This window comes from Plecotus auritus (genome assembly GCF_963455305.1).
Source record: "Plecotus auritus genome assembly, chromosome: 15".
NCBI classification, from domain to species: Eukaryota; Metazoa; Chordata; class Mammalia; order Chiroptera; family Vespertilionidae; genus Plecotus; species Plecotus auritus.
This window is the reverse complement of record NC_137781.1, coordinates 17,287,479-17,356,643: the sequence shown is the minus strand read 5'-3', so window position 1 is coordinate 17,356,643 and position 69,165 is coordinate 17,287,479. Positions and strand designations below refer to the sequence as shown.

At 44.1% G+C, this 69,165-nt stretch overlaps 1 protein-coding gene and 1 long non-coding RNA gene across 2 annotated transcripts; one reads left to right on the top strand and one right to left on the bottom strand.

The window, feature by feature from the left end:
* The first annotated feature begins 11,323 nt into the window (after positions 1 to 11,323).
* LOC308239166 lies at positions 11,324 to 26,073 on the top strand. The gene is made up of 3 exons (XR_013959705.1): positions 11,324 to 11,372; positions 19,014 to 19,111; positions 24,689 to 26,073. It is a non-coding gene; the product is annotated as an uncharacterized lncRNA (long non-coding RNA).
* Positions 26,074 to 39,426: 13,353 nt separating this feature from the next.
* LOC308239165 (uncharacterized protein) lies at positions 39,427 to 67,223 on the bottom strand. Its single transcript, XM_080651794.1, has 3 exons — positions 67,144 to 67,223; positions 43,134 to 43,257; positions 39,427 to 41,877 (listed from the first exon to the last, which is right to left on the bottom strand). The coding sequence occupies exons 1-3, from the start codon at positions 67,171 to 67,173 to the stop codon at positions 40,517 to 40,519; spliced, it is 1,515 nt and encodes a 504-aa protein (XP_080507920.1). The 5' UTR covers positions 67,174 to 67,223; the 3' UTR covers positions 39,427 to 40,516.
* Positions 67,224 to 69,165: the final 1,942 nt, after the last annotated feature.

The following is a 69,165-nucleotide window of genomic DNA, read 5'->3' as shown; positions in this document are numbered from 1 at the left end:
TGTGGACGGGAAGGGGAAGTCCTGTAAATGATAAGGGAACTGGCAAGAGTGAGCACTGAGGACTGAGCCCTGAGATCATACAGGATCTGGAGGGCACCTGGCCTCGGGGCTGGGCAAGGTACTGAGCAGCCTGAGCCATAGAGCCTGGTGGCTGCCAGGCTCCCAACAGACCCTTTTCTTTCCACAAATTCCTGCAAATGCAGAATCGTTAGGTGTACGGGTTTGTGGAGCTTATTTCAGGGCCTCACACACTTGTGGCCTCTGAGATAGTGATGCGCTGGGACTGTCAGCCCCTCCTGTAGCCCTTGGACCTGGGGACTTTGAACAGACACTAAGCCCAGAATCCTAAGGCCACGACTAGGCCTTCATGGTGTACACCTTGTTCTTGGCCACCAGTGTGATGAGTGGGAGTTCTTCCAGGACATAGGTTCCAGAATGTGCCAAGGCTTGGAGTAAACAGTGAGCTGAATTAGTAACCTGCAGGTATGTTTTTTAAAATACATACATATTTTCATTGATTTTATATTTACAAATGAAATGAGAGAGAGATGGAGAAACAGGGATGAGCAAGAAACAATGGTTTGTTGCCTCCTGCACAACCCCTACAGTGCATCCAGCTCACAACCCAGGCATGTGACTTTACCAGTGAAGGGGTCTATGCTCAACCAACTGAGACACATCAGCCAGGACTGCAGATCACTTACATACAGGGAATCATGGTCAGGTTGGTAATGGTAGTGGTAGCCCAGAAGGGACAGTGTGAGCCTGAGGACTGGCTTTCTTGCTGGGGCCACTGTTGGTTGGAGGTTGGTGTCACAACACAGCACAGGGACAGACGTTGTTATGTAGAGTGTGGGGGACAGATAATGGTTTTTCGGTGGCCGAGGCCGAAAACTAATTAAAACAAAATGAGACTAGGGCTGATACATACCAACATTTTGAAAATCTCACCAGGATTTTGTTGTGACCCTCGGTGTGTTCTGGCTGTGGGGAGTTGCAGTCAGTCTTGTGGATTAGCTAAGAGGCTTGAGTGGTCATCTGTGAGACTCACTGGGCATGGTGCAGAGGGCCATCGGGGCTGGGACTTCAGTGACGGTTAACTGAGAGATGTTGGCTGTGACTAGTGAAGGAACATCAAGTGCAGCATCACAGGAGGTGGCCTATCGATCTCTGAGATCTGATTGTTGCTCTTAATAGTTGAGGTTGAAGGAAAAAAAACAGCCATGGAGAGAGGCCTACATAGCAGGACTCAAGGCTGCCTCTATGAGTGTGGACTGTCAGAGTCTGGGCAGTGCTTGATCCTGATTCCATTTGGCAACCATCCTCTGACCACACATGCTGAGTAATAAGTAAAAGGCCAGGATATGAGTATGGGGGCCGGGGCTGTGGAAGTGCAGGTGTGAGAGAGGTGTGGTGGAAAGAGTCATGTGCACTTGGAGAGGGAATGTGAATTCATGGCCACAGCACCATGACATTGACAGAAGAGTGAGTGAAGGAAGAGTCTGTTTCTGGTTGTGCCTGGATGTAACAATAAGGTGAATTTTAGGGTAACTGCCTGTAAAGAAAGGGGTTTGGGCGCTACATTCTAGGTTAAGGGCTTAGGTGCCATTTAACTAACCACCTGACTTTTGTTGTTGGGAGGAAACACTGGTTGATGGGAATGAGATAGCATACATCAATGTTACCAGGCGTGTAAATCTCCACTGGCATGGGTAAGGAAGAAGGGTAAGAGAGAAATATGTTGGAGGTGGTGAACTATAATTTTGGAAAAGAAGGTGATTATGAAATAACTTATCCTCACCATGGCTTATTTGCATTACCTTTGAAGGGGTGCCTCTGGGAATGAAGCTGTGTGAGAGAAGTGTTGTTCAAAGAACTATGTGCAGCCGATTGTGAAAAGTGTTGGCCTCAGCACCTTGGGAATGGGGTCAAGAGGGTGAAGTGAGATGCCATGTTTTTGGTGTCTTAGAGGAACAATCCGAGGGTCTACAGGCTATTTCCTGAGAAGAACAGTATCAAATCACTCACACTCTCTTTATGGCCAACATCCACCTCTAACCTATGTTTTTGACACCCACTCTATTGATAAGAGGCAGTGTAGCATACATGGGGGTCCAGAGCACAGGTAACTTCTATCTGCTCAACTTAATTTTCTAATGGAGGCATACCTAGATTTTTATTTGGATCTGCTTTTTAAGGCTTTACTTAGGCATATGTATCACTGGCAAACAATGAAATGTACTTTTCTGATGTGTACTCTTTGGTGAGTTTGAACATACGGATCACGCTCTGAAACGTTCACAGGTGAAATAAGCTTCTCTGTTACACATATCCATGGTGAGGCAAAAGTAGGCTTACAGTTGTGAGTATGCAAAACACAGTTTATTCTCTGTTCTTAAATAACTACGTTATATATTTGAAATGATATTTTCATTGATTTTTAGAGAGGAAGGGAGGAGGAGAGAAACATCAACCTTCCGGCTCCTATAAGCCCACTACTGGGGATCCAGGAACGCATGTGCCCTGACCTGAAATTGAACCAGTGACATTTTAATGAATGGAATGACGCTCAATTAACTGAACCACACTGGATATGGTGGTGTTTATACTTGTATTATCATTTATTAATTATTTTCAATACCAACAACTGTAAATCTACTTTTGCCACACCCTGTATTTACCTCATGCCCTTTTATTTTAATATATTTTTATTGATTTCAGAAAGGAAGGGAGACGGAGAGAGAGATAGAAACATCAACCATGAGAGAGAATCATTGATTGGTTGCCTCCTGCATGCCCCCATTGGGGTTCGAGCCCGCAACCCTGGCATGTGCCCTTGCCTGAAATCAAACTTGGGACCTTTCAGTCCGCAGGCCAACTATCTGTCCACTGAGCCAAACAAGCTAAGGCCCTCCTCCCCTTTTATACTCTTTCTGCTTCCCAAGCCCTCCATGCTAGCATTGATATAACTTCTTTTGAAATAGATTAGTTCATATTTTTCATTATTTATAGGCATTATAAGGTGTATAATCTTTAAGCAACACTGACATCCTTCATGCTACACAGTTATTTTGAGATTCAGCAATGACATTTATGTAAATAGTTAATTTTTTGTTTCTAATATTGTATTATTTGGATTATCCACTTATCCTTTGATCTGTCTATGGTTTTGTTTATTTTCACGTTTGGGGTTTTATAAATAAAACTGCTGTCATTATTGTTCTGCTTTTTTGTTTTGTTTTTGTATTTTTTAATTTCTTTATTGACTTAAGTATTACATATTTGTCCTCAACCCCCCATGACCTTCCCAAACCCCACCCACTCATGCCCCCACCAACCCTGTTGTCTGAGACTACTGGTTAGGCTTATATGCATGCATACAAGTCCTTTGGTTGATCTCTCCCCCTTACCTCTACCATCCCCTACCTTCCCTCTGAGGTTTGACAGTCTGATCGAAGCTTCCCTGTCTCCAGGTCTGTTTTTGTTCATCAGTTTATGTTGTTCATTATTTCTCATAGATGAGTGAGATCATGTGATATTTTTCTTTCATTGCCTGGCTTATTTCACTTAGCATAATGCTCTCCAGTTACATCCATGTTGTTGCAAATGGTAGGAATTCCTTTTTTTTTTAGCGCAGCGTAGTATTCCATTGTGTAGATGTACCACAGTTTTCTAATCCACTCATCTGCTGATGGGCACTTAGGCTGTTTCCAAATCTTAGCTATGGTGAATGGTGCCGCTATGAACATAGGGGTGCATATATCTTTTCTGATTCGTGTTTCTAGCTTCTTGGGATATATTCCTAGAAGTGGGATCACTGGGTCAAATGGGAGTTCCATTTTTAGTTTTTTGAGGAAGCTCCATATTGTTCTCCACAGTGGCTGCACCAATCTGCATTCCCACCAGCAGTGCATGAGGGTTCCTTTTTCTCCGCATCCTCGCCAGCACTTGTCCTTTGTTGATGATAGCCATTCTGACAGGTGTGACATGGTACCGCAATGTCGTTTTGATTTGCATCTCTCGGATAATTAGTGACTTTGAGCATGTTTTCATAGGTTTCTTGGCCTCCCTTCTGTATTTTTTCGAAAAGATTCTATTTATGTCCGTTGCCCATTTTTTGATTGGGTTGTTTGTCTTCCTTTTGTTAAGCTGTATGAGTTCCCTGTAAATGTTGGAGATTAAACCCTTCTTGGTAATATCATTGGCAAATATGTGGGCTTTCTTGTTGTTTTGCTGATGATTTCTTTTGCTAGGCAAAAGCTTTTTATTTTGATGTAGTCCAATTTGTCTATTTTCTCTTTATTGTCCATTGCCTAAGGAGTAGTATCAGTGAAGAAGTTCCTTCGGCATATGTCTGAGATTTTTCTGCCTGTGGATTCCTCTAGTATTTTTATGGTTTCCCGTCATATGTTTAAGTGCTTGATCCATTTTGAGTTTATTTTTGTGTATGTTGTAAGTTGGTGGTCTAGTTTCATTTTTTTTGCATGTATCTGTCCAATTTTCCCAACACCATTTATCGAAGAGACTCTCTTGACTCCATTGTATGGTCATGCCTCCTTTGTCGAATATTAACTGGGCATAGTGGTTTGGGTCAATTTCTGGGTTCTCTATTCTATTCAATTGGTCTATATGTCTGTTCTTGTGCCAGTACCAGGCAGTTTTGAGAACAGTGGCTTTGTAATACAGCTTGAAATATGGTATTGAGATCCCACCTACTTTGTTCTTCTTTATCAGGATTGCTGCAGCTATTCGGGGTCTTTTTTCATTCCAGATGAATTTTTGGAAAGTTCTTTCTAGGTCTGTGAAATATGCAGTTGGTATTTTAATGGGGATTGCATTGAACCTATAGATTGATTTGGGTATTATGGATATTTTGATGATGTGCATTCTACCAGTCCATGAAAACGGTATGTTCTTCCATATGTTTATGTCTTCCTCTATCTCTTTTTTCAGTGTCCTGTAGTTTTTTGCATATAGTTCTTTAACCTCCTTAGTTAAGTTTATTCCTAGGTATCTTAATTCTTTTGGTGCATTGGTAAATGGAATTGCTTTTTCAGTCTCTCTTTCTGTAAGTTCATTATTGGTGTATAGAAATGCCATAGATTTCTTGGCGTTAATTTTGTATCCTGCTACCTTGCCAAATTCATTTATTGAGTCTAATAATTTTATGATGGAGTCTTTAGGGTTTTCTATGTACAGTATCATGTCATCTGCGAATGACAGTTTTACATCTTCTTTTCCGATTTGGATGCCTTTTATTTCTTCTTCTTGTCTGATAACAATGGCTAGTATTTCCAGTACTATGTTGAACAGCAGTGGTGAGAGTGGGCATCCCTGTCTTGTTCCCGTTCTTAGGGGAAATGGTTTTAGTTTTTGCCAATTGAGTATGATGTTGGCTGTGGGTTTGTCATATATGGCTTTTATGATGTCGAAGTATGATCCTTCTATCCCCACCTTGCTGAGAGCTTTTATCAAAAATGGGTGTTGGATTTTGTCAAATGCATTTTCTGTTTCAATATATATGACTATGTGATTTTTCTCCCTCTATTTGTTTATGTGATGTATCACGTTTATTGATTTGCGGGTATTGTACCATCCTTGCATCCCTGGAATAAAATCCTTCTTAGACATGGTGTATGTTCTTACAGATGTACAGCTGCATCAGATTTGCTAGAATTTTGTTGAGGATTTTTGCATCTCTGTTCATGAGGGATATTGGCCTGTAATTCTCTTTCATTGTGTTGTCTTTATCTGGTTTTGGTATTAGGGTGATGCTTGCTTCATAGAATGAGCTTAGAAGTGTTCCTTCCTCTTGAATTTTTGGAATAGTCTGAGGGGGATAAGTTTTACTTCTTCCTTGAATGTTTGGTATAACTCTCCTGTGAAGCCATCTGGCCCCGGGCTTTTGTTTGCTAGAAGCTTTTTGATGACTGCTTCTATTTCTTCCACAGTTATCGGCCTATTGAGATTTTTAGATTCTCCCTGATTGAGTTTTGGAAGGTTGTATTTTTCTAGGAATATGTCCATTTCCTCCAGGTTGTCTAGTTTGTTGGAATAGTTGTTCATAGTATTTTTTAACAATCCTTTGTATTTCTTTTTTTAAAAATTTCTTTTAGTGATTTTTCTCTTATTTATTTTAATAAATTTTATTGATTTTCTTACATAGAGGAAGGGAGAGGGATAGAGAGTTAGAAACATGAATGAGACAGACACATTGATCAGCAGCCTCCTGCACACCTCCTACTGGGGATGTGCCTGCAACCAAAGTATGTGCCCTTGACCGGAATTGAACCTGGGACCTTTCAGTCTGCAGGCTGACGCTCTATCCACTGAACCAAACCAGTTAGAGCAATCCTTTGTATTTCCGTGGGGTCTGTTGTTATTTCGACTCTATAATTTCTGATTTTGTTTATTTGGGTCCTCTCTCTTTGCTTCATGGTAAGCCTGGCTAGAGGTTCATCAATCTTGTTTATCCTTTCAAAGAACCAGCTCTTTGTTTCATTGATCTTTTGGTTTTTTTGTTTGTTTGTTTGTTTTTGGTCTCTGTGTCATTTATTTCTGCTCTAATCTTTATCTCCTTCCTTCTGCTCATTCTGGCTTTTCTTGTTGCTCTTTTTCTAATTCTTTGAGTTGTAGAGTTAGATGATTTATAACCATTTTTTCTTGTTGTTGTTTTTTTTGTTTTTTTTTTATGTATGCCTGTAGAGCTATGAACTTCCCTCTCGGGACTGCTTTCATTGTGTCCCATAGCATGTGCATTTTTGTGTTTTTATGGTCATTAATCTCCAGGATGTGCTTAATTTCTTCTTTGATCTCATTCGTAGCCCAATCAATATTTAATAACATGTTATTCAGCTTCCAAGTGTTTTGAGTATTTTGGGTTGCTTTTATGGAAGTTTATTTCTTATATTATGCCATTGTGGTCTGAGAAGATGCTTGGTATGATTTCAATCTTCTTGAATTTGGGGAGACTTAAACTCCACAAGCAGTCGATTTACCTTAAAATAGTAGTGCATGTGAAGCATTGAATCCATGGCCTTGCACATGTAATAAACATTCAGTAACTCCTAACCCCATAGCTTCACAATGTGTAATGACTACAAACATGTAGACAATGTAGGAAATGTCAACTTGTTCACCTATGTATGTTTTCAAATTTTGTTTTTAAACAAATACGATGGGATTATGTATATTTTATCTTAATAATGTGATATTTTTTGTTAAAACTAAAAAATGTGACGACTGCAGTGGGTCTCTGATTGAGCATAGTCTCATAAACAGAAAGGGTACCAGTTTGATTTCTGGTGAGGCACAAGCCAGGCTTTCTTGGTGGATTCCCAGTCGGTGGGAGGGGCCATCAGGAGGCACAAATCAGTGTTTCTCTCTTTTCCTTTCCCTTCTACTCTCTATACTAAAAATCAAATAAAAAACAATATATCCATTCAGATTTGTGGTCTTCAGGAATAACTGAATAATGTTTTCCACCTCAGTGAGCATTCTGAAATGCTCATAGAATCTGAAATAATATCTCCAAATAAGAGATCAGTTGCACTTCCCAGAAACCTGGGACCAGCCACCAAATCCGAAAGTTACCATTTCCCAGTGCCCCTGGGGCACTCCAATACCAATGTTTGCAATGATCAGTCAGTGACTGGGATCCTAATGCCACCTGCTGGGCCAAAAAAACGTAAGTTGCCCAAAGGGCAAGGCGCCCAATGATGGCTGTGTTTAGCCAATGAAAGCCCAGGACAGGTGTATTTACCTGCGGTGATTGGCTGGGTATTACTTTCAGCTTCTTTCTCAAGGTGGGCATTTTGAGCTCCTTGTTCTGTTAACATATTCATAGGCTCCAGTGCTGGATCACAAGAGGATGAAGCATCAGAGGCAGAGCCCCCTTGTGCAGTGGTTTGTCTGAAGCTTGTTGAGCAGCAACAGCCAGTATTGAGGCCTATGTGCCTCCCTGACTCTGTTTGCTTGCAGAGTTCTATTCCTCCTCATTCCATTTACCCTCCATCCTTCGGTGCCTGTCAGGTCCTGAAGCCCAGATCACAACATCCAGAAGAGTGAGTCACTTGTGGGTGATAGATGGTGTGAGGGATGAAAGAGGGTGACAGGCTGCAATGCCACCTTATAAAGTTTCGGTTGGTGCGGCTGAGCTGAAAGAATTCAGGAATCCTCAGCTTGTTTTGTATCTAAAGGCAAAAAAGAAAACAAGGCGAAATATTGTGTGAGAAGTTTCAGTTTCATTCTCAGGAACCTAGGGCCATCGGTGGTGGAGAATAAATGAGGGACATTATCTGAAATAGGGTTCTTAACTTCCTAACTGCTCAGAGGAAGAAGAAACTAGAAGGGAGAAGATACCAGCAGGGGGCAGGAATGAGAAATCCTTTGAAAGATAGCAAACTAGGCAAGAGTGTGCCTTTTGGACTGAGGCCCTGATGTAATGTGGTCATCTCCAGGTCATCTGGCCCTGGGCCTAGGGAAAGGTACTGAGTGGCCAGAGCCCATAGATCCTGGCAGTGTTTGCAAGGCTCTCAACAGACCTTTGCTTTCCACAAATTTCTGCAAATGCAACATCGCTTAGGGGTACTGGTTTGTGGAGCTTATTTCAGGGCCTCACACTCTTGTGGACTCTGAGATAGTGGAGTCCTGGGACTCTCTGCCACTCTTCCAGCCTTTGGGCCTGGGAAGCTCAAACAAACACTAAGCCCAGATCCTAAGTTCAGGTCTAGAGTTGTATGAAGTACTCCCTCATTTTGTCAATTAGAGGAATGAGATGTGGGAGGTCCTCCCAGGATGTGTAAACACATGGAGTAAAGACCAAACCTGTTCAGAGAATTGCAGGCATCCTCTTTTTAAAAATAGGGAGGTAGCCCTACCGGGTTGGCTCAGTGGATAGAGCGTCGGCCTGCGGACTGAAGGGTCCCAGGTTCGATTCTGGTCAAGGGCATGTACCTTGGTTGCAGGCACATCCCCAGTAGGGATTGTGCAGGAGGCAGTTGATCAATGTTGCTCTCATCGATTTTTCTAACTCTATCTTTCTCCCTTCCTCTCGGTAACAAATCAAGAAAATATTTAAAAAAAAGTTTTTAAAAATAAAATGAAATAAATAAAAAGAGGAACGTATTAAAAATGGGAGAAAATCAGATCTAGAGGAGCTTTGTGACAACTTTAGAGTCTGTTCTGCAGGTGATGGGAGTATGGCAGATTTGCAGAAGTGATGACAGGTGATCTGAACCAGATCTCATTAGACTCCTGGTGGCTGCAGCATGATGAACAATATGCCTGTGAGGTAGGAGGCAGAAAGACTAGGAAGGAAGCAGCTGTGATAGATTGGTTGAGGATGATGGTATCTGGCTCATGATGGTGGCTGTGGAGATGGAAGTAGCAGTTGCATACTGGATCGGTGATTTAGGTGTGGCCACCTGGATTTTCTAATGTTGGGCTTGAGAGAGACAGAGAGGTCATAGTCTCAATTGAAATTAAGGCTTCGATTTAGCACCTGAATGTATGGAAACACCATCAACTCAGATGGAGAAATTCATAGTAGGAAGTGTTATGTTCATAGCAGATACAAAAACTTTTATTTTCTGGCCTGTTAGGGTATTTCAGAGAGCAGTTCAAGAGCGTCTAGAATTCTGATGAGAGTTCAATAGGAAGACTTCCTTAAATGTAGTGGAAAATGTATAGACCACATAGGAGTTGTAGATCACCTTTGTTTGTTTGTTTGTGTGTGTGGGGGTGTTTGTGTTTAGAATTGGATGCCAAACAGTATTTCAAACAAGATGAGACTGTGGTTGGTGCTTATTTTCTTCTCTAAACACTTATCAGGTTTTTTTTTTGTTTTGTTTTTTTATTACCAACACTGTGCCTGGATTGTTGCAGTCAGTTTAGCGGAATTGCTTAGGGGCATGAGTGGTCATCTCTGAGTTCACTGGGCATGGGGTAGAGACCACAAGTGATGGGATTTAAGTGACGAAAGGCTGAGAATGGTGAAGAGACATCAAGTGCAGCACCAGTGGAGGTGGGCTCTGAATATCTGAGATCTGATGTGGTTCACATTAGGTGAGGGGGGAGGGAAAAAAACAATCAGTGATGGAGACCTTCACAGCAGGACACAACACTTCCTCTATGGTTGTGAACTATGAGATTATGGGTAGTACATCACCCAGTTTGAATTTTCTAGGCATTCTCTGGGTCATACCTGCTCAATAGTGAGTATGAGGCCAAGGAGATGAGTTTGGGTGCTTAGGATATGGGAGTGCAGGTGTGGGACAGGTGTGGTAGGAAAAAATGTCGTGCACTTGGAGAGGGTATGTGAATTTATGGCTGCAGGGCCCTGACATTAACATAATAATGAAAGAAGGGTGAGTCCATTGCTAGTGGGGACTGGATGGTATGACATGGGGAATTTTAGGGTAATTCCTGAAAAGAGAAGTTGTTGTAGTTCTTCATGCCAGATGAAGAGCTTACTATATATATACACACACACACAGACACACAGACACACACATTCAACTGCTGTTTTTTGTTGAGGGCTGCCCCAGTGATCAATAGGAATGAGATAGCATACATCAGTGTCACCTGTGCTTGAAAACCTCCACTGACATGAGCAAGGGAGACGATAAGAGGGAAATACATTATAGAGGTGATAAATTAGAATTTTGAGAGAAGAAGCTAACTAGGCAACAACCTGTCCTTGTCACAGCATTTTCGTATTACCAGTGAGATTGTTTCTCTTGGAATGAAGCTGCATGAGAGGAGTGTGGTTCAAAGAATTATGTGACGAAAAGTGATGTAGTGAAATGTAATGGCCTCAACAATCTCGGTTTGGAGTCAGAATGGTGAAGTGTGATGCCATGTTTTTTGGAGTCTTGGAGGGAAAATTCAGAGAAAACAAGCATATTACCTGACAAGACCAGTGCCAAATCACTCACACTCCCTTTATGTACAACAGCTCTCATAACCCTAAGGTCCTGACACCCACTGTTATTGAGAAGGGGCAGTGTGACTCACATTGAGGCCCAGAGCACAGGTATCTTCTATTTGCTCAACTCCCTTTATTGTTGTGGAAGACAGAGCATCAGTAGGAATAGAAGGATAGATTGAATTTTATGGGACCGAGGCCTGATATCTTCTCTGATGTGGAGAGTAGAGGGAGCAGATGGATGTGGTGAGTTAACAATATGACAGAATTGGAATATTAGAAGAGAATCTGATCATGGCTGTACTGTCCCCATTTTGACAGGATATGCACTTTGAGGATGTGGTCATTGCTTTTTCTCAGGAGGAGTGGGTGCTCCTTGATGAGGCTCAGAGACATCTGTACTGCGATGTGATGCTGGAAGTGTTTGCACTTGTTGCATCTGTAGGTAAGAACTTCACATCTCAGTGTCCTGAGGTGATGTTCTCTCTTACTTTATTCTCCAGGCATAGCACTCTCTGTCTCACAGCCAGACCATAGGTTCTGCAAATATTCCTAACTGTCTTTTCAAATGTACTATGGCTGCCAGTGCTGAGCACTGTGGAAAGCCCTGAGCAATAGACTCCACAAACTTCTCTTACAACATTTGGCTCAGCAAGTGCAGGAAGTTTCTGGGAGTTAGGGGTCTTACAGACAGCTTAATTGATCCCACCTGCTGTTTCTTCCTGGGAGGGTGACCATATTCAGATCCATGGCTTCCATTTCTACCCCTTTCCTATAGCTAAATTCCTGGATGACTATCTGTGCCAGATTACGGTCTTTACTTGCATGAACCATGTACTATTCTTGTAAGACCCTCTGTTTCATACCAGGAACCAGCTCTTTTCCATCAGTGTTCAGATGGACATGCCACTCGCTACACCACATTTCTACCTTATCTTTTACCTACTTGATTCCTTCTGACATGTCATTTCACCTGTGAGTTCCTGGCTTCCGGCTATGTTTACCTTTATGGCATTTTTACGTCATCTGCTCCTGTGCATTGCTGCCTCTGCTGTATTCTTTAACACTGACTTACATATGTGTTATGAATTACACATACATGCTCAAGTAGGTTTCAAACATCAGCTACTTGTTTATTGAATTTTTCTTGAAATAAGACGTAAGAAAAATTCTGCAGAGCTTGCCTATGTCACCTGCAGCAAGCCCTGCTGAACACTGTTAAGCTAAGGAAGGGCTGGAAGTCTTACCGCTCTTCCATGTGGTGCTTTCCATCTTTGTGTCATATTCCTGGTGTGGTCTTCCTTCCTTTAGTATCTGCAGAGGCCCAGAACTTCACAGAAGCCTCTTATTAATGCTTCCGTCACATCTCTTCTTTTCTGAAAATTGCATGGAGCCCAGGTGTCATTACTGGCTACACACTTTTGTAATGGAAATTCCCCCTGTCCCCCAGTCCTCAATCATTTCCTCACCCTTTTTCTGTTTTCAGGTTGTTGGCATAAAAAGGATGAGGAGGAGGCCTGTTCTGATCAGAGTGTATCTGTACAAGGAGAGTCACATGTCAGGGCTTCTAACACAGCTCCAGCAATCCAGAAGTCACATTTCTGTAAGCGGTGTTTCACAGTGATAAAAGATATTTTGTACCTGACTGAGTTACAAGCAGAATACTTTGAGCACAAATGCTTCTTCAGTGACTCATGTGTGAGAGACTTCTGTTTCAGTGCAAACCCTCACCAGCAACACAAGGATATCAGTGAAGAGACCTCCTGGAAAGAAACTATGGACAGACGCTCATTTGTTACCAGGTGTAGCTTCTATTTATCAGAGGTACCTTCAAACAACAGGGAGGTTAGGGAAGATGTCCAAGCTCCCTCAAAGCTTCTCCAGGCGCCGGCCTCTCATAAAACTGAGGAGCCACACAGTGGCTATGAGGTTTCACAAGAATATCTCAGTGGAACAAGTCATCACCAATGGGCTGAATGTGTAAAAGCTGCCAGCAAGAAACAGAAAGTTGTTGAATGTCATGCTGTCTGTTCTGGAGAACTGATTTATGATTGTGACAAATGTAGGAATGTTTTCAGAGGCATCTTTAACCTCATTCAACCTAAGAGAGTTCACAGTGGAGAAAAGCCATATGAGTGTACAGATTGTGGGAAGTCCTTCAGAGGTAAGTCTAATGTCAAGAAACACCAACAAGTTCACACTGGAGAAAAGCCATATGAGTGTACAGATTGTGGGAAGTCCTTCAGTGAGAGGTATAAACTCATTCAACATCAGAGAATTCACACTGGAGAAAAGCCTTATAAGTGTAGTTAATGTGGGAAGTTCTTCGGTCGTAAGTCTGATGTCAATAGACACCAGCGAGTTCACACTGGAGAAAAGCCATATGAGTGTACAGGTAGTCAGAAGTACTTCAGTAAGAGTTCTAAACTCATTCAACATCAGAGAATTCACACTGGAGAAAAGTCATATGAGTGTACAGGTTGTGAAAAGTTTTTCAGTGCGGTTTCTACCCTCATTATACATCAGAGAATTCACACTGGAGAAAAGCCTTATAAGTGTAGTGAATGTGGGAAGCCCTTCAGACGTAAGACTGATGTCAATAGACACCAACGAGTTCACACTGGAGAAAAGCCATTTGAGTGTACAGATTGTGGGAAGTCCTTCAGATGTAAGTCTAATGTCAAGAAACACCAACAAGTTCACACTGGAGAAAAGCCATATGAGTGTACAGATTGTGGGAAGTCCTTTAGTGAGAGGTATAAACTCATTCAACATCAGAGAATTCACACTGGAGAAAAGCCATTTGAGTGTACAGGTTGTGGAAAGTTTTTCCATGCGGTTTCTACCCCCATTAAACATCAGAGTATTCACACTGGAGAAAAGCCTTATAAGTGTAGTGAATGTGGGAAGTCCTTCGGACGTAAGTCTGCTGTCCATAGACACCAGCGAGTTCACACTGGAGAAAAGCCATTTGAGTGTACAGATTGTGGGAAGTCCTTCAGATGTAAGTCTAATGTCAAGAAACACCAACAAGTTCACACTGGAGAAAAGCCATATGAGTGTACAGATTGTGGGAAGTCCTTCAGTCAGAGTTGTGAAGTCATTCAACATCAGAGAATTCACACTGCGTAAAAGCCTTATAAATGTAGTGAATGTGGACAGTCCTTCAGATGTAAGTCTAATGTCAAGAAACACCAACGAGTTCACCCTGGAGAAAAGCCATATGAGTGTACAGATTGTGGGAAGTCCTTCAGTCAGAGTTCTAAACTCATTCAGCATCAGAGAATTCACACTGCGGAAAAGCCTTATAAGTGTAGTGAATGTGAGAAGTCCTTCAGATATAAGTCTTATTTCAATAGACACCAGCGAGTTCACACTGGAGAAAAGCCATATGAGTGTACAGGTAGTCAGAAGTACTTCAGTAAGAGTTCTAAACTCCTTCAACATCAGAGAATTCACACTGGAGAAAAGCCATATGAGTGTACAGGTTGTGGAAAGTTTTTCCATGCGGTTTCTACCCCCATTAAACATCAGAGTATTCACACTGGAGAAAAGCCTTATAAGTGTAGTGAATGTGGGAAGTCCTTCGGACGTAAGTCTGCTGTCCATAGACACCAGCGAGTTCACACTGGAGAAAAGCCATTTGAGTGTACAGATTGTGGGAAGTCCTTCAGATGTAAGTCTAATGTCAAGAAACACCAACAAGTTCACACTGGAGAAAAGCCATATGAGTGTACAGGTAGTCAGAAGTACTTCAGTAAGAGTTCTAAACTCCTTCAACATCAGAGAATTCACACTGGAGAAAAGCCATATGAGTGTACAGGTTGTGGAAAGTTTTTCCATGCGGTTTCTACCCCCATTAAACATCAGAGTATTCACACTGGAGAAAAGCCTTATAAGTGTAGTGAATGTGGGAAGTCCTTCGGACGTAAGTCTGCTGTCAATAGACACCAGCGAGTTCACACTGGAGAAAAGCCATTTGAGTGTACAGATTGTGGGAAGTCCTTCAGATGTAAGTCTAATGTCAAGAAACACCAACAAGTTCACACTGGAGAAAAGCCATATGAGTGTACAGATTGTGGGAAGTCCTTCAGTCAGAGTTGTGAAGTCATTCAACATCAGAGAATTCACACTGCGGAAAAGCCTTATAAGTGTAGTGAATGTGAGAAGTCCTTCAGATATAAGTATTATTTCAACAGACACCAGCGAGTTCACACTGCATAAAAGCCATATGAATGTACAGTTGAGAAGTCCTTGAGTGAGAATTGTAAACTCATTCAACAACAGAGAATTCACACTGGAGAAAAGCCTTATAAGTGCAGTGAATGTGAGAAGTCCTTCAGAAGTAAGTCTAATGTTAATAAATATCAGTGAGTTCACACTAGTTAAAAGCCTTATTAGTGTACAGATTGTGGAAATCCTTTACCAAAAATTGTAGCCTCATAAGACACCGGAGACTTCACAGTGGAGACAGGCCTTAAATGTGTAGGTAATGTTTCCTTTTTCTTACCCAGAATAACAACACTGAAGGAGAATCTATGATACATTTTTATCTCAGTATGATCCCTTTTTATCAGGAAATACACTCTGCTAGATTCCTCAAGTTTCCGGTACAAGAGAGGCTTTAAGGAGCTGCCTACAATGGCTATCCTGCCCAGGTCTACTATGTGATTGATATCACTGTGAAGGTTTATGGCTGCAGGGATTTCTCCTCTACCACCTGGCTCACATGAACAGTGTGAATCAGTTACAAACCTGCATGCTCTTTTGTGCTTAAATAAATTCTCAATACTCTGAACACACCCTAGGAAATTTGGCACAGTGGATAAAGTGTTGGTCTGCAGACAGAAGGGTCCTGGTTTTGATTCCACTCAAGGGCACATGCTGGGGTTGTAGGCTTGATCCCCAGTGGGGTGCATGCAGGAGGCAGCTGATCAATGATTGACTCTCATCATTGATGTTACTATTTCTACCTCTCCCTCTCTGAAAAAAATAATAAAATTGTTTTTTATAAAGAAACAACTGGCGAAATTTAAATAAAGTTACAGATTTGTAAATAAGTAAATACATAAATAAATACTCTGAACTCTTGTCAGTGTCTTCATTCCTTCCTCTCTGACTAGAGAATGGGCCTGACTCAGGGTTTGTCCAGAATACCCATCAACAGCAAAGAAGTAGTCCCTCTTAATGTGGTTCTCACATTATGCTGTGATGATTGGCTTATGTTCTAGTTCACCAATCTGAACCCCACTGGCTGTGGTTTATGATTTTTCAGTAAAGGTGTTTTTTTCTGTTGTACCTTTAATTGTGTTGGTTCTATTCCCTGCCTGTCATGATTTGAAAGCACTATTGTGATCTGTCAGCATGTAAATGTGAACAGATATTGTGGGGATGTCAAACCTTCAGTGCTTTGGAAGGGAGAGAATGATGGCAGAAAATCACTCTTTGTCCACAACCTGCTTATTTTGCATTGCTGCCCAAGGCCTTGTAAGAAAGACTGCATGAGTTTGTAGTTTTAATTTACACCCAAGTACCTTGGTTATTGGTGAGGACAGTGGTCACCCAGAAAAGGAGGATTTTGCTGTCCTTCTGTTCACAATAGGAATTATGTTCTGTTCACAGTATGTGTTACATATGTATCAGCAATGTTTAGGGGAACCCCTCCCCATGGACTGCAAAGGAGACATGTGTCATGAAGTACAAAATTTCATAGTCTTGTGACACTTGTTTTAAGACTCTGAGGTTAAACTACTATTGAGACAGGAACACTATATTCATAGCGATGGGAAAAACTGCAGTAAATTAGATTGAAAATGTCTGCTTTGAATGTAAATCCAAAAATATTCCTGGGCCTATGGGTTGTGTCCTTTGTTTACAGACATTCTCAGCACCTCCAAAACTTTTCCTGTAGCTGAAGTCATTGGCAGAGAAAATAATTTAATTGTTTTGAGGATTCCCCTGGTTTCTATAAGGTGTTCCCCGCAAGGTCATTTCTCAATATGTAAGAGCTCAATGCTGGAGGAAGGATAATCCGGTAATCAGTCCTAGGATGTGTCTTTTGTAACCGGTAACCATTCCTGTTGATTCCATGGCAGTAGTCTTCCCTGCTTGCCACTATTTGTTGCCATTGAGGCAAAGCTGTACCTCTCAGGAAAGGAGCACTGACATGCAAGAAAGCGCACTTTTCTAATGTGTGTTATTTTGTCAGCCTTGACCTAGAGATAAAGCTGTGAAACCACCACAGGTGAAATCGTATCTGTCACTGTATTCAAGGAGTGGCAAAAGTAGACTTTCAGTTGTGACTACACATACCGCACTGCTCATGCTTTTAAAAAATATTATTAAAAATTCCTTTATTATATTTAATTATTTATTTATTGGAAAAGAAGAGGGAAAGGGGAGAGAGAGAGAGAGAGAGATACATACATGAGCTCCTTCCTGCACTACACTTACTGGTGACCCAGGAGGAACTGTGTACTGACCTGGAATTGAACCAGGATATTTCAGTGCACTGGATGACACCCATCCAGCTGAGGTAACCGGTCAAAGCAGAGTTTATTCTGATATTTTTACGTATTAATTATTTTTCATACCAACCACTGTACTCCTACATTTCCTACACTCTGCATTTTCCACCTGGCCTTTTATAATCTCTCTTTCTGACTTTCCCAGTCTTCCATGCAATCATTCATTTTTCATCCTTTACATTAGATTACTTCATATATTTCATAATTTTATAGGCACTATAAGGTGTGTACTTTTTAACAAATACTGATTTCCTTTATGCTACAGATATTTTGAGATCCAATACAAATGCTTATGTGAATATCGAATTTGTTTTATTGCTGAGTAGTATTGTATTCTATGGATAACAACTTTATCTATTGATCTTCTATAAAATTGCTTATTTCCAGGTTTCGGGTATTATAAAAAAATCTGTACCCGGGCCGGGCACCACACCTGCTCATCCCTGCCCCGCTGCGCCTGTATCTGCAGCTGCGAGGTAGAATGCTGCTGTGGAGGCGGGAGAGGCTGGCAATGCTCCAGCTGGGCTCGCCAGCTGTGAGCCCAGCATCTAGAGCTCCTCAGTCAGTCAGCTGAGTAATGATCCTGCTGTGTGCACGCACTGACCACCAGGGGGCAGCTCCTGTGTTGAGCATCTCCCCACTGGTGGTCAGTGCACATCATAGCAAAGGGTCAAAAGGTCATTCAGTTGTTTGGTCCCTTAGGAATATATATATATATTAGTGGCCTGGTGCACAAAAATTGTGCCCATTAAAAGGGGATTAATTAGAGGAAATATTTTAATATTACTATTTGCCTTTCCTCTGTAATAGATGTGTCAGATATGAAAAAAATTAGTAAAATGTATATGAAAATCTTCCTCCTGTCAAAGTCTGGGGCGCACCATGGGACCCAGAGTCAAGTTCCCGCCCACCCACCCACGTGCACCTCAAAATCCCATGAGACCCAGACACGGCCACCCCCACCCCCTTTGGGCTAGATCCAGACCTGGCCGGTCCCAACCTTGTCAAGCCCTGCCAGGCAGGGGGCACAGCCTCAGGTCCCCTGGCCTGGCACCAGGGCGGGGGGTATGTCCTGAGGTCCCCTGTCAAGCCGCGCCAGGTGGGAGGCATGGCCTCAGATCCCCTGGCCCAGTGCCATGGCAGGGGGTTGCAGCCTGAGGTCCCCCGTGAAGCCCCATTGGGCAGGGCGTGTGGTCTGAGGTCCCCCGTCAAGCCCTGCTGGATGGGGGACATGGCCTAAGGTCCCCCATCCTGGCACCAAGGCAGGGGTGCAGCCTGAGGTCCCCTGGCCTGGTGCCGGGGTAGGGGCATGGCCTCAGGTCCCTTGGAAAGCCCTACTGGATTGGGGGCACAGCCTGAGGTCCCCAGTCAAGCCCCATGGGGGTAGTGGGGGCGCAGCCTCAGGTCCCTGCTGATTGCTCGTTAAGGCTCATTACGGGAACTTGGCCTCTGCTGTGGGTGCAGCCATCTTTGTTACAGAAACCCCCACCTCCGCTGTGGGCGCCACCATCTTTGTGGCAGAGTCAATTTGCATATTCCCTCTTTATTATATTGGACAGGTAGTCTGCTGTAGGGGCCCTGTGCAGAGTACGCTGGAGGTTCAAGGCCAAGTTGCCATGCCCATGCATACAGGAAAGGACACAGCAGCATTACAATGGTAAGTCCTCTTATGCCCTATGTATGTGCGGGCACAATCACTCAGCATTAGCACTGTACAGAGCTCCCTTATCTGACCTGTTTGTGTGAATTCAGCTCAAGCACCACTCATTGGCATGAGGCTTCTTCTGTTTGAGTGTGTGAATAAGGTGCCACTGAGCAGCCAGGTTTGGGCTGCTGTGTTTGTACTAAACCATCAACCACCTGTCGTTACCCATGGGCTCTTCCTGTCTCCTGCACCCAGATGGCTGAAGCCCCTGACGGAGGAACTTGCCACAAACAGCTGCTTTTCTCTTCATAGTGTGATATTTTCATATGCAAAACAAGAAATAACCCTCCGGGAGTGGTTCAATTGGATGAACATGCTCCCATGCACAGAAAGGTTTCCAGTTCCAATCCCAGTGAGGGCACAGGGTAGGGGGCATGCCAGCTCGGTCCTCCGTGTGGGTCCTTGCAGAAGCCAGCCAATCAGTGTTTCTCTCTCTGTCTCTCTCTTTAAAAATAAATTTAAATAGTATGTATATAAATCTGTTAATATTTGTGATCTTCAGGAATAATTGAAACAGTAATTTTCACCTCAAGGAGCATTCTGAGCATCACAGAACCTTAAATAATATCTTAAAACAAAAGATCAATTGAAGACAACACATCCAAATTATGAGACTTGTCATTTTCCAGCGCGACTGGATGCCCCGACTCCCATATTTGCAGTGATCAGTCAGTGATTGGGATCCTAATGCCACCTGTTGGTTCTGAAAATGTAAGTTACCGAAAGGGCGGTGCATTGTTAACATTCTCCGCTATTCCTGTTTAGGTCCAAACTTCAGTAATGCATTAAGTGCAGTCTACATTGGTAATCTTTGTTAATATCCCTGCTGTAAATACTCTCATTGTTGTGAGGTTCAAACTGCCAACATGATGGAACTAAACATGGACATGATAAGATATTTCAGTAACACCATTACATTTTATTTCCAATATGCTGATACAGCAATACCAAATATGCTCAAGAACTTTCATAATAAAAGAGCAAAATTATTGGGAAACATCAAGTTTAAACATTTTTAAAATTTGATTTAAGTAGAATTAATTTAAAATGCACATTAAAGAAGAAAAAAAAGAAACATGCTCTTTTGGAATCTCTCTGCAAGCCTGAATCGCTGAAACCAAGTTCCTGAGGCCCTTATCAGTGCTTCACTTTTGGCATAAAAAATAACTGATGCAAAAATACAGTCTGCCTATGGAACAGCTTACCTGAAATATATCCATGTGAAAACGATACTTATGGAACCCATGAACACTATTCCAGCCTTTCACCACTATCTGTCATCATGATGGTTTTTTTTATTATTGTTTTTTGTATCTATCCTCAGGTACATTATTGGATTATTTCACTTAAAATTTCACATCTGTTTGACCATGCAGTGGGTCAGAACATCATCTTAATAATGCCAACGTTGCAAGTTCCATCCCTGGTCAAGGTGATTAAAAGAAGCAAACAAAAACGTATAAAAATAAAGGAACAATAATGGATCTCTCTCGCTCTCTCTCTCTCCATAGATATATATATTCCTATTTTTCTCCCTCTTCAAAATATATATATATGTTTTAATCACCCAAATAGTCCACACACTTGTGAACACCAGCACAGCCCAGGGCGCCGTGGTGACCAGCAGCCATGGTTCTCATGAGGGCAGAGCAGGCAATGACCCAGAGAACAGTATGGAAGCTACCATTGCTGTCAGTGTAGCAGGTGGGGAACCAGGGCTGAGCTGCACAATCACCCCCAGGGGATGATGGCATCAGTGTGATCTCTGTGACTAAAAGCACCAGGAGAATTATCCTCCAGGACATGCCCTTCTGGTCTCTGCACCTTCCAGCTGGATGTAGAGAATGACCTATTTCAGATTCAGGGAGATGAAGTGTCCCGATTCCTCTCCGGTTTCAAGGCTGTGAGCAGGACAGGGCCCAGGGAAGCTGCCAGAAAGAATTGGTGCTGGGCCATGTGTGTGGCTCTGAGGCCCTCTCTAGTCACAGTGCAGGCTGGTGGATGCTCTGTTCTTTAGGGCCTTGGTTAGTGGGAAATGGAGCAGACTCTGCTGCAGAAATTCCTGGGGGGTCATAACCTGGCAATCAGCATGTGCTCCAAGAAAAGCTGTGACCCAGGCAGGGCCAACCTAGTCCACTGTAATGAAGTGCTCCAGCCATTGCCCTGCCCAGGGAGGGAGAGGACCTGTCTCTGCAGAGGCTGATTCCCTATCTGCCCAGCAGGAGGGGTTGCAGGCTGCTGAGCCAGGTGGTCCTGTGCTGGGTTACAAGTGTCTTAAAGTTTAGCCACTAAAGGAGGATCTAGATATTTCTCAATCCAGAGAGAGAATGTGTCCCTGATCTTTTCTTTATGGGTAAACATCCACCGTGCTTCACTGAGACTGTTCTACTGCCTGCACAGCCCACCCCTCTACACTCCTTGTTGGCTGTGCCTGGGATGTTTCCACTAAAGATGAGACATGCTCCTCAAGTGAGTTGATGGAACCTGAACTCTGGGCATAGTGTGCTGCTGGGTGTGTGGGTGAAGGAGCAGAGAGGTTGGGGTCTGGGACAGGGCTGGAGAGAGGCAGGGTCCTTGAGTGGGTGGGCAGAGGGAAGGCTCTAGGGATGAGAACTGAAATCAGACTGGATGTAGAGGCAGCAGCCAAGGGCGGGTACATCTGAGACTTGTAAGGACACTGTTGAGCCCAACTGTTCCAGACTACAGAGTTCTAGAGTCCCCTTTCCTTAGGAGCTGGTGTCCTAGTGGAGGACAGCCCACAGACAATGAACAGGACAGCTGTGACAGGTGACAGGAGCTCAGGCATAAGGTAAAGCCAGTGGTGGTCAGTGTGGGCCACCCTGAGTAAGTCTGAGAAGGCATGGTAGAGTCCATTTGGAAAGCCTGCTAGCAGATTCCTCCCCCTATTCCCCCGTTTGGGAGGTGAAGGGAGGTCACTGTGGCTTCCTTGGACAACTAAAATTAGAAAGGGGGTCCTGGCTGGCATGTGGGCGCTGTGGCAAGACTTGACCTTCTCCTCAGGAGGCCTCACAGTTTGCCTCCAGCCCCAGGCTGCCGTCAGAAGGGCTGATGGCAGTCCCTTCAGAAAAATCATTGCCAGAGGGAAATTTACAGTCCTGAATCACATGAAGAATCCACGGGCTTAAAAATGTTTGCTTATTTATGAGTAAAAGTGCATCTGTAAGGTGCTTTAGTTTACTCACCACAAGGATAGTTCTCCAGAGGAAAATGACAAACACAAAAATGTACAAGGAGACAGTGATGATGGTAAGCTTCCACTGAATTTCAAAAAATCCGCTGGAGGACACAGTAATGGGGCAGGATATGCAATAGATGGAATACTATGTGAGATCCTGAGGAGCCTTAGACATTTACAATACATCTGTCTCAGGAAATCATCTTTCAATTCCCAACACCAGCCTCCATGTGGTCTCCACAGGATTCTCTGCTCTGAGAAAGACTGCAAGTTGGCTGCCTCCTGCCTCCTGTGTCACTGGCAGTATTTATAGACATTAACACATGGGTTTCACTAGGGAAAGCACAGTTTCTAGTTCACCATGGGCTCTGCTCACTCCAGTGTCTAAAGTTATGTTGGAAACCCTCAGAAACAGCTTCTTCCGTGGGAAAGTTAATTTTAATCCCCAAAGACTACCTAAGATAAAAATATAAAGAGATGACTTTAATCAGAAACCATCACATTTTAGAGCTAAAATAAAAACAAGATGGGGATCATGACTATGTCACTAATAATGTGGCGTTTTTCTGAAATCCGTGATATCGATTCTTGTAGCCTCTTACATGAAAGGAGACAGACTTCCACTGAGTTCAGATGATTCTGATAACTCTTCTAGAGAGATAGCGTTAGATTTAACCATATGTACTTGAAACATCAACACCTTAGTTGTTTAATTCTCTTAGGGATTTGTTTATTAATTTTAGAGAGAGAGAGGAAGGGAGGGAAGGAGAGAGGGTAACAAAGAAGCATTGATATGAAAGGAAACATGGGTCAATTGCCTATTCTATGCTTTCCAAACAAGGATCAAATTTGCAACCCAGTTATGCGCCCTTTCCAGGAATCAAAGACACCATCCTTTAGTGGGGGTGCTTTATGGGAGGATGCTCCAACCCACTGAGGCACCTGAGCAGGTCAGCACCTGAATTCTTAATGTTTCTTTAAGAAGAGAGTAAATTAGGCCCTAGCTTGGCTCAGTGAAAAGTGAGTGGGCCTGTAGACTGAAGGTTCCCAGGTTTGATTCTGGTCAGTGCACATGCCCAAGTTAGGGCTCTTACCCAGTAGGGGGCGTGCAGGAGGCAGCGGATCAATGATTCTCTCTCTTCATTGATGTTTCTTTCTCTCACCTCTCCCTTTCTCTCTGAAGTCAATATATATATTAGAATAAACTAGTATGACAACACTTGTGGGGTCTCAAACTTTATGTGCTTCAGAAGGCACGTAAGAATGACAGAAAATCACTCTTTGTCCCATATTGGCTTATTTTGCATTGCTGACCAAGGCCTTGAAAGAAAGCCTGCATGACTTTGTGGTTCTAGTTTGCAGCCTGGTGCCTCTGTGATTGTTGAGTTCAATGGTCACCCAGGACAGGAGTCCTTTGTTGTGCCTGTGTGAACAATATGAATTATATTCTCTGTTCTCAGTAAGTATTACATAATTCTCAGCAATGTTTAGGAGAATTCTTCCCCACACACTGTAAAGCAGCCATGGGCCATGATGTATGAAATGTCATAGGCTGGTGTCACTTGTTAAGGCTCTGAGGTTTAAATGGAACTAGCATTAGAACAGAAACACTGTATTCATAGTGAGTGGGAAAGACCAGTAAATTGGATGAAAAATGCCTCTTCTGAATGGAAACACAAACCATCAACGGTCGGTGCCTTCTGTGATGTTTGCTTACAACATTCTCAGGGCCTCCATAACTGTATTATGTGGCTGAAGACATTGGCAGAAAAAATAAACACATTTTCTTTTGGAGTCCCCTGGCCCATCCAGTGTGTTCACCTCAAGGTTTTCGCTACTGGCAAGACCTCAGAGCTAGAGGAAGGATAATCCTATCATCAGTCCCAGGTTGTATTTTTTGTAACCTGTCAGCATTCCTGGGGATTCTGATGGCAATAGTTTTCACTGTTGGGCAATATTTTCTGCCCCTGACATTAGACTGGTCCTGCCAGGAGATTAGGAGAGAGATGGTAGAACCCATGTAAGGTTGCTCTTTTAATTTCCTAACAAGACAGAGATAGCCAGGCCTTTATTTGGAAGTACTTCTTAAGGCTCTATTAAGTATATTTGTGACTGACATGCAACAAAATGCACTTTTTCTAATGTGTAATACGTGGTGAGTTTGGACATATGAATAAAGCTCTAAAAACATGACATGTGAAATAAATGTATCTCACACATATACAAGTTAGGTCAAAAGTAGGCTTACAGAAGTGAGTATGCAAAACACAGAGTTTATTCTCTTTTTTAAATTAGTCTTTTAAATATTTAAAATATTTCTATTGACCTTTTAGAAAGAGAAGAAGGAAGGGTGAGAGAAAGAAATGGCGACAAAAAAAAGAAGACGCATTGAACTGCCACCTCCTGTCTGCCACCTGCAGGGCATCCAGGTAGGCATGTGCCCTGACCTGGACTGGAACCAGTGACCTTTCAGGGCACAGGATGGTGCCCAAACAATTGAAGTACAATGACCAGAGAAGAGTTTATTCTTGTATCATTATTTATTAACTATTGTATTAATTTCCTTATCAACACTCTACACACCCTATATTTACCTCCTGCCCTTTTATAATCTCTCTTTCTGCCTTCCCCAGCTCTAAATGCAATCATTGATTTTTCTTCCTTTACAAGATCAGTCCATATTTTTCATAATGTTATAAATACTATAATGTGTGTATTCTTTAACAAGTATGGGACTCTTTCATGCTACACAGTTAATTTGAGGTTCAACACTAATGCTTATGTGAAAAGTTAATTACTTTTTATTGCTGAGTAGTATTGTGTTCTGTGAATAACCACTTTATCTATTGATCTGTCTAAGGTTTTTTTGTTGTTGTTGTTATTTCCAGGTTTGGTGTATGATAAATAAATTTTCTGGGAATATTCGGTTCAATTCTTTATAGAAATGTATGTTTTCCTTATCTAACTGTTGTAGGGTAGGTGAGTGTTTTACTTTTGAAGGCATTCAGAACCCTGATCTAAAGTGGTCCTTTCTTTCCTTCCCAGCCACCTACAATAATGAAAATTCTAGTTTTTCATTATCCCTGTGAGCACATGCGATGTTTAATATTTTTAAATTGTAGGCTTTAAATTCACTAGTGTAAACATGTCTTGTTTTAATTCCATTTCCCTAAGAAATTTTTATGCTGAGCATTTCTTTATGCATTTATTTACACTGTCTTTATCTCCTTTGCTGAAAAGTCTGGTCAGAAACTTTTCCCATTTTTAAAAATGTTTATGATTTAATCAATAGGAGGTCATTTCACCACCTAAAACATCTGTTTTCACCTCACTCATTCCTCAAGGACTCAACTTCTTTCTTTGCCATTTGGAACTTTATGTTTTGAATACTGGGAGGAAAATTATTTTTCTAAAATTGTATCCTATGTACAATTTAAAGCCCATTTGCATGACACACTTATAAGATTAAGTTACGTTGCTAACATTTTCCACCATTCAGTTTAAGTTGAAGCATTCCATAGTGTATTATGTGAAGTCAAGGTTTGTAGTATTTGTCAATTTTTCTGGTTGTAAATACTCTCAACATCGTCACTTTCAAATTTCCAAAGTGATAGCACTGAATATGGGCTGATGAGATATTTCAGTAGCAAATCATTATATTTTATTTCCAACTTATTGATACAGTAGATACAAACATGCTCAAGAACTTTCATAATAAAATAGTAAAATAATTGGGAAGTGTCAAGTTGTAATCATTTTTTAAACTTTGATGTAAGTATAATTGATTTAGAACATACATTCAAAAATACACTGAGTGGCCATAATATTATGATGTCTGAACGCATAATAATCTGGCCACTCAGTGTGTGTGTGTATGTTAGAGGCCCGGTGCATGAATTTGTGCATGGGTGGGGTCCAGCCAGTCTGGCCAGGGGTAGGGTACATGGGCTGTTGGCCGGCCTGCCTGCTGGTCAAACTCCTGTTCGAGGGGACAATTTGCTTATTAGCCTTTTATTATATAGGCTATACACTGTGTGGCTAGATTATTATGCATTCAGAGATCATAATAATCTGGCCACTCAGTGTGTATTTTTATTGATTTCAGAGAGGAAGGGAGGAGTGAGGGATAGAAACATCAATGATGAGAGAGAATCACTGATAAGCTGCCTCCTGCATGCCTCACAATGGGGATCCAGCCCACCACCTGAGCATGTACAGCCCATGATCAGATTCACTCCTAAGATTATAAGTCTGTCATACTCCCCACCCTCCACACCCATCTGCTCTTTCCACTCTTCACATCCGAGAACATACCACGCCTTCATCCCATGAAGCCACTGTCTTATATTCCTGCTGATATTTTTCTTCCCACAAAAATTAAGGCAGTTGAGAAGATAGAAGATACCTGAGGTCTGGAACCCCATGTATGTCACACTGCCTCTTATCAATAGATTGGGTGTCAAAAACATAGGTTAGAGAGGGATGTTGGCCATAAAGAGAGTGTGAGTGATTTGATACTGATAGTCTCAGGAAATAGCCTTGTGGTCCCTCTGATTGTTAGTTTAAGACACCAAAAACATGGCATCACACTTCATCAGCTTGACCTTATTCCCAAGGTGTTGAAGCCATCACTTTTCATAATCTGCTGCACATAGTTCTTTGAAAACACTTCTCTCACACAGCTTCATTCCCAGTGGCACAACTTCAAAGGTAATGCAAATTTGTCATGGTGTGGGGAAATTTTTTCCTAATCACCCTCTTTTCCAAAAATATAGGTCACCACCTCCATAATATATTTACTCTTACCCTTCTTCCTTACCCATGCATTTGGAAATGTACAATCCTGGGTAACACTGATGAATGCTCTCTCATTCCCATCAAACAGTGTGTCACTCCCAACAACAAAAGGCAGGTGGTTAGTTAAATGGCACCTGAGCTCTTTACCTAGAGTGTAGCACACAAACCCCTCTCTTTACAGGCAATTACCCTAAAATTCACCTTATTGTTACATCCAGGCACCACCAGAAATAGGCTCTTCCTTCATTCTCTCTTATGTCAGGGTGCTGTGGCCATGAATTCACATTCCCTCTCCAAGTGCACATCACTCTTTCCACCACACCTCTCTCACACCTGCACTTCCACAGCCCCGGCCCCCATACTCATCTCCTGGCCTTTTACTTATTACTCAGCATGTGTGGTCCAGAGGATGGTTGCCAAATGGAATCAGGATCAAGCACTGCCCAGACTCTGATAGTCCTCACTCATAGAGGCAGCCTTGAGTCCTGCTATGTAGGCCTCTCTCCATGGCTGTTTTTTTTCCTTCAGCCTCAACTATTGAGAACAACAATCAGATCCCAGATATCCATACTCCACCTCCTGTGATGCTGCACTTGATGTCCCTTCACCAGTCACAGCCAACATCCCTCACTTAACCTTCATTCAAGTCGCAGCCCCGATGGCCCTCTGCACCATGCCCAGGGAGTCTAAGGAGGAAAACTCAACCCTCTAAGCTAATCCACAAGACTGACTGCAAATTCTCACAGCCAGGCCACACCAAGTGTCACAAAAAAATCCTGATGAGTCGCCGAAACCGGTTTGGCTCAGTGGATAGAGCGTCGGCCTGCGGACTGAAAGGTCCCGGGTTCGATTCCGGTCAAGGGCATGTACCTTGGTTGCGGGCACCTCCTCAGTGGGAGGTGTGCAGGAGGCAGCTGATCGATGTTTCTCTCTCATCGATGTTTCTAGCTCTCTATCCCTCTCCCTTCCTCTCTGTGAAATATCAATAAAATATATTTAAAAAAAAAAAAAATCCTGATGAGAGTTTAGAAAAGGTGATATTTACCAGCCCTAGCTCATCTTGTTTGAATTACTCTTCGGCCTCCAATTAATCTCAAGTCCACTCATCTTTTAAAGGCCTTTGCCACTGCAAATCCATTATCTCTTCTCCACACTCTACATGACAACGTCTGTCCCTAAGCTGTGTTGTGACACCCACCTGCCACAAACAATGGCCTCAGCAAGAAAGCCAGTCCTCAGGCTCACACTGTCCCTTCTGAGCTACCACTACCATTAACAACCTGACCATGATCCCCTGTATGTAAGTGATCTACAGTCCTGGCTGATGTGTCTCAGTTGGTTGAGCATAGACTCATGCACTGGTCAGGTCACATGCCTGGGTTGTGGGCTGGATCCACAGCAGGGTTTGTTCACCTGGTAACCAATCTTTGTTTCTTGCTCATCCCTGTTGCTCTGCCTCTTTCCCTCTCCCTTCCTTTCTACATCTAAAATCAATAAAAATATAGATGTATTTTAAAAAACAGACCTGCAGGTTCCTGACTCAGCTCACTCCTCACTCCAAGCCTTGGCACATTCTGGACCCTATGTCTGGAGGACCTCGCACTCATCACACTGGTGGCCAAAAAAAAGGTCCATATCCTGAAGCCCTACTCCTGGCCTTAGGATCTGGGCTTAGTGTCTGTTCAAAGTGCCCAGGTCCAAGGGATACGTGCAACTGACAGTCCCAGGACTCTCCTATCTCAGAGGCCACAAGTGTGTGAGGCCCTGAAATAAGCTCCACAAACCCGTACACCTAACGATTCTGCATTTGCAGGAATTTGTGCAAAGAAAACGGTCTGTTGGGAGCCTGGCAGCCACCAGGCTCTATGGCTCAGGCTGCTCAGTACTTTGCCCAGCCCCGAGGCCAGGTGCCCTCCAGATCCTGTATGATCTCAGGGCTCAGTCCTCAGTGCTCACTCTTGCCAGTTCCCTTACCATTTACAGGACTTCCCCTTCCTGTCCACAGCTGCTGTCCTCTGTCTTCTAGTCTGTTCTTCCTCTGAGCAATGGTAGGAAAAGTTAGACCATTACCCCAGAGAATGTCCCTCTTTCTTTCACAACCCACTGTCCTGAGAATGAAAGTAAAACTCCTCGTGCAAAACCACACCTCATCTTTGTTGCCTTTAGACCCAAACAGGCCCGGGTTTCCTAATCCTCCCTGCTCAGTGTCACCATCACGTCCTCACAAGGTGGCACTGCAGCCTTCCACCCTCTTCCCCCGTCACCCATGTGTCACCCACGAGGGACTCACCATTCTGAACGCTGGGACCTGGGCGGCAGGACCTGAGAGGCGCGGGTCCCCCAGGCTGGAGGGTGAAGTGGGGTCAGGCTGCGGGAACGCTGTGAGCAGAGAGGAGTCCGGGAGGCACGGAGACCCGATCTCGGTCTGTTGGGGCTCAAGGAGCCTCAGACACACCCCGCACCGCAGGCAGCTGCCCCCCAGGCCTCCTCCTGCTCCCGACCAGCGCCCTGAAGCCTGTGACACTGTGAACAGACCTAAGTGGTTAAAATGACCACCGCGAGGAGGAAGCAGGAAGTCCCGCCCTAACCGGATGCGCAGACACCAAAATGCCCTTTAGCACCGCCCACATGAGTGCAGTTTCTTCTGGGTAATGTAGTTTTCTCAACCGCCCAGGACATTACTGGCATCCCAGTCAATGACTTGGGTGAATGAAGGTGTGTGGCAGAGAGAGTGAGGCCTGGGGAGGGACTAGATGGGACCTGGCTGACTGGGGCGGACTTACAGATCTCTGAGGGGAAGGAGGTGGGAGGAATGCAAGAGATCCACCAAGAATATATACAGAGGGGGACATGGGAGACATCGATAATAATATCAACAATAAAAATTACATGTATTTTTGTAAATTTTAAAATAATGTATCCCAGCTGGTGTAGCTCAGTGGTTGAGCCTTGACCTATGAACTAGGAGGTAATGGTTCTTTTCATTTTATCTTTATTTTTAAATTATTGTTTAAAGTATTACATATAGTATTACATATCACTCCTTTTCCCCCATTGATCTCTGCCCATCAACCAACATATTGCTGGTTCGATTCCACGCCTCAGCACATTCCCTTACCCCCCCCCCCATAGTGTCTGTGTCCATTGGTTATGCTTATATGAATGCATGTAAGTCCTTTGGTTGATCCCTTTCCCTCTCTCTCTCTCTTGAATCCCCTCTAAAGTTTGACAGTCAGTTCGATGCTTCTATGTTTCTGAATCAATTTTTGTTCATCAATTTATGCTGTTTATTATATCCCACAAATGATGAGGTCATGTGGTACTGGTTCTTTTCTTGGTCAGGGCACATACCTGGCTTGCAGGCTCAATTACCAGTGTGGGAGTAGAGTCATGACCTAGGCAACTAATCAGCAATACATTCTCATAATTGATGTTTTTATCTCTCCCTCTCCCGTCCAGTCTCTAAAATCAACAAAAATACTTTAAACAAAGTGTATACATATATTCATAGGCCATGGACACAGACAATAATGTGGTGAGGGACTAGAAGCAGTGGGGGTAGGGTAGAGGTAGAAAAGAGGGGAGGAGTACAGGGAACAATTGGGCACATCTATAATAAAGTCAACAATAAAAAAATAACACTGTGCACAGACAGTGGGACTCAGTGGTTGGGTGTGTACCCATCAACCAATATATCACTGGTTTGATTCCAGGTCCAGGCACATATCCAGGTTGGGGGCTCCATCCCTGTAGGGGGAATGCTGGGGGCAGCTGGTCAATGATTCTCTCTCATCATTGATATTTCTTCCTCTCCCTTTCTCTCTAAAAAATCAATAAAGACATTAAAAAAAATGAACAGTGTTAGGATTGATTTGACTCAATAACAACAAAGTGATTGTGGGCCATCACTTTTTCTTCCAAGTCTTGTAAGCAAAATCATGCCGTGTTCTGTCTTTATACAGAATGTCTCAGGCATAACTTTTAGGGAACAGAAATATGGCTGGAGCTGGTCTGCCTCAGCTTGGCCTATAGTTTGATTTATTGACTTCATGCAGAAAAGATTTCACAACAGGAGTTCAGAGATTTTGAGGGAACATTTGTGAAAGATGGGGATAATGAAAAACATCTAGGGCTTAGCATAGAACAAGGAACAGTAGAGAGACTAGGTGTGGCTCCTTGGGCTCTCTAGAATCACTACTGTGAGCTCACTGGAGAAGCAGAGAAAAGAAGGTCTTGAGCATGTGTTCAGAGGATTAGCTCAGGATGAGCTGTTGCTGCTCATTGCTGCCTCAGTTGCAGGTGGAGCGGGATCCCTTAAAAGCTTAGGAGAGCCTGGCTGGTGTGATGAGTGGTTGAGCATTGACCTATGAACCTGGAGGTCATGGTTGCATTTCCAGTCACGACACATACTCAGGTGCTGGGCTGGATCCCCATTGTGAGGCATGCAAGAGGCAGCCTATCAGTGATTCTCTCTCATCATTGATGTTTCTATCCCTCACTCCTCCCTTCCTCTCTGAAATCAATAAGAAAATATTTTGAATGTATGTTTTAAATAAATTATACCTACATTAAAGTTTAAAAAATGATTAAAACTTGCCACTTCCCAATTATTTTACTATTTTATTATAAAAGTTCTTGAGGATGTTTGTACCTATTGTATCATTATATTGGAAAGAAAATATAATGATGTACTACTGAAATATCTTAGCAGGTCCATGTTCCGTGTTATCACTTTGGAAGTTTGAAAGTGACGATGATGAGAATATTTACACCATAAAAATTGGCAAATACTACAAACCTTGACTTCACTTAATATACTATTGAATGCTTCAACTTAAACTGAATGGTGGAGAATGTTAGCAATGTAGTGTAATCTTATAAGTGTATCATGCAAGTGGGCTTTAAATTGTATATAGGATATAATTTTAGAAAAATAATTTTCTTCCCAGTGTTCAAAACATATAGTTCCAAATGGCAAAGAAAGAAATTGAGTCCTTGAGGAATGAGTTAGGTGAAAACAGATGTCTTAGATGGTGAAATGACTTTTGATTAAATCATAAATTCATTTTAAGAATTGGCAAAAATGTCTGACCAGACTTTTCAACTAAGGAGATAAAGACAGTGTAAATTAATGCATAAAGAAATGTTCACCATAAAAATTTCTTAGGGAAATGGAATTAAAACAAAACAAGTTAACACTACTGATTTTCAGACCTACAATTTAAAAATATTAATCATCGCATGTGCTCAGAGGGATAATGAAAAACTAGAATTTTCATTGTTGTGGGTGTCTAGGAAGGCAAAGAAAGGATAATTTCAGATCACAGTTCTGCATATCTTAAAATGTAAAACACTCACCTACACTGCAACAGCTAGATAAGAAAAACATACATTTGTATAAAGAACTGAACCCAATATTCCCAGAAAATTTATAATACCTCAAACCTGGAAATAACCAAAATCTATAGTCAGATCAATAGATAACGTGGTTATTCTCAGAACACAATACTACTCATCAATAAAAATCAATTAACTTTTCACATAAGCATTAGTGTTGAACCTCAAATTAACTGTGTACCATGAAAGAGTCCCATACTTCTTAAAGAATAGACACATTATAGTGTTTATAACATTATGAAATATATGGGCTAATCTTGTTAAGGAAGGAAAATCAATGATTACATTTAGAGCTGGGGAAGGCAAAAAGAGAGATTATAAAAGCCACGAAGTAAATATAGGGTGTGGTAAAGTAGGTTTGGGATTGTTGGTAAGGAAATGAATACAGTAGTTAGTAAATAATAACACAAGTATAATCTCTTCCGGAGCCATTGTACTTCAGTTGCTTGGGCACCATCCCTTGCCCTGAAAGGTCACCGATTCTAGTCCAGGTCAGGGCACATGCCCACCTGGATGCCCTGTAGGTGGGGGACAGGAGGCTGCAGTTCAATGTTTCTTTCCCTTATCGCCATTTCTTTCTCTCTCCCTTCCTCTTTTTCTAAAAGGTCAATAAAAACAGTTTAAATTATATAAAAGACTTATTTAAAAAGAGAATAAACTCTGTGTTTTGCATACTCACATTTGTAAGCCTACTTTTGACCTAACCTGTATATGGGTGAGAGATACGTTTATTTCACATGTGATGTTGTTAGAGCTTTATGCATATGTCCAAGCTCACCACATAGTACAAATTAGAAAAAGTGCATTTTGTTGCATTTCAGTTACGAATATCCTATATAATAAGAAAGAAACATGTAAATTGATGATACCTCTGCTACGCTCTTAGGGATGAGTATGCAAATTAATCCAACAAAGATGGTGGGTTAATTTGCATACACGGGCACCAAGCAGCCGGGGTCCTGGGAACACCCTCGTGACCCAGGCAGCTCTGAGCCTGTAGGCCTGTGTGTAGGCCCTGAGCAGCAGGGGTTCCTAGAACACCCCTGACCAGGCGTGGCACTGGCGCCAAGCGTAAGTGGCCCGGGTCCACGCCCCCCAGCCCAGCAAACACAGTGAATGCGTGGCCGCCGGGCTTGGGGGCATGACCCTGGTGGCCGGGGACACGCCCCTAGCCCAGTGGACACAAGGCAAAGGATCCTCTGCGCATGGGCTGCAGAGGAAACACTTTTTATTTTTTTAAAAAATATATTTTTTATTGAATTTTTTTACAGAGAAGAGTGGAGAGGGATAGACTGTCAGAAACATCGATGAGAGAGAAACATCAATCAGTTGCCTCCTGCACACTCCCCACTGGGGCTGGGCCCCCAACCAAGGTGCATGCCCTTAACAGGAATCAAACCTGGGACCCTTCAGTCTGCACGCCGACGCTCTATCCACTGAGCCAAACCAGTTCGAGCATAAACACCTTTTCTGATCGCTTATTGGCTAAGCTCCCTGTACACCGCCACTTGCAGTGTTCTTGGTAACTAGGGTAATAAGAATCCAAAAAGGTGATCTAGGGTTTTTCCACCTCACTCCTGGAGAAAAAAAACGAAGGTCCGCTGCTGGAGGGGCTAAGAAATGTCATATCCTGTCCTAGCGGTTTTCCTCAATAGATAGAGCCTCGGCCTGTCGACTGCAGGGTCCGGGTACGATTCTGATCAAGGGCATGTACCTAGATTACAGGCTCCTCCCTGACCAGTGCTCAGGTCAGGGCTCATTCAGGAGGCAACCAATCAAAGTGTCCCTCTCACACTGATGTTTCTCTGTCTCTCCCTCTCTCTCTCTTCCACACTCTCTAAAAATCAATGGAAACACAGCCTCAGGTGAGGATTTTAAAAAAAGAAAGAAATGTCATATCCTATGAAAGACACATCTTAAAAATGCCTAAAGAAAGCTGTCATTTTTTCATGATGAAGGGACTGGAATTCATGTTGATGAAAGCACCTTGGCGCCTGCAGTGGCTGGCAGTGGCTGCAGCAGCGGGATGATGGGGCTGGCGCCTTCCCCTGATCAGCCCGGTCGCCTCCCACAGAGGGAGGCCAGACTGCAGCTTAGCCGTCAGTAGGACATCCCCTGAGGGCTCCCAGTCCATGAGAGAGGGCAGATTGGGCTGAGGGAACCCCCACCCCCGTGAACAAATTTTGTGCACCGGGCTCCTAGTCCTATCTAATAAAAGAGTAATATGCAAATTGACCTTACCTCTGCTAAACCCACAAGTGATGCCTACCAGCCAATCAGGAGCGAGTATGCAAATTAACCCAACCAAGATGGCTGCAACCATGGAGTGAGCAGGAGGCTTGGGTTTCCCTGGCAATGGAGGAAGCCAAGTTTCCTGCACACCCTGGCCGGCCCTGGCCTCCACTCAAGGCTACAAAGTTTCAATTTTAGAAGATAAATAAAGCCCAACAAAAATGGCTGCGGCCACGGAGCTGGAGAGAGCAGGAGGCTTGGGTTTCCCTGGCAATGCAGGAAGCCAAGCTTCCTGCACACCCTGGCCAGCCCAGGCCTCCGCTCAAGGCTACAAAGTTTCAATTATAGAAGATAAATAAATCCCAGATACCAGGGCCTCTGCTTGGGTCACCGGGGGTGTAGCCGGCCTGCAAACCACCACAGGCCCCTTGCCCAGGCCGCCCCACGGGCACCCCCAGCTGATCTGGGACACCCTTCAGGGCAAACCAGCTGGCCCCCACCTGTTCACCAGGCCTCTATCCTATCTAATAAAAGAGTAATATGCAAATTGACCATCACTCCAACACACAAGATGGCTGCCACAAGAAGGCCAGCAGGGGAGGGCAGTTGGGAGGGAGCAGGCCAGCAGGGGAGGGCAGTTGGGAGGGACCAGGCCTGCAAGGGAGGGCAGTTAGGGCAATCAAGCTGGCAGGGAAGCAGTTAGGCATCAAACAGGGTGGCAGGGGAGTGGTTAGGGGGTGATCAGGCTGGCAGGCAGAAGTGGTTAGGGTCAATTAGGAAGGCAGGCAAGTGAGCAGTTGGGAGCCACCAGTTCTGGATTGTGAGGGGGATGTCCGACTGCCCGTTTAGGCCCGATCCTACTGGTATCCTACTGGTATCGGGCCTAAACGGGCAGTCGGACATCCCTTACGGGGTCCCAGATTGGAGAGGGTGCAGGCTGGGCTGAGGGACACACCCCATGCACGAATTTCATGCACCGGGCCTCTAGTACTTAACAAAGCCTTAAGGAGCACTTCCAAATAAAGGTCTGGATATCCCTTATTTGTTAGGAAATTAAACCAGGAACTTTACAAGGGTTCTACCATCTCCTAATATCCTGAGAAAACCAGACTTACCTCAGGGGCAGCAAATATTGGCAATCAGTGAAAGCTTTTGCCATCAGAATCCCCAGGAATGCTGACAGGTTACAAAAAATACAACCTGGGACTGATGATAGGATTATCCTTCCTCTAGCTCTGAGGTCTTGCCAGTAGCAGAAACCTTGAGGTGAACACCCTGGATGGGCCAGGGAACTCCAAAAAAATGTGTTTATTTTTTCTGCCAATGTCTTCAGCCACATAATACAGTTATGGAGGCCCTGAGAATGTTGTAAGCAAACATCACAGAAGGCACCGACCGTTGATGGTTTGTGTTTCCATTCAGAAGAGGCACTTTTCATCCCATTTACTGGTCTTTCCCACTCACTATGAATACAGTGTTTCTGTTCTAATGCTAGTTCCATTTAACCCTCAGAGCCTTAACAAGTGACACCAGCCTATGACATTTCATACATCATGGCACATGGCTGCTTTACAGTGTGTGGGGAAGAATTCTCCTAAACATTGCTGAGAATTATGTAGTACTTACTGTGAACAGAGAATGTAACTCATATTGTTCACACAGGCACAACAAAGGACTCCTATCCTGGGTGACCATTGAACTCACCAATCACAGAGGCACCAGGCTGCAAATTAGCATCACGAAGTCATGCAGACATTTTTTCAAGGCCTTGGTCAGCAGTGCAAAATAACTGAATATTGGACAAAGAGTGATTTTCTGCCATTTTTATGTGCCTTCCAAAGCACAAAAAGTTTGGAATCCCACAAATGTTGTAATAATAATTTACATATATATATATATATATATATATATATGTGTGTGTGTGTGTATTAGAGGCCCAGTGCATAAAATTCGTGCATGGGGGGTGTCCCTCAGCCCAGCTTGCACCCTCTCCACTCTTGGATCCCTCTCATAATCCAGGACTGCTGGCTCCCAACCACTCGCGTGCCTGCCTGATTGCCCCTAACTGCTTCTGCCTGCCAGCCTGATTAGACCCTAACCACTACCCTGCCAGCCCAATTGCCCCTAACTGCCCTCCCCTGCCAGCCAGGTCACCCCTAGTGCTCTCCCCTGCAGGCCTGGTCCCCCCCCCAACTGCCCTCCCCTGCTGGCCTGGTCCCCCTCAACTGCCCTCCCCTGTAGGCCAGGTCCCCCCCCCAACTGTCCTCCCCTGCAGGCCTGGTCACCCCCCACTACCCTCCCCTGCAGGCCTGATCACCCCCAACTGCCCTCCCCTGCTGGCAATCTTGTGTCCACATGGGTCAGCCATATTTGACCACATGGAGGTGGTCATCTTGTGTGTTGGAGTGATGGTCAATTTGCATATTACCCTTTTAATAAATAGGACACATACATATACACACTGAGTGGCCAGATTATTATGATCTCTGAACACATGGATGGTTGGCTGGCCTGCCTGCTGGTTGAAATTCTCGTTCAGAGGATAATTTGCATATTAGCCTTTTATTATATAGGATATACACTGAGTGCCCAGATTATTATGTGTTCAGAGATCATAATAATCTGGCCACTCAGTGTGTGTGTGTGTGTGTGTGTGTGTGTGTGTGTGTGTGCGCGCGCGCATATATATATATATGTATTTCAGAGAGAAAGGGAGTGTTTGGAGATAGAAACATCAATGAAGAGAATCACTGATCTGCTGCCTCCTGCATGCCCCCTACTGGAGTTGGAGGCACAACCTGGGCATGTGCCATTGACCAGAATCAAACCTGGAACCTTCAGGCCCCACTCTCTTCCACTGAGCCAAGCCAGCTAGGGCTAATTTTCTCTCTTAAAGGAAACATTAAGAATTAAGGTGCTTCCCTGTTCGGGTGGCTCAGTGGGTTGGAGCATCCTCTCACAAAGCACCCCGCTAAAGGATGGTGTCTTTGATTCCTGGTAAGGCCACATAACTGGGTTGCAAATTTGATCCTTGTTTGAAAAGCATAGAGGAACAATTGATCCATGTTTTCTTTTGTATTGATGCTTCTCTCTCTCTCTCTTTCTATCTCTAAAATTAATAAGCAATCCCCTGAGAGAGAATTAAACAATTAAGGTGTTGATGCTTCAAGTACATATGGTTAAATCTAAAGCTATCTTTCTAGAACAGTTATCAGAATCATCTGATCTCAGTGGAAGTCTGTCTCTGGTCATGTAAGAGGCTAAAGAATCAGTATCAAGGAGTTCAGAGAAACCCGACACTATTAGTGTCATAGTCATGATCCCCACCTTGTTTTTATTTAAGCCCTAAAATCTTATGGTTTATGATTAAAGTCACCTCTTTTTTAACTTACGTTAGTCTTTGAGTGATAAAAAATAACTTTCCATGGGAGAAGATATTTCTGAGGGTTTCCAACATAACTTTAGAAACTGGAGTGAGCAGAGCCCATGGTGAACTAGAAATTGTGCTTTCCCCAGTGAAACCCATGTGTTAATGTCTATAAATACTGCCAGTGACACAGGAGGCACAAGGCAGCCAACCTGCAGTCTTTCTTAAAGCAGAGAATCCTGTGGGGATCACATGGAGGCTGGTGTTTGGATGCTAAAGATGATTTCCTGAGACAGATGTATTATAATGTCTAAGGCTGCTCAGGATCTCACATAGTATTCCATCTATTGCATATCCTGCCCCATTACTGCGTCGTCCAGCCAATATTTTGAAATTCGTGGAAGCTTACCATCATCACTGTCTCCTTGTACATTTCTGTGTTTGTCATTTTCCTCTGGAGAACTATCCTTGTGGTGAGTAAACTAAGGCACCTTCCAGATGCTCTTTTACTCATAAGAAAACATTTTTAAGGCCGTGGATGCTTTATGTGCATTCAGGACTGTAAATTTCCCTCTGGCAATGATTTTTCTAAAGGGACTGCCCATCAGCCCTTCTGAAGGAAGCCTGGCAAACTGTGAGGCCTCCTGAGAAGGTCAAGTCCTGCCACAGCATCCACATACCAGCCAGGACTTCCCTTTCTAATTTTAGTTGTTCAAAACAGCTATAGTGATCTCCCTTGCGCCCCCTCCCCCGTGTATTGGTGACAGATAATCATATCTCACGTGTGACAGTTCTAGTTTTATCCTTATGTCAAAGCTCACCAAGTAGTACGCATTAGAAACGTGCGCTTTGTTGCATGTCAATTCTCATTTCCTGGGCGGAAGAGCTTTGCCTCAGTGGCAGCAAATACTGGCAAGCAGGGAAGAGTATTGCCACCAGAACCAACAGGTATGCTGACTGGCTACAAAAGACACATTCCGAGACTGATTATAGGATTATCCTTCCTCTAGCTTTGAGGTCTTGACTGTTGAGCAAATTTTGAGGTGAACAACACATAAGGGCCAGGGGAATAAAAAAAACACTGTTATATTATATTTTTCTGCCCATGGCTTCAGCCACAGGAAACAGTTATGGAGGTCCTGAGAACTCTACCCAAAGATAACACAAGCCAAAGACCTGTGATCATTTGTGAAAAATGTTCAGAAGAGGCACTTTTCATCTAAGTCACTGTCGTCTTTCCCACTCACTATGAATACAGTGTTTCTGTCCTAATTCTGACTCTATCTAAACATCAGAGTCTTACAACAAATAAAACCAGCATATGAAATTTTCTACATCATGGTATATGGCACCTTTACAGTATATGGGGAGGATTTCCCCTAAACATTGCTGAGAATTATGAAATACATACTGTGAACAGAGAATATAATTCACCTTGTTAACAGAATGATAGCAAAGGCCTCCTCTTCATGGAGAACATTGACCTCACCAATAAAAGGGGCACAAGACTTCAAATTAGAACCAGAAAGTGATGCAGTCTTACTCTCAAGGCCTTGGGCAGCAATACAAAAGAAGCCAACATTTGACAAAGAGGAATGTTCTGCTATCATGCTGTGCCTTCCAAACCACAGAAAGTTTCGGAGCCACCATTTTCATTTAGCTATACATGCTGACAGGTCACGTTTTCTTTCAGTCATCCCAGGGAGTGAATAGAACCAACGAAACTAATGGTACAAAAGAAAAACAAAAACAAAACAACCCTTTACAAGAAGATCATAAACCAGAGCAAAGGACAGCAAGTGGTTTTCAGGTTAGTGGATTGGAACCTGAAACAATTCATCACAACATGATGTGAGAAGCACAATGTCCCTGACAGAGGTAGCACTTCTTAGCTAAGGACAGGTGCCCTGGATGAAACCTGGGTCAGATCAATTCTCTAGTCATAGAGAAAGGAATGAAGATCCAGCCAGGAGCTTAGAGTATTCATACTTTTCTCAAGCACTACTCCTGAACATGCAGGGGTTATGAATGCTGAATACTCTTCAGGTGAGCCAGGTGGTAGAGGTGAAATAGATTCTGCACAAATATTCCCAGTGACATCAGTAGGCTTGTAGGTCGGAGTAGGTTAGCAAGTGCAATGCAGCTGCTTAAAGCCCACTTGTACCTGAAACTTATGAGGACTCCAGCAGAGTGTATGTTCTGACGAAAAAGGGTTTATATTCAGGTAAAAGGGTCTAAAACCTTCTCCTTCGATGTTGTTATCCTGAGTGAGAAGGATAGAATACTCCCTGCCCATTTAAAGCTTTTCTCCAGTGTGAACTCTATGATGTTTAATATCACTGAAGTACTTCCTACAATCATTGCACTCCTAAGGCTTTTCTCCAGAGTGAACTCTGCGGTGTTGACTGAGGGCAGAACGTTGTCTAAAGGACTTCCCACAATCACTACACTCGTATGGCTTTTCTCCAGAATGAACTCTGTAGTGTTCAGTGAAGGATGACTTGTGTCTAAAGGACTTCCCACAATCACTACATTCATAAGGCTTTTCTCCAGAATGAACTCTGTAGTGTTCAGTGAAGGAAGACTTGTGTCTAAAGGACTTCCCACAATCACTACACTCATAAGGCTTTTCTCCAGTGTGAACTCTGTGGTGTTGATTGAAGGAAGACTTTTGAGTAAAGGACTTCCCACAATCACTACATTCATAAGGCTTTTCTCCAGTGTGAACTCTGTGGTGTTGATTGAAGGAAGACCTTTGACTAAAGTACTTCCCACAATCACTACAATGATATGGCTTTTCTCCAGTGTGAACTCTGTGGTGTATAGTGAAGCTAGATTTTTGAGTGAAGAACTTCCCACAATCACTACACAGATATGGCTTTTCTCCAGTGTGAACTCTGTGGTGTACAGTGAAGTAACGCTTTTGACTGAAGGACTTCCCACAATCACTACACTGATATGGCTTTTTTCCAGTGTGAACTCTGTGGTGTGGAATGCAGGTAACCTTTGTCCTAAAGGACTCCCCACAATCACTACACTCATATGGCTTTTCTCTAGTGTGAACGCTGGGTTGTTTATCGAGATCAGTATTTTCACTGAAGAACTTCCCACAATCAGTATACTCATGGGGATTTTCTCCAGTGTGAATTCTCCTATGTCTATTGAGGTTAAAGCTATGTCTAAAAATATCCCCACACCTGCTACTCTCATAATTCACTATGCCAGTACAGACACCCTGACGTTGAAGAACCTTCTGGTTGTGGCTGGCAGCTTTTTCACATTCACCGCACTCATGATAACTTTTTCCACTGACAAATTCCCGTGAATTCTCACTACCACATGGTGGCTCCTCAGGTTGGAGAGGGAGGGCCCTGATGCATGAGAAGCTCTGAGATGGCTGGGATGTTTTCCTCAGCTTCCCCACTGGAGGCCTTTCCATATCATCCTTCCAGGGCTTCTCTCCAATGGCATCCCTCTGTTGCTCCTGAGGGTTTGCACTGAAGCAGAAGCCTCTCACACATTTGTCACTGATGAAGGTTTTCTGCTCAAAGTATGCTGCGTGTAACTCAGTTAAGTGCAAAATATTTTTTAACACTGAGAAGCACCGCTTACAGAGATGGTTCTTCTGGGTTGCTGGAGCTGTCTTAGAAGCCCTGACCTGTGACTCTCCTTCTACAGATACACTCTGATCAGAATTGGACTCCTCACCATCCGTTTTATGCCAACAACCTGAAAAGGGAAAAATGGTGAAGACATAAATGTTGACTGTGGTGTCAGGTGTAAGTCCCTTTACAAAAAGTGTATTGCACATAAGACATTGGTTCCATTTAATTGTAAGAGAAAACAACAACTGTGGGAAGGATGAGGAAGAGGCTGCTGTGAAGTCTGGTCCACTGAAGATCACAAAACAAAGAAGATCTCAACAGAAATATGACACAAACATGGCAAGCACCACATGGAAGGGAAGCAGCACCTCCAGCTCCTTATTCTGCTAACAGCATTCAGCAGGGCTCGTCTGCTGGTAACATGGGTAAGTTGTGCAGAAGGTTGGTCACATCTTATTTCAATAAACATGTTGCTGTTGGTTTAGGATCACTTAGGTATGTATGTTGGTTTAGGATCACCTCGTAACACATGTTCAGGTCCATGTCAGAGAATACAGCAGAGGGAGCAGTGAGGAGGAACAGGTGATGAAAGAAGGCCGCAAAGGTGAAAGTAGACAAAAGCCAGCCAGTCACAGATGAAATGACATGTCAGAAAAGTGTCAAGTATGGGAAAGAAAAGGTACAAATGTATTTTGGCCACCTGCACCTAAACACTGTTGGACACAAGCAGGTTCCTGGTATGATAGAAACAATACCCTTATGTCATACTTTCCCCCGGTTTCCTACAGCAGGACCAGGTTTCCTCTGAGACCATCTGGCATGTTCACTCTGTAAAAAAACAGAGTTCTCTCTGCACCTCCTCCTCTACAAATATATAAAACCTAAACATTCTGAGTAGTTATAAAAGATGGCAGAAGTGAGTAGCCAGTACTAGCCCAGAGCAAGTCAGCATGCAATAATACTGAGGGAAGAAAATATTACAAATGATATTGAAGGAGGTCTTACAAGCACACCCCATGGCTCATGTAATTAAAGACTACCACATGGCACAGGTGGGCACAAAGAACCTTTAGCTAAAGAAAGGGGGCAGAAGGGGAAGTCATTGATGTGGATGTAGGAAATATCCCAGGAATAGGAAGAGCAAGAACCCATAAGGTGTCTGTAAAAGTGCTGACTCACAGAAACTGCCTGTACTTTGTGAGACTATGGGTGTCAGCTCTCTCCACAGAGTTCTGCTCTGGCAGCCACAGCATATTTGACAAGAAAATGGGTGAATTAGCACAGTCGCTGGACTGGCTGTGGGAGAGAGAAAGCTACAGGTGGAGATATAAGAAAAGAGGGCATCACCTCAGGACACTAGGAGAGATGTGACGGTCTTACCTACAGATGATACAAGTGTAAAAACTTCCAGCATCACATCGCGGTAGAGAAGTCTCTGAGCCTCATCAAGAAGCACCCATTGCTCCTGGGAGAAGGCAATGGCCACATCCTCAAAGTTCATATCCTGTCATAATGGGGGCAGAACGGCACATAATCAGATTTACTCCTAAGATTCCTAGTCTGTCATACTCCCCACCCTCCATATACATCTGCTCTCTCCACTCCACACACCAGAGAAGATACCAGGGATTCATCCCATATAAGTCACTGTCTTCTTATATTTCTACTGATATTTTGTCTTCCCACAACAATAAAGGCAGTTCAGCAGATAGAAGATAACTGAGCTCTGGGCTTCACATGTACACCACACTTCCTCTTGACAACAGAGTGGGTGTCAAGAACATAGGGTAGGAAGAGATGTTAGCCATACAGGGAGTGTGAGTGATTTGATACTGCTCTTGTTAGTCAATACCCTTGTAGTCCCTCACATTGTTCCTCAAAGACACCAAAAACATGGCATCACACTTCAAACTACAAACACAATCTCAGTGCTGAGGCCATCACTTTGCACTACCTGCGTCACATAGTTATTTGACCAACACTTCTCTCTCACCGCTTCCTTCTCAGAGGCACAACTTCAATGGTAACACAAATTTGCTGTGGCGAAAACAGGTTATTTTTTAATTACCTATTGTCCAAAATTATAGATTACCACCTCCATTCCAGTGAAGATTTCAACCCCATGTAACACTGATGTATGCTACCTCATTCCTAACAATCAGTGTGTCAGCACCCAACAACCAAAATCAGGTGGGTAGATAAATGGCATCTAAGCTCTATACCTGGCCATATGCCAAAACACCCCTTTCCAGGCAATTACCCTAAAGTTCCCCTTATTGTATCATCCAGACACCACCAGAAATGGACTCACCCTCCATCCACTCTTATGGCAATGTCAGGGACCTGTGGCCATGAATTCACAATCCCTCTCCAAATGCCCATCACTCTTTCTACCAAACCTCTCTCACACCTGCACTTCCACAGCACCAGCCCTCATGGCACTCTCCTTGGCCTGTTACTTATTACTCAGAACATGTGATGCCAAATTTAAACAGGACAAGCACTGCCCAGACCCTGATAGTCCACACTCATTGAGGCAGCCTTGAGTCCGGCTATGAAGGTCTCTCTCCATGACTGTTTTTTCTTCAATCTAACCTATGAAGAACCACAATCAGATCTCAGACACCCAGAGCCCACCTCCCCTGATGCTGCACTTGATGTCCCTTCAGCAGTCACAACCAAGACCTTTCACTTAATCGTCACTCAAGTCCCAGCCCCGAAGGCCCTCTGAACCATGCTTAGTGAGTGTCACAGATGACCACTCAAGGTCTAAGCTAATCCACACGACAGACTGCTACTCCCAACAGCCAGGCCACACCAAAGGTCACAACAAAATCTTGGTGAGAGTTTGGAGAAGTAAATATGTAAAAACCCCAACCTCCCTATCTCATCTTTCTGAATTATTCTACGGCCTCCAATTCATCGCACATGCACTCACCTTTTAAAGGCCATGTCCACTGCAAAGCCATTATCTCTCCCTGACACTCTACAAGACAACTTCTGTTTCTATGCTGTGTTGTGACACCACCTCCCACAAACAGTGGCCCCAGCAAGAAAGCCAGTCCTCACGCTCACACTGTCCCTTCAGAGCTACTACTACCATTACCAACCTGACCATGATTCCTTGTATTAAAGTGATCCACAGTCCTGGCTGATGTGTCTCAGTTTGTTGAACAGAGACCCATGCACTGGTCAGGTCACATGCCTGGGCTGTGGGCTGGGTCCACAGCAGGGGTTGTGCAGGTACCAACTGGTCCTTGTTTCTGGATCATTAGTGTTTCTCTGTATCTCTCCCTCTCCCTTTCTTTCTACACATTATATATATATGTAAATACCTGCCGATTTCAGAGTCAGCTCCCTCTTTACTCCAAGCCTTGGCACATTCTGGAACCTATGTCTGGAGGACCTCGCACTCATCACACTGGTGGCCAAAAACAAGGTCCATATCCTGAAGCCCTACTCCTGGCCTTAGGAGTCTGGGCTTAGTGCCTGTTCGTTCACAGTCCCCAGGTCCAAGGGCTACAGGAGGGGCTGACAGTCCCAGCGCATCACTATCTCAGAGGCCACAAGTGTGAGAGGCCCTGAAATAAGCTCCACAAACCCGTACACCAAACGATTCTGCATTTGCAGGAATTTGTGCAAAGAAAAGGGTCTGTTGGGAGCCTGGCAACCACCAGGCTCCATGGCTCAGGCTGCTCAGTGCCCTTGCCCAGCCCCGAGGCCAGGTGCCCTCCAGATCCTGTATGATCTCAGGGCTCAGTCCTCAGTGCTCACTCTTGCCAGTTCCCTTATCATTTACAGGACTTCCCCTTCCTGTCCACAGCTGCTGTCCTCTGTCTTCTAGTCTGTTCTTCCTCTGAGCAATGTTAGGAGAAGTTAGAAACCACCTCAGAAAATGTCCCTCTTTTGTTCACAACCATCTATGGCCCCAGCGTTCTGAGAATGAAAGGAAAACTCCTCGTGCAAAACCACACCTCATCTTTGTTGCCTTTAGACCCAAACAGGCCCAGGTTTTCCTAATCCTCCCAGCTCAGTCGCACCACCGTGTCCCTACAAGATGGCACTGCTGCCTTCCACCCTCTTCCCCATCAACCTGTGTCACCCACGAGGGACTCACCATTCTGAACGCTGGGACCTGGGCGGCAGGACCTGAGAGACACCAGTCTCCAAGGCTGGGAGTTAAATGGGGTCAGGCGGACTGAATGCTGTGAGCAGAGGAGTCCGGGAGGCACGGAGGCTGGTGCTCAAAGAGCCTCAGACACACCCTGAACAGCAAGGACGTTGCCTCCTCGGCCTCCTCTTTCTCACAACCAGTGGGCTGAAGCCTGTGAGTCCTTGAAGAAACTAAAGAGGTCAAAATGACCGCCAGGAGGAGGAAGGCGGACGTCCCGCCCTAACCGGATGCACTGCCACAAAATTTCTGATCAGACCTTTCAACAAGTGATAAAGACAGTGTAAATAAATGCATAAAGAAATTCTCACCATAAAAATTTCTTATGGTAATGTATTTAAAACAAAACAAGTTAACACTATACTGATTTTTTGGCCTACAATTTAAAATATTAAACATAGCATAGTTTACAGGGTTAAAGAAAAACTAGAATTTCCATTATTGTGTGTGTCTGGGAAGGCAAAGGGAATGACCATTTTACATCACAGCTTTGCATGTCTTCAAAAGCAAAACATGTACCTACACTGTAACATTTAGATAAGTAAAACATACATTTATATAAATAACTGAACACAGTATTTCCAGAAAATTTATTTATAATACCCTAAATCTGGAAATAACAAAAACCATAGGCAGATCAATAGATAAAGTGTAAGTACACAGAACACAATACTACTCAGCAATAAAAAATAACATTTCACATGAGCACTAGTGTTCAATCTCAAAATAACTTTGTAGCATGAAAGAGACCAATATTTGTTAAAGATTACACACCTTATAGTGCTTACAATTTTATGAAAAATATGAACTAATCTTGTAAAGGAAGGAAAATCAATTAATGCATTTAGGGATGGGGAAGGCAGAAGGTAAATACAGGGTGTGATAAAGTAGCTTTAGAGTTGTTGTATGGAAATTAATTCAAAAATAAATAAATAATAATACAAGTATAAACTCTCCCCTGGCCATTGTACTTACGTTGGCTGGGCACCATCCCTTGCCCTGAAAGGTCACTGCTTCCATTCCAGGACAGGGAACATACTTGGCTGGATGCCCTGTAGGTGGTGCATAAGAGGAAGCTATTTGATAATTCTCATATCACCAGTTCTTTCTCTCTCTCACTCTCTCCCTCCCTCTCTTTTTAAAAAATCAATGAATATATTTTAAACATATAAAATATTTATTTAAAATAGAAAATAAGCTCTTTGTTTTATATACTCACTTCTGTAACTCTGCTTTTGCCCTAACCCAGTCATGGGCAAACTACGGCCCGCGGGCCGGATCCGGCCCGTTCGGCTGTTCTATCCGGCCCGCGGAGCAGAAAGAGCGGAGGGTTCTCTTGCTCTCCCCTCCGCTCCTTTACTTTGAATTTATATTAGTTCACACAAACACTCCATCCATGCTTTTGTTCCGGCCCTTCGGTCCAGTTTAAGAACCCACTGTGGCCCTCAAGTCAAAAAGTTTGCCCAACCCTGCCCTAACCTGTATATGGGTGAGAGATACATTTATTTCACATGTGACGGTTTTACAGTTTGATCCGTTTGTCCATGCTCAACAAATAGTACACATTAGAAAAGTGCATTTTGTTGTATGTCACTTATAAATAGCCTATCTAACAAAAGGGGAATATGCTAATTGACCTTCATGCTGTAGCAAAGATGACGGTGCCCACAGCCAAGAAGGAGGGAATATGCTAATCGACTGCCATGCCCTCAAAGATGGAAGTGCCCCCAGCCACAAGATGGCGGCGCCCAGCACCCTCAGCCCCGCTGGGGTGACAGGCCCGTCAGTCCCCCAGAAGCCCAGGGATGTCTTAAGGTGCAGGCAAGCCTCGGATGGCAGCTGCCCAACCGCCCAGGGCTGCCCGAGGCTCAGGTAACCAGGGCTGGCCAAGGCTTAGGCTGCCAGCAGTGGTAGCAGCAGAGGTGTGATGGAGCATCACCTTCTCCTGATTACCGGGTCACCTCCCTCCCCTGAGGGCTCCCAGACTATGAGGGGCAGGCCGGGCTGAGGGACTCCCCCTCCAGTGCAGGAATTTGCATGCACCGGGCCTCTAGTACCAAAATAAAACCTTAAAAAGTGCTACCAAATGAAGACCTAGGTATCTCTGTCTTGCTAGAAAATTAAAATGGCAACCCTGTATGTGCTCTACCATCTCTCTCCTAATTTCCTGGGAGGACCACTCTTGCCTCATTGGCAGCAAATATTGCAAGCAGTGAAGACTATTGCCATCAGAATGAACAAGGTTGTTAACTGGTTACAAAAGACACATCCTTGCAGTGAGTACAGGATTATCCTTCCTCTAGCTTTGAGATTTTGTGATCAGGAAACCTTGAGGTGCATGCCCTAGATCTGTGGTCAGCAAACTGCGGCTCGCAAGCCACATGCGGCTCTTTGGCCCCTTGAGTTTTACCAAAGGCCGGCTTATGAGTACCCTAATTAAGTTAATAACAATGTACCTACCTATATAGTTTAAATTTAAAAAAATTGGCTCTCAAAAGAAATTTCAATCGTTGTATTGTTGATTAATCGTTGTATCTGTTGACTAATGAGTTTGCCAACCACTGCCCTAGATGGTCCAAGGGAATCCAAAAAACTGTGAGATTATTTTATTCTGCCAATGACTTCAGCCACAGGAACATTATGGAAGACCTGAGAATGTCTGTATGCAAAGATTACAAAGCCAAAACCATTGCTCATTTGTGGGATACATTCATAAGAGGCACTTTTCATCTAATGCAATCTTTACCACTCACTATGACTACAGTGTGTATGTCTTAGTGGTGGTTCCATATAAACCTCAGAGTTATAAAAAAATGACACCAGGGTATGAAATTTCATACATCACAGCACATGGCTCCTTTACAGTATGTGGGGAAGAATTCCCCTAAACATTGTGGAGAATTATGTAATATATCCTGTGACCAGAGACTATGATTAAGATGGTCCACAAAAACATAACAAAGGCTTCCTTTCTAGGGTGACCACTGACCTCACCAATAATAGGGGAACTAGGCTGAAAATTAGAACCACAAAGTCAAGAAGACAATTTTTTAAGGCCACGGGCAGCAATTCAGAAAAGCCAATATGGGACAAACTGATTTTCTGCCATTATTATGTGTCTTCCAAAGCACAGAAAGTTTGGGACCCCATCATATCTGTTCACCTCTCCATTCTGACAGATCACAACTTTCCTTTCTAGTCACCCCAGGCAGTGAATATAACCAACAAAATTAAAGGTACAAAAGAAAAAACACCTTTTCTGAAAGATCATAAACCAGAACAGACTACAGCAAGCAGTTTGTAGGTTGGTGAATTAGAACCTGAAACAATTCATCACAGCATATTGTGAGAACCACAATGTCCCTCATAGAGGTAGCACTTCTTAGCTGAGGATAAGCACTCTGGATGAAGCCTGCATCAGAAATAAAGGAATGAAGATACTGACAAGAGCTCAGAGTAATCATAATTTTCTCAAGCACAGGTGAGAACACAGAATACATTTCCTCTGAGCACACAGTGGTTGTGACTGATGCACCCTCTTCAGGTGAGCCATGTGTTAGCAGTGAAATCTCTTCAGCCACAAATACTCGCTGTGACATCAATCAGGTAGTAGGTTTGTGCGTGTTAGCATGTGCAATGCAGCTCCTTCAAGCCTCACTTTCATCTGAAACCTATGATGAATCAAACAGAGTGTATGTTTCATTAAAAGGAACTTAAATTCAGGTAAATATGTCACAAAGAATCTCCTTCAGTGATATTATTCTAAGTGAGAAAAATAAAGTATTCCCTGCACATTTAAGATTTTCTCCAGGGTGAACTCAGGTGTATAACTAGGCTAGGTTTGTGGCTAAAAGATTTCTGACATTCACTACACTTATGAGATCTTTCCCCAGTGTGACCTCCATGGTGTTCCATGAGCTTAGATCTTTGGTTAAAGGACTTCCCACAATCACCAACGCAGCTTTTCTCTAGTGTAAACTCTCTTGTGGTTAAGGGGTGAATATGGCACCTAAAAGCCTTCCCACACACACATTTTTTAAACCTTTTGTCTCTAGTATGAACCCTGAGGCATTCAGTGACATGAGACCTTCATTTGAACAACGTCCAGCAGTCACTGCATTCCTACGTCTTTTCTCCATTGTTAACTCTGTGTTGTTTAGTGAGGTGAGCCCTTCAACAAAAGGACATCCCACATTCGCTACACTCATGCGGCTTTTCTCCAGTGTGAATTATATGATGTTGAATGAGGGTAGAGCTATGAATGAAGGAATTCCAACAATCTGTATATTCATATGGATTTTTTTCAGTGTGAACTCACTGGTGATCACTGAAGTCAGACCTTTGGCTGAAAGATTTCTCACATTTGATACACATACTTTTTTTCTCCTTACTGTGAATTCTGTGGTGTTGTATGAAGGTAGATGTTTGATTGAAGGACTTCCCACAATCATTAAACTCATGTGGCTTCTCTCCAGTGTGAAATTTGTGGTAGTTAGTGACCTTTGATGAAAGGACATATCACATTCTCTACACTCAGATGGCTTTTCTCCAGTGTAAACTCTCTGATGTTGAATCAGGGTAGAGCCATGACTGAAGGACTTACCACAATCTGTAGTCTTATCTGACTTTTCTCCAGTGTTATCTCTGTGGTATTTAGTGAAATAAGACCTTCAGGAGAAGGAATTCCCACATTAACTACACACATATCTCTTTTTTCAGTGTGAATGGTATCATGTTGAATGAGGGTAGACCTTTGACTGAAGGCCTTCCCCCAATAGATATATTCATATGGCTCTTCTCCAGTGTTTAATGAGAGCAGTGTCTTACTATAGAAATTCTTCCAACCACTTCACTTATAGAGCTTTTATTCAGTGTGAATTCTCCTGTTTCTAATTAAGTTAAAGATTCTTCTAAAAACATTCCCTCAATTTTTACACTCATAATTCACTTCTCCAGAGCAGACATCCTGCTGTTGAACAACTTTCTGGTTGTGTCTGGCACTATTTTCACATTTACCACTCTGGTGAATACTATTTCCATCAATAAATTCTTGTGAAATCTCACTGCCACAGTGTGAATCCTCAGTGTTAAGAGTTGCCTGGTGCTTGGGATGATGCAAGATGGTTGAGAAGTCTTCCTAAGTCTCCTTACTGGTTGAAGGCACCCAAGGTAAGGAGAAGCTGGTCTTGGACTCAAACAAAGCCCTGTCCACATCTTCTTTCCAGGGCTTCTCTTCACTAGCATCCCTCTGTTGCTGGTGAGAATTTGCACTCAGAGAATTCTTTCACACATGAATCCCTGAAGAATGCTTTCTGCACAATGTATGCTGCTTCTAACTCGGTCAGGTGCAGGATATATTTTAACATTGAGAAACAACACTTACACAGAAGGGCATTCTGGCTTGCTGGAGCTGTGTTAGAAGCCCTAATCGGTGACTCTCCATCCACAGATACACTCTGCTCAAAAGGTGCCACCTTACTTTCATTTTCTGACAAAACCCTAAAAACAGATAATGATAAGGAAATGAATGTTGACTGTGGTGCCATGGGAATTATCTAATACTGCTAGGGTTCTTTTCCCAGCCTTACAAAGTGTTCAGCATTCTGGAGAAAGGGGCTGCATGTAGATTCACGAAGGAATCCAAGGACTAAAGATAATTTTGAAAGGCATTGGGGGTCAGAGGATCTTCAGCTGAAGGAGCTAAAAACTCCCTCCTTGACCAAGGACCTGTGCTTTTATTCAAAACAATTTGTCCTAAGGCAAGATAGAGATATACACTTCAAAGGGTAGGGTATCAAAGGATACAGAAGCATTGTCAGTTTGGGGAATAGCCTGCAGCTGGTCAGGTATTTGGCCAATAGGACACAATAAAATGCCCTGAGCTGTCTGGCAGTTAACAATCCTATTCAGGTTTGGGGGAAGTGCCATTTATCTATTTCCAACAGGTAAACTACATATGTGGCTAACCCTTGTTGAGCCGCCCAAGCTTCACCAACCTTTTGGTGAAACTCTTGTAAGTATTACATGCTGGAATTGGTTCTCGGCATAATACAAAAGTGTATTCCGCATAATACACTGCTTCCATGCAATTATCTGAAAGTAAGACGAATGCAGAAAAGTTAACGAGAGGTTCCAGTGTCCCCAGGTCCAAGGACTAAGACAGCTGTAGGACAGTCCAAGTACACTGTTATTTTAGAGGTCAGAAGAGTGTGAGGCCCTGAAATCAGCTCATAATCCAGCACCCCTAAGCATTTCTGCCTTGGTAGAAATCTGTGGAAATAAAAAATTTGTTAAGAGCCTGGCCACCACTGCCAGGACCCATGGGCTCAGGCTGCTCAGCACCCTTGCCCAGCCAACGGGGCTACATGTCCTGGAGATGACCACATTTCTTCAGGACTCAATCCTCAGTGCATACTCTTGCCAGGTACCTTATCTTTTTTTTTTTTTTTTAATATATTTTATTGATATTTTACAGAGAGGAAGGGAGAGAGATAGAGAGCTAGAAACATCGATGAGAGAGAAACATCGATCAGCTGCCTCCTGCACACCTCCCACCAAGGATGTGCCCGCAACCAATGTACATGCCCTTGACCGGAATCGAACCCGGGACCCTTGAGTCCACAGGCCGACGCTCTATCCACTGAGCCAAACCGGTTTCGGCACCAGGTACCTTATCTTTGACAGGACTTCTCCATCCTGTCCCCAACTTCTGTCTCCTCTCTTCTAGTCTGTTCTCCTAAGCTGATTTGGGAAAAGTTGAGAACCATACCTCACACAATGTCCCTCTTTTGTTCAGGACCATCCATAGCCCCAGTTTCCTGAAAATCACAGTACAACTACTCATGCAAAACTTTAGTCACAAAACAAGGCCAGTATTCCCAAATCCTCCTGATTCATACACAATACCATGTCCTTACAAGGTGGCATTGCAGCCTGTCACAATCAACTCACAGTTCTAGATGCTGTGACCTGGGATGCAGGACCTGAGAGGCGCCCACATCCCAGGTTGGAGGTTTACATCAGGCGAGGCTGTGCCAAGTTCAGTAAGTGGAGAGGAGTCTGGGAGGCACAGAGGCCCCATTCCCCGCCTGTTTGTGCTCAACAAGCCTCACACACACCACTGCACAGGGTGATGCAGCCTCTGATGCCTGGATTGACAGGAGGCCTGGTGCTCTGAAGCCTCTGACTCTAGCGACATACCAAAGAGGTCAACCTGACCACCAGGTAAAGACACAGGAAATCCCGCCCTCACCATGTTCACCTGGATAATATGCGTCTCCACTGGCTTTCATTGGCTAAAACCAGCCATCACTAGGTGCATTTCCTTTTGTGTAATATTCTGTTTGAGGCCTCGTAGGTAGAATTTGGATGCCAGTTTATAAGGGTAATGGGTAGCCACAGATTTTTCCATGGTCTTGTCTTGAGAAGTCAAAGAATGAAATCACAGAGAACATTTCAGCAAAATTTATTACAAGCAGATTCAGACTCCCTGCGTGGGGAGGGTGGCCCAATAAAGAATTTCCCATGAAGACTTGTGGTCTAGGGGTATATATTTGCTACAAGCCTGCTCTCTATCTATCCTTGTCATCACCTAATTGATTCCCTCTATTATTATTTCCCAGCAAGGAACCTGCACTTACCCTGTTTCTATGCCCCAGTTCACCTGATTGTTTTAGACCTTCTCTAGTTTCCCACGCCTCCTGCTGTGAGTCCAGAGACATTTTATTTCTCCATGCTTGGTTCCTGTGATTAGGCTTGCTCAAACTGCCATGTCTGCCCCTGCCTGTTCCACCTGACTTTGTTTTGCCCTGGAACCCTGCGCTGTCTGCCTGTGGGTCAAGCTATCTTCTCTCACAGCCACTCACTGACCATTGGGAATACTGGTGTTTGGGAGCCTGAGTGATGCTGGGAACTGACAATATTAGGCTTCAGCGGCTGGTGGCAGGTGTCTGGGGAGTGTTGTCTAAAACTGACTTTTTGTTTTGGAGACATTATTTCAGATTCCGTGAAGCTCAGAATGCTCCTTGAGGTGAAAAGTATTATTTCAATTATTTCCGAAGACTACAGATACTAATGATTTATATAGTAATATTTTCATTGACTTTTAAGGAGAGAGGGAGGGAGGGAGCGAGCAAGCGATAAATACTGATCAACTGTCCTCTGCAAGCCCCTACACTGAGGACTGAGCTCGCATGGCCCCCTTCCCTGTGTCCTCACTGGGAATCCAACTGGAAACCTTTCTGGGAATGGGACCATGCTCAACCAATTGAGCCATTCCAGAAGGCCCATTTTTTATTTTAATAAAAAAATATCACATTAGTAAGAGAAAAAGGCGGCTATGAGAGAATATACATAATCCTATTTGTTTCAAAACAAAATTTGAAAGGATACAAAAGAAACAATTTGACATTCCATACATGGTTAGATTATTTGTAGCCAATACAAATTGTGAAGCTATGGAGCTAACAGTTACTGAATGTTTACTACAGGTGCCAGGCCCTGGATTCAATGCTTTACATGCATTAATCCTCTCTACAACAAGAGATGGTTTAAACATCTGTCTTATAGAGAGGAAACTCAGGCTCAGAGACTCCATGTAGATTTCCTGATTGTAGAGTAAATAAAAGGCAGGACCAGAAGTCAAACCCTTATGTCTCTAACCACAGCAGTCTGGCCTCTAATGCTAGGCTCTTCTGCCTCCTAGAGGGTAGAGTTTCTACTTCATAGGATTAGCCAGATTTCACACCCCTAAAGCTTTAGTGGCTTTTTGTAAAGTAGATATCTTTCTTGTTCATACCACATGTCCACCCTGGTTCTCCTGGGACTGGAATAAAGGAGGAGCCACCAGGTAGGTACCTGTTGACATTATCAGAGAAAGACAGGAAAGGTGGGAAGTCTCAGTGGTTCCAGAATCTTCTGTTAGTGGTGACAGGCTTCACTCCCACCACATTTCATTGGTCAAAGCACATCACAGAGCTGCAGCCAACCTCAGGGGGTCAGCAGCAGAACTGGTATACTTGATGGGCCTCATTAGGGCGACCATATGGTGCTGACCTCTTGTATGCTGTGCAAGAGCAAAGGAGAGGAGTGGGGACTGGTAGGAAATGACAGTGGTGACCAGTCAGGATGGTTCGCTCTCTCCTCATCGAGATGGATTTTCAAGATTCAAAGGAATGAACTTCCCAAAAAGGAGTTTGGGAAGTTGTCATGGGCAGCAAATTCAAACCAATTCTGAGTGTGACTTTGGGTAAATCCCTGGCTGCCTGGATTCCCTACTATGGTCAAGGAGAATACCCACATGTTAAGGATGTTTACTGCGAAGGGTACAGGGCTGCAAGCATTCCAGCATCCCTGTTCTTTTCCATTAACATCAGTCAGTACCTGCTTCCAAGTCTCCTTATCTTTTGCATTGCCCTGCTGAGTGCTCCCAGTGAGGATGATGGTGAGAAATGCTGACAACATCAATGGCGATCCTGTGCTTTCCATTTGTTCTGTGTCTGACCCTGTGCTAAAGGGTCGCTGGATGGTTCTCCACACTGGTCCTAATTCTCCCTCCTGGCCCGTGTTGGGTTAGCCATGCACACCCAGTAGATGACCAGAGCCCAGAAGTCCAGGAGTGATGCTCCATGGAGCCCCAGGCACCTTCCTGTATTAGTTGTCAGCCTAGGTCTGACATGGCAAGGGACACCCACTCCTGGGATGTCCAGTTCCTCATTACCAGTGGGGACTTCGGAGCCAAGAAGTCTTCCCCCTCAGCTTTTCCCCACATGTATCCATCCTCATATTCCTTCACAAGGATCCTGGATTCTCCAGCTCCTTCACAGAGACTAGTGTCCTTTCCAAATGTTCCCAGTCCACACTCTATATCTCCTGTCTGTCATCAGAGTCTTCCCCAATTCCCCACCTTCCCACAGCCTGGGACTCTCTGAACGGACCCTATGCTTAATCCATCCTTGAGAACCAAGATGGGACCTGCATAGGGACACCAGATGCCTGGAAGAGAAGAAGGGGCTCACCTGGGGGTGGGGAAGAGGAACATATTGATATAGAGGAAGGTGCCACTACAACGCCTCTCCGGAGATTGCCTATGCACTTGCCCATGATGGGGGTGCACAGACTCAGAGAGAAACATACAGAGAACATGAGCACAGAAACACGCAGGTACAGAACACTCGCAGCCTCTGCTGGGCACTCAGGTACTGGGCTTATGTCCAGGTTTACACAGTCCCACACTGTAGACATGCCAATACCCTGAGGAACACACACACACACACACACACACACACACACACACACACGGAAACAAACAATTGGGGCCACCCAGAGTGTGCCACAGGACACGCACACAATGGGCACTCCCCCATATGCAAACAGGAAACCCCATCACCAATCCTGTCCCAACACCCCACCTCTCTGCCTTCAACCTCGCATCCCACAGTATATTGTCCCTCAGAGTCCAGGCTCCATCACCTCATTGAGGAGCAAGGGTCTGCTCAGCACAGGCCAAACTTATGGAGGGGGGAGACCACCTGTAATGGATCCCCCAATGTAGTATCATGTTGAGACTAAGCCTCTCCTTCTGGAAATGCTTGTATAGCAGAATGGTCTCACCATTGAATAAAACACAGCACCATTTACTGGAGAATCCATACTACCTCCGGGACAGATTGGGCGGTGGTAATTTTAATGAAATGAAAGTGGAAAATTACCCAGAAATGCAAAAGTAGAAAGATTCCAAAAATGCCCATGGGGCTCAGGGGAGTGTGTGGGCTGCTGAAAAGTAGGTGAACTGATTTGAGGGCCTCAAGTAGCAGGAGCTGCTTTGGAACACCTGGGAGGGATCTGGGCTCCTCAACGACCTGAATCCAAAATAGCTCAGTCTCCACCCCTGGCTGGAAGGTGCTGAGACCACAAGGCCCACGTCCAGGCCCAGAGCTTTTCCCAATCCCTTAGGGTTTAGTCTCAGGGAGCACAGATGTCATAATTACTTGTGTCTGTGCAGCTCAGCCCCAGTTCCCCACCTGCCACACTGACAGCAGGGGCCCCTCCCCTCCTGTTCTCTCCTTCACTGTGTGCTCTGCCCTCATGAGAACTCTTATGGCTGGTTCCCCACAGGGTCCCTGGTCTGTGATGGTGTTCACATTTGTTGACTCATTTGGTAAAACAACACAAATGTATTGATTAGAGAGAGATAGTATTGGGGGGGGGGGGAGAGAAACTCACACTTGTTGTTCCATTAATTTTATACATTGATCATTTGATTCTTGCATGGGCCCTGAGTGAAGACAGAACCTGCAACCTTGGCGTTATTGATATGTTGCTTTAATAAACTGATCTCTCTGGCCAGGGCCAAATTCATCAGGGGTTTTAAGTAAAATGAGTCACTAATGTATCTGAGAATAGGTAGATACCAGAACCACCATGACGACAGATTGTGACTGGGATTCATGAAGTTTCCTAAGTGTTGTCTTTATATGGATGTATTTGAAATAAGCTGTTACAAAGGTAGATTATGTCTTTGCAGCAGTAATTTCATATGCCAATTAGGAAGCACTGAAAAGGGGAGGAGGATTTCATTTCAGGGAGACAGGCATGTATGGAAACATAAAAGTGCTCGTTAAAAAGTGTGTTTAGCCCAGCCAGAATAACTCAGTGGTTGAGTAATATGAACCATAGGCAATCTCCGGTTAGATTGTGGTCAGGGCACAAGCCAGGATTGCAGGCTTGATACAGAGTGTGGGGCATGCAGGAGGCAGCTGATCAATGATTCTATCTCATCGTTGATGTTTGTAGCTCTGTCTACCTTCTCTGAAATCAATAAAAGTGTAAGATATATATATATATATATATATATATATATATATATATATATATATATATTCTGTTCAAATTGGATACTTTAAATCACTTACACTTTTATCAAACTTTTAAAGATGTTTAACACTTGCCACTTCCCAATAATTCAGCTGTTTTATTATAATTTTTCTTGAGCACACCTATTGCTACTTGATCAGTATGCTGAAAATGAAATATAACGATGTACTACTGAAATATGTTATCGTGTCCATGTTCCATGTCATCATTTTGGCAGATTGAACCTGGTGATGATGAGAGTATTTACACCAGGGAAACTGAGAAATACTACAAACCTAGACTTCACTTAATGTGTTATTAAATACTTAGACTTGAAGAACACTGGTGGAGAATGTTAATAATGCAGATTAAACTTATAAGTGTATTGTATGAGTGGGTATTAATTTTCCATAGGATAAAAACTGAGAAAACAATTTTCCTTTTAGATTTGAAAACCAAGAGTTCCGTATGGCAAAGAAGTCACTTGAGTCATTGAGGAAGGAGTGAAACTCAAACACGTGTCTTAGATGCTGCACTGTCCTCCTATTGGTAAGAATGATAAATTAACTGACAAAGTAGGCAAAAGATCCTGAGCAGACATTTTAACAAAGGAGATAAAAACAGCGTCATTTAATGCAAGAAGAAATGCTCACCATCAAGAATTCTTAGGGAAATGTTATTAAAACAAAAACAAGTGAACAGTATACTCATTTCCTGGCCTGTTACTTAAAAAATAACCATCCTATGTGCTGGCTGAGTAACGTAAACCCTGGAATTTTCACTACTGTGGGTGGGTGGGAGGCAAAGGGAATGACCATTTTAGATCACAGACCTGCCTATCTTAAAATCTAACACACTCACTGACACTGTAACAGTTAGATAAGTAAAACATACACCTGTAGGAAGAACTGAATGCGATATTCCCAGCAGTTTTATTTATAAAACCCCAAACGTGGAAATAACCGAAGCCATAGACAGATCAATGGATAAAGTGGTTTTCCATGGAATGCAATATTATTAGCAATAAAAGATTAACTATTTACATAAACATTACTGTTCAATCTAAAAATACCTGTGTAGCAAGAAGGAAGCCAGTGCTTGTTAAAAATTATACACCTTATAGTGCCTGTAAAATTATGAAAAATATGAACTAATCTATTGTAAGAGGAGGTAAATCAATGGCTGTATGGAGGACTAGATAATTCGAAAGATTGTAGAAGGGCAAGAGGTAAATACAGGGTGTGCAAAACTAGGTTTAGAGTTGTTAGTATTGAAAATAATACAACTCTTAATAAATAATAAAAGTATAAAGTCTCCCTGGCTACTGGGTCTTATATTGTTGGGCATGATCACGTTCACTGAATGGTCATTGGTTTGATTCCAGATCACGGCACATGCCCGCCTGGATCTGCAGTAGTGGGCGTGCAGGAGGCAGAAGATTGATGTTTCTCTCCCTCTGCCCTTCTCTATAAAAATCAATAAGATACATTTAAAAATATATAAAACTAGAGGCCTGATGCACAAAATCTGTGCACGAGTGGGGTCCCTAAGCCTGGCCAGTGACCAGGGCCAATTGGGGCCTCTGGCTGCCAGAAGGGGCATTCCTTCCCAGGCTGCCAATTGGGACCTTCCTTCCCCAGCTGCAGGCGGCAGGCCAGAGCCTTCTTTCATTCTGTGACTCTGCCTGGTGGTCAGCATATGTCATAGCAAGCGAATGAACTCCCACATTCCCAAACTACCAAGGGGACAGAGCATATTAGCCTTTTATATATATAGACTAGAGGGCCGTGCACGAAATTTGTTCATGGGTGTGTGTGTGTGTGTGTGTGTATGTGTCCCTCAGCCCAGCCTGCACCCTCTCCACTCTGGGACCCCTCGAGGGATGTTTGCCCATTTAGGTCCGATCCCATGGCAGTCAGTCATCCCTCTCACAATCCAGGACTGCTGGGTCCCAACTGCTCACCTGCCTGCCTGCCTGATTGCCCCTAACTGCTTCTGCCTGCCAGCCTGATCACCCCTAACCACTCCCCTGCCAGCCTGATCTACGCTGAACTGCTCCTCTGCCGGCCTGTTTGCCCCTAACTGCCCGCCCCTGCCGACCTGGTCACCCCTAACAGCCCTCCCTTGCTCACCCGGTTGCCCCTAACTGTCCTCCCCTGCAAAACTGGTCGCCCCCAACTGCCCTCCTCTGCCCTCCCTTGCCAGCCTGGTCACCCCCAAATGCCCTCCCCTGCAGTCCTGGTCGCCCCCAACTGCCCTCCCCTGCTGGCCAGGTCACCCCTAAATTCCCTTCCTTGCCAGCCTGGTCGCCTTAACTGTCCTCCCTTGCTGGCTTGATTACCCCTAACTGTCCTCCCCTGCAGGCCTGGTCGCCCCCAACCGCCCTCCCCTGATGGCCCAGTCACCCCTTACTGTCCTCCCTTGCCAGCCTGGTCACTCCTAACTGCCCTCCCCTGCTGGCCTAGTCATCACCAACTACCCTTCCCTGCAGGCCTGGTCACCTCCAACTTCTCTCCCCTGGAGGCCTGGTCCCCCCAACTGCCATCCCCTGCTGGCCTGGTCACCCCTAACTGCTCTCCCCTGCAGGCCTGTTTGCCCCCACTGGCCTCCCCTGCATGCCTGGTTCCCCCCACACCTGCCCTCCCCTGCAGGCCTGGTCACCCCTAACTGCCCTCTTCTGCTGGCCTGGTGGCCTCCAACTTCCATCCCCTGCTGGCCTGGTTGCCCCAAACTTCCATCCTCTGCTGGCCCAGTCACCCCTAACTGCCTTCCCCTGCAGGCCTGGTATCCCCCAACTGCCCTCCCCTGCAGGCCTGGTTGCCCCCAACTGCCCTCCCTTATAGGTCTGGTACATCCCAAATGCCCTGCCCTGCTGGCCTGACCTCCCACAACTGCCCTCCACTGCCGGCCATCTTGTGTCCACACGGGGGCGGCCATCTTTGACCACATGGGGGTGGCCATCTTGTGTGTTGGAGTGACGGTCAATTTGCATATTACTGTTTTATTAGATAGGATTATATAGGATAGTTATTTAAAATAAGAAAATAAATTCTATGTTTTGCATACTCACAACTGTAAGCATACTTTTGCCCCACCATGGGTATGAGTAACAGAGAAGCATATTTCACATGTGATGGTTTCTGAGCTTTATCGGTATGTTCAACCTCCCCAAACAGTACACATTAGAAAAGGAATTTTCATTGCATGTCAGTTATACAAATACCTAAGTAAAACTTTAAAATGTGGTTCCCAATAAAAACACAGATGTCCCTGTTGTTAGAAAATTAAGATGGCAATTCTATATAGACACTAGTGGCCCGGTGCATGAAATTCGTGCACTTGGGGGGTGGGCGGTCCGTCAGCCTGGCCTGTGCCCTCTTGCAGTCTGGGAGCCCTGGGCGGATGTCCACGGCTTATGGGCCTAAGCCATCAGTGGGACATTCTTAGCATTGCCACGAAGGCGGGAGAGGCTCCCACCACTGCCGCTGTACTCGCCAGCCATGAGCCCGGCTTCTGGCTGAGCAGCGCTCCCCCTGTGGGAGCACACTGACAACCAGGGGGCAGCTCCTTCGTTGAGTGTCTGCCCCCTGGTGGTCAGCGCGCATCATAGTGACCGGTCATTCCACAATTCGGTCATTTGCATATTAGCCTTTTATTATGTAGGAGGATACGCTGTAGACGAGGCCCCCTAGAATCATAAGAAATGCAAAAATTTCACTGTTAACTCATTCTCGAATTGCCTCCACTTTAAATCAAATTGCCCCCTTCCCGTGGGGTGTGTGCTGTACCTTGGGAAGCACTAGGCTTGACACTTTTCCTCTTTGAGCTTCAGATCTGAATACATATGCATATACCATGGGAATTGTAATCTCTTCTCCGCCTACCTCACTGGGTTGTCATGAGGATGTTCTGAGCTAATAAACCTAGAAATGTTTCATCAAGTAAGTGATGTCTAAACGGGAAGGGATTGTTATTTTTAAGCTCACGGGCACCCTCACAGGTAGAAGGTGCTGATTAGGGGAGGAGGGCATGATCGTTTCCTGGGACTGTAGCTATGGAAGCTTTGCAGAGGGTTCTGCAGGCCTCCAAGGAGAGGGCTCTGGCCAGAAGCCCTGCAGTGGTGGTCGGCCCTGGAGGCAATGGCGGGGGCAGGGCGTTAGGGGTTTGGCAAGGCCGAAGGGGAAGTAACTGTCAAACCTTCCCGCTTGGTGCCATCCTTTAAATTGCACATGGTTGTTTCGCAGCTGTACCTGCTCAGGGTGGGGCTCCAATCTCCTGGGGGGCAGGGGGCGCATGGGCCAGTGCAGAGCCAGGTGGGCTAGGAGGGCGGGTTCAGCTGCGCCCCCGGTGAGGTTCACCGTGCTTTCACTGCAGAGACAGTGCTGCTGCTGTTGGGGGAAAAGGTCTGACCCTGGGGGGTCGCTCAGGCCTGCCTCCACACGGGTCTGGAATTGTAGGGAGGAGAGGCATGCCCGGCCCAGCAGAGGGGGCCCACAGTGGTGGGCCGCGGGCGCCTTGGGGGCACTGACGGGTGGTCGCCAGCATACTACTGTTGTGGGTGCCCCTGGAGGGGGTGGCGGGGGAAGAGATTGGGAGTCACAGGTGTGGGCTGCAGCTACCCCCAAGGCTGGGTCTTCTCCCCGTCTGGTCAACCTCCCCATTTCCCCAGGGGTGCTGGGGTAGGGTGTCCGTGCAGGGGAATTGGAAGAGCTCCCCGTGGCCACTTCCACTTCCTTCTTTGCAGTCCGGGGTCCTGTCAGGCACTCTCCTCAGAACCCTGGGAACTTGGCTCCGGCCGCCTGCCCCCTGCTGCATGTGCAGCCTCCTGCTGGTATGTCAATATGCAAATTGGTCATTACTGGGACACCGTAATGGAAAATTAGCATATTACCTTTCTTTACGTATAGATGACCATCTCTCTCCTCATTTCCTGAGAGAATCACTGTTGCCTCTGTGGCAGCAAATATTGTCCAGAAGTGAAGACTACTGCCATCAGAATCATCAAGAATGCTGAATTGTCACAAAACACACAACCTGGGACTAATTACACAATTATTCTTCCTTTAGCTTTGAGTTCCTGCCTGTTGTGATAACCTTAAGGTGAACACCATACAGGGGCCCAGGGAATCCACAAAACCATGACATTCTTTTCACAACCAATCACTCCAGCTACAAAAAGGACAAACAAGACTCAGGACTGGGTCATTTGTGGATAATGTTCAGAAGAGGCAATTTTCATCCAATGCACTGCCATCTCTTTCACTCACTATGAAAACAGTGTTTGTCCTAATATTAGTTGTACTTCACAGTGTAACAACAAATGAAACCAGCCTATGAAATTTCATACAACATAGCACAGGGCTCCTTTGCAGTATGTAAGACATACTATGAACAGAGAATATAATTCATATTGTTCACAGGAGCACAACAAAGGACTCTTCTTCTGGGTGGTCATTGACCTCACCAATAATACAGGCACCAGGCTAAGAAAATTAGAACCAAAAAGTCATGCAGATTTTCCTTGAAGGATTTGGTCAGCAATACAAAATAAACCAATATTGGCCAAAGAGTGATTTTTTGCCATTATTATGTGCCTTCCAAAGCGCAGAGAGTGTGGGACCCCACCATATATGTTCCACTCTCCCTGCTGACAGATCACAATTACCCTTTCAAATCATCCCAGGCAGTGAATATAACCAACAAGATTAAAGGTAGAAAAGCAAAAAACACCTTTACTAAAAGATCATAAACTAGAACAGAGGACAGCAAGCAGGTTGGTGAATTAGAACCTAAATCAACTCATCAGAGGATAATGTGAGAACAATGATAGAAGCACAAAAAAGAACTCCTCTTCTGGGGGACCACTGACCTCACCAACATTAGAGGCACCAGGATGCAAATTAGAACCAAAAAGTTATGCCAACTTTATTTCATTGCCTTGGTCAGTGGTATAAAATAAGTCAATAATGGGCAAAGAGTGATTTTTCTGACATTATTATACGCTTTACAAGGCACTGAAAGTTGGGGAATCCACCATATTTGTTCATGTCCCCATGATGATAGATCACAACTTTCTTATCAAATCATCCAGAGAGTGAAATTAAAAAAAAAGCTACAAAAGAAAAAACATCTTTACTAAAGATCATAAACCAGAACAGAGGACAGTAAGCAATTTGCAGGTTGGTGAACTAGAAAGTAAAACAATTCACAAAAGCATCATGTGAGACCCACAATGTCCCTGAAAGTGGTAGCACTCCTTAGCTTAGGATGAGTTCTCTGGAAAAACCGTGGGACAGATGCATTCCCTAGTCAGAGAGAAAGGAATGAAGATCCTGTCAAGAGCTTGAAGTAATCATAATTTTCTCAAGCACAAGTGAGAACACAGAATACATTTCCCTTGAGGACACAGGGTTTGTGACTGATGCACACTCTTCAGGTGAGCCAGGTGGCAGAGGTGAAATTTCCTCAGTTACAAATGCTCACTGTGACATCAATCGGGTAGTAGGTCTGGGCTCGTTAGCAAGTACAATGCAGCTCCTTCAAGCCTCACTTGTACCTGAAACTTATGAGGAATATATCAGAGAGCATGTTCCATTAAAAAAGGTTTAAATTCAGGAAAAAAGGTCCCAAAGAGTCTCCTTCAGTGTTGTTATTCTAAGTGAGAAAAACAAAACTTTCCCTGCACATTTAACACTTCTCTCCAGTGTGAACTCTCAGGTGTCTAATGAGGCTACATTTTTGACTAAAAACTTCCCACATTCAGTACACTCATATGGATTCTTAACAGTGTGAACTCTGAGATGTACAGTGAGGTGAGCCCTTAGATGAAAAGACACCCCATTCTCTACACTCATACGGCTTTTCTCCAGAGTGAACTCTGAGGTGTACAGTGAGGTGAGACCTTTGACAAAAGGACATCCCACATTCTCTACACTCATATGGCTTCTCTCCAGTGTGAACTTTGAGGTGTAAAGTGAGCTGAGCCCCTCGAGGAAAGGACATCCCACATTTTCTACACTTATAAGGTTTTTCTCCAGTGTGAATTCTCTGGTGTTGTTTGAGGTAGACTTATAACTGAAGGATTTCCCACCATCACAGCACTCATATGGCTTGTCGCCACTGTGAATTCTCAGGTGTCTAATAAAGTTAAACTTGTGGCTAAAAGACTTCCTACATTCAGTACACTCATATGGCTTCTCTCCAGGGTGAACTCTGAGGTGTACAGTGAGGTTAGACCTTCGACGAAAGTACATCCCACATTCTCTACACTCATATGGCTTCTCTCCAATGTGAACTCTTTGGTGTTGTTTCAGGGAAGATTTATAATGGAAGGCCTTCCCACAATCACAGCACTCATATTGCTTGTGGCCTCTGTAAACTCTCAGGCATTTAATAAGGTGATATTTCTGGCTAAAAGACTTCCCACAGTCAGTACACTCATATGGCTTTTCTCCAGTGTGAACTGTGAGGTGTAAAGTGAGTTGAGCCCTTTGAGGAAAGGACATCCACATTCCGTACACTTATAGGGCTTTTCTCCAGTGTGAATTCTCTGGTGTTGTTTGAGGCTAGACTCATCCCTGAAGGACTTTCCACAATCACAGCACTCATATGGCTTGTCGCCACTGTGAACTCTCAGGTTTCTAATAAGGTTAGACTTATGGCTAAAAGCCTTCCCACATTTAGAACACTCAACATGGTTTCTCTCCCGTGTGAACTCTGAGGTGTACAGTGAGGTTAGAACTTCGAAGAAAGGACATCCCACATTCTCTACATTCATATGGCTTCCCACCAGTGTGAACTGTCTTGTGTCGAATGAGGTTAAAGATTCGTCTAAAAACTTTCCTACATTTGTTACACTCAAAAGGCAGTTCTCCAGAACAGACACCCGGGCATTGATCAGCTTTCAGGTTGTGGCTGGCAGCATTTTCACATTCATCCCACTGGTGATGACATTTTCCATCAAGAAAATCCTGTGAAATCTCACTGCCACAGTGTAGCTCCTCAGTGTTGAGAGTGGACTGATGCTTGGGAAGCTCTGAGTTGTATCATAAGTCTTCCCTAACCTCCCTGTTGGTTGAAGGCACTGAAGGTAAGTAGAAGCTGGGTGTGCTCACAAAGGAAGCCCTGTCCATAGCTTGTTTCCAGGGCCCCTGCCCACGTTCATTTCTCTGTTTCTGTTGAGGGTTTGCACTAAAATTAAAGTCTCCAACACATGTGTCACTACAGAATACTTTCTGCTCAAAATATGCTGCATAAGATCCAGTCAGGTGCAAAATACCTTTTAACACAGTGAAACACAGTCTACACAGAGGAATATTCTCGGTGCTTGGAGCTGTCTTAGAAGACCTGACCTGCGACTCTCCTTTTATAGATACACTCTGATCAGAACAGGCCTCATCACCATCGATTTTATGCCAACAACCTGAAAAGTGAGAAAGGGTAAGGAAATGGATGTGGTGACAGGGGGAAGTCCCACTGCAAAAGTGTGTTACACATCACACATTAGTTCCACGCAATTGTCTGAAAATAGGAGATGTGCAGGAAGGATTAATAAGAGGCTCTTGGGACTTTCTGGGCTAATGAAGATCACAACACAGGGAGGCCTCTTCATAAATATGACACAAACATTGCAAGAACCACATGGATGAGAATATGGCTCTCCAGCTCATCCTTCAACTAACAGCATTCAGCACAGCTTGTTTGCAGAAGACAAGAGTGAGCTGTGCAAGAAGTTGGTTCCGTCTTACTCCAAGTAAAATTCAATAAAGGAGTAGCTGGTTTCAAGGACCACTTAGCACATATGTGCACCTCATAACATATGTGCAAGTCAATGTTGCATAATACTGCAGAGGCACCAATGCAGAGGAAGAGGTGATGAAGAAGTGAGCAGTCTGCACTGGGCCAGCTTGCTACAGTATTCAGGGAACAGAATATTACAAACAATTGAATGGGGGCCTTACAAGAACAGCCCATAGTTCGTGTAGTAAAGACCATAACATGGCACAGGTTGCCACAAAGAACCTTTTAAAGAAGGAGTGCAGAAGTTGAAGCCATTCATGTGGACACTGTCAGCCTCCCAGGAAGAGAAAGTACAAGCTGGGACCCATTAAGCTCACTGCAAAACTCCTTACTCCCTAACACTTCCTGTACTTTTTGAGGTTACAGGTGTTAGGGATGTTTACAGAGTCCTTTGCTCAGGGTTTCCATCCAGCTCATCCCTGGTAGCCACAGCACATTTGAGAGGACAGTGGGGGAAATTAGCAGAGGCAATGTTCTGACTGTGGGAGAGAGAAAGCTACGGATGAGGAATAAATAAAGAGAGGTCATCATCTCAGGACACTGGCAGAATGTGAAAGTCTTACCTACCGATGATACAAGTGCAAACACTTCCAGCATCACATCGCAGAACAGAAGTCTGTGAACCTCATCAAGGAGCACCCACTCCTCCTGAGAGAAGGCAATGGCCACTTCCTTAAAGTTCACATCCTGTCATAATGGGGACAGTAAAGCCCATGATCAGATTCACTCATAACATTCTAAGTCTGTCATACTCCCCACCCTCCACACCCATCTGCTCTTTCCACTCTTCACATCTGTGAAAATACCAGGGCTTCATCCATGAGAGCCACTGTCTTCTTATTTTCCTGCTGATATTTTTCTTCCCACAATAATTAAGGCAGAGGAGCAGATAGAAGATACCTGAGATCTGGACCTCCCATGTACACCACACTGCCTCTTATCAATACAGTGGGTGTCAAGAACATAGGTTAGAGAGGGATGTTGGTCATAAAGAGAGTGTGAGTGATTTCACACTGCTCTTGTCAGAAATTAGCTTTTTAGTCCCTCCGATTTTTCCTCTAAGACAACAAAAACAGGGCATCACACTTCATCAGCCTGACCCCATTCCCAAGGTGCTGAGGCCATCACTTTTCACAATCTGCTGCTCATAGTTCTTTAACCAACACTTCTCTCACACAGCTTCATTCCCATAGGCACACTTCAAAGGTAATGCAGGGCAGAGTTGAAGATGGCTTGCCGACAGGAAGACAGACTGCAAGATAGTGCATGAGTGACAGAATGAAAGGAGTGTCTAGTCGCACGGGGAGTGTTTATTTGTGAGTTGAGGGACATCTATACTCCAAGGGACTATTGGGGATTGCCAGAGAGGGTACCCCTGACCGTGCAGCCTCCACTGCTGCTGAAATCCCTCTTGGAGCAACCGGCTCTGATGCGGAGACTGCACCATCTTGAAGGGGAAAGTGGCTGTTATTGGAAGTCTAAAAATCCCGGGAATCTACAACAACAACACTCAGGGAACAGCTGCGAACCCAGGAATACCAGACCCCAAGCAGCGTGAATACGCGGACTCGGAGGAGCTCTGCACCTTCTCATGGAAAGGTCAGATTTTGCCTAGGTAAACGTGAGGTCTGTGATCCAGGTAGGAGAGAGAAACGCGCACAGTGGGAGCTAGAGGATCCAGGGAAGTCTGCACCCCCAAAAATCCGCAGCCATTGGGGCTAGAGTGATCCGCATATGTGGAAGAGGATCTGCAGGGCTGCTAACAGAAGGGAACTCTAAAAAGCAACCCATAGCTGAACTGGGTGCAAAAGGGCAGCCTCAAAATTTTAAAAGTGTGCTGGCTGCTTAGAGCCAGGGAGAAAAAAACTACACAGACTTGCACGCAGCGCTGAAGGGTAAAATTCGCGAGTTCGCACACTTACTCTGGCTCTTTTTTCTTTTTTTCTCTTAAATCCTTGCTTTTGATTAAAGCCGAGAACATAGGATCACCCAATTGGGGACTTTAAGAGACTGCAGGGGGAAGTTGTTTTTGTGGAAGCTGGGGATCAGAGCGGGGAATAATGATGAGAGAAGCAGCTCTGGGGCAGCCCATTCCCCCAAACCAGTATTAAGTGCGACAGGGAAAACAAAATCTAAGCACTAGCTAGAGAGGACTCATAGACCTGGAGGTCAATCCAGAAACACTACCACCCAGGGGTTGAATCACAAATTGACTCTTGTGTAAACACAAATAAAGGAGTATAACAAAGAAGTACTGCCTGCTTGAAAAACAGGACTGTGGCTTACAACACTGAGGAGCAGTGGAACGCAGGGAACTTCGATACTGTCCTGACTAGGAAAAAGGCGTGCCAAACAGAACAGTAGAGGAAGTGAATGACCTTCACTACTGCACATTTTTATTTTTTCATCTTTTACTTTTTTCTTTTTTCCTCACTTGATTTTACCTTTTTAATTATTACATTTCTATTTTTAGTAAGTATTATTACTACTACAATTTTACATTTTCTTAAAGTGTCATTTTATTTTCTCTTTATTATATTTTGGGATTAGTGTTCTATATTATATTTTCATCTTTCCTTTAGCATCGTT

Bases quoted from the DNA above. Each gene is read 5' to 3' on its own strand.
- LOC308239165 (XM_080651794.1), bottom strand. From the start codon at position 67,173: ATGCTGGAAGTGTTTGCACTTGTATCATCG. The intron at 43,258-67,143 runs GTAGGTAAGACT...CCATTATGACAG, and splicing joins TGTTTGCACTTGTATCATCG to GATATGAACTTTGAGGATGT. The intron at 41,878-43,133 runs GTAAGACCGTCA...TTCCCTTTTCAG, and splicing joins TACACTTGTATCATCTGTAG to GTTGTTGGCATAAAACGGAT.